Genomic DNA, 51,419 nt, shown 5'->3' with positions numbered 1-51,419 from the left:
TGGGGATGATCCTGCCTTTTGCAAGACCTAATCAGAATAAAAGTTTTTCTTCTGAACATTTCAGTGCTTTTCCTTTGGGCCAAGCTTCCCCAGGAAGAGACAGGACTCTCAGTCACTTCAGGTGGGTTTTTTGAGACTCTGAGCAGCTTTTCAGTTCTTCATTGCAAAATGACCACAGCACATACTAAACACACAGAGATGGAGGGCTCTGTTCACTTAAAATCCTGTCTTTGACTGTACTGACTGTTCTGGAAGTTACTCTGCACTTAAATGCATTATTTTTAAACCTGCTAAGACACTAAACCCTAAATTGGAGCAGCAGATCTTGGAAGAGGAAGCAGTGCCATGTTCTTCATGCAGCAGGAGTTTCTCTTCCTGGCTTCACTGGCAGTGACAGCTCTGTCCTTAAGCTGCTGGAGTTGGTTATTCCTCTCTCTGGATTGAGGCAAATAACTCCCTTTATAGTTTGAAAAAGTGATTCACAAATCTGAGGCTGGACACAGGCTCTGTTCCTGGCTTCTTGGTCCTACTCTGTGTTGTCTCCTGACCCAAGTGCAGCTCCACAGGGTCCAACTGAGCAATAACCAGTGAGGGAGTGTTTCCTCCTCTCCCTGCTCTCCAAAGATGGATTATTTTCCTCAGCTGGTTCGTTTGCATGAACACTGGGCTGTGTGAGCAGTGGTGGTGGCAGGGAGGAGATCCAGGCAGGATAAGCAGCTTGGGAGCAGTTGGAGCCAGGAGCTTCCTAAGCAGATGCTGTGTGGGATGACCACAACCTTTCAGTCTTAACTCCTTTGAGAGACTTCTCCAAATTTCAGTTTTAGTATAATTTATATGAAATTTATCTCAGTTTTTGGAGAGCTTTTAATACTTTGATTCTTTCTGGGTTTAAGGGGTTTTTTATATTTTTTTTTTCCTGCACAGTCTGACTTGGCCTAATTGCTTTGTCACTGTCCTATACCAGAAATTCTCTGCTTATGCTGGTTTTCCCCAAACAAAGCTTCAGGGCAGCAGACTAGATGTGAAAATAGACTTTTCTTCTGTTTTGTTTTGTCTCTGTTAAGACCCTGGTGAGGTTGTCAGTATCTCACCAGTGTAAGATAAGGTGGTAACTGTCATTTTTGCTCTTAAAATGCCTTCCAGCCCATTAACCTGTGATAGTGTGATGGATATACAGGGAATGAGCTTCTCCTGGATGGGAGCTAGGATTGAATATGCAAGGTGGAGCAAACCAGAAGTGAGAGTAATTGAGGGAATAAAGAGGTGTTATGATGCTCACTGAGAAGGTGAAGAATACTTGGTGCTTACTGTCTGTACAGTCCTACACTGCAGCATAGCACACTGGCTTATTTTTGCTTTATGAATAAAAAAATAGCTTATGATGTTGGATTACTTAAAAAAAACCACAAAAAAACTCCAAACAAAACACCAATAAAGAGTTGGAATAATTTGTGCCTACTCTCCAGGTTGAGTCTTTGTGGAAACCCAGGTGTTACAGAAGAAACTCTCTTCCCTTTTGCCATTAAAGGAAAATGTTCCAGGTTTTGACCTTTATCTTTGCATCACTTTGTAATTCTTTGTTTTGCAGCTTGTCTGCAGTTAACTTCTGCTTTTCTCCTTTCCTGAAGTCTTCAGGATGCTACAAAAGACATAGAATCAAACCTGAATGTGCTGTTCAAGGGGCAGGGAGAGGAGACAAAGGAGCATTTGTGGTGCTGGTCAAATGCAGCAGTCCTGGGAGAAGAAATTATACTTGAAAATGGGCATTTACTATGAGAAACAACTGAATGAAAAGTGCATATGTGCTGAGATCCCCCCTGATGGTTATTGTGTGAATTATGCTACATGTGTTTACCTGATCTGAGTCTTCCTCTTGACATATAAAAACATTTTAACTTAATTTGTCTGTTCCACACGAGGAGGAGTTAACATGAAAGCAAAACCACGCATTTTAGAGTTGAATGGGAGCTTCATTCTTGAAAGTTCAGCACGTGTTTTTCAGGAAGGAAATAAAAATTCTCTCTCCTGAGTTGCACAGACGCTGCTGTGGAAGTGCAGAGGCTTTTGGTTTCCCTCCATGGCTCTTTGGTGTGTTTTTTCCAGCCCCAGTGGGAAGAAGTTCCGGAGCAAGCCGCAGCTGGCACGTTACCTGGGCAGCTCCATGGACCTGGGCACCTTCGACTTCCGCACAGGGAAAATGCTGATGAACAAGATGAACAAGAACAGGCAGAGGATGCGCTATGACTGCTCCAACCAAGCCAAAGTAAGAGTGAGAGGCAGTGGTGCTTCCCCTCCCTGCTGTGGGACTGCCAGAGCAGTGTCTGGGAGAGAGGGGAAGTGAAGCATTTCATAACTGAAGCGTGAACTTGGAGTTGTGTCAGAACAGCTCTGTTGGTGGGGGTTGGACAGATCCCAGGGGGTTGGTGCCATGGAGGAGAGTTGTGGTACTGCTCAGCCTTCTGTGTAGAAGGGTGGGGAAGAGACTGTCACCTTCCTCAGTTCCCAGCACAAGGAAGGCATTGACCTGTGGGAATGAGTCCAGAGGAGCCCCTCTGCTCTGGAGCCAGGCTGGGAGAGCTGGGGGTGCTCAGCTGGAGAGGAGAAGGCTCCAGGGAGAGCTCAGAGCCCCTTGCAGGGCCTAAAGGGGCTCCAGGAGAGCTGCAGAGGGACTGGGGACAAGGCATGGAGGGACAGGACCCAGGGAATGGCTTCCCAGTGCCAGAGGGCAGGGCTGGATGGGAGATTGGGCAGGAATTGTTCCCTGGGAGGGTGGGCAGGCCCTGGCACAGGGTACCCAGAGCAGCTGGGGCTGCCCCTGGATCCCTGGCAGTGCCCAAGGCCAGGCTGGACACTGGGGCTTGGAGCAGCCTGGGACAGTGGGAGGTGTCCCTGCCCGTGGCAGGGGTGGCACTGGATGAGCTTTGAGGTCCTTCCCAACCTAAACCATTCAAGGATTCCTTGATCCCCCTCCTTGGAGTGTGAGCTCACCTCTGGCATGATCTCCTCCAGATCCCCACATGTCCTGGGGCTGTGCAGCAGCTCTGCCCTGCCCTGGCCTTTGGTTTAAGAGGAGAGAAGGGATGTGGGTCCACAGGGATGAGGAGATGCTGCAGCTCCTGCCAGTGACTCCCTGGAGCTCTCCCAGGCTGTGCTGGTGACTCAGCTTTGGAATTGATGGAAGGGGAGGTGGCATTTGGGGCAAAAAGCAGGAGAGGGAAGAGGACTGTGGGGCCTATTTGTAGAACAAAATAAAAGATTCTCTAGCTGGTAATTGAGATTGTTGAGGTGTAGTCAGGGTGGCAGTGGCAGGCTCCCTGTCTGGATTGTCCCAAGTCATTCCTAAGCATCTTCATCGGATGCTAAAATCTTTCCCAGAACCCCAAAGCTGCTGTCCATGCACCTAAACACCAAATGTGGAGAAGGTACAATGCTCATTTTTAAAATACATCAGCCAGTCAAGAATCATCATCACGAGAGTGCTGGGAACATTTCTTGCAGCCCTGGGTGCTGCAGTGATATTTTGAGACCTGCCTTGAGGCAGAGACCAGCAGCTCACACACCTCTCAGGCTAAAAATTCTGCCCAAAACTCTCAATAAATGTACAAATGTTATCACTGGCTTCTGAATGGATTAGCACCCAGATGGTTCAGAATTATATTTGTCCTGAATACATCTTTTCTGCATCTCATGAATAAATCTGTGAAGCAGAAGTGGTGTTTGCATCCCCGAGAACAAAGTGTGTCCTACAGCCATTCCAAGAGTTGTGTGTTAGATTTTGGGGATGAGGAGCAGTCTTCCTATGCTCTCCCTAACAGAAAATGCAGTTGTGTAGTGCAAAATTGATTATGAGCTTCATTAAAAGCTGAGCTTTGTTCAGAACCAAAGGTAAAAAAAGGGATTCAGCCTCCAGCTGTGTTGGTTTGTTTGTTGGTCACAAGTGGATTTAAAAGGAATGGTTTGGAGTGGTTTCTGGATTCAGAAAGCAGCCTCTAAATTCCTGTCTGTAATGTTTTTATTTTTTAAAAAATATTGTGTTGTAATCCTCTGTTTTAGTGATTACACGTGGCTTCTTCTGACTCCTAAAGCCATTAAAAATGGGAGTAAAACTGATGTGTATGAACTAGAATGGGAGGAGGCTGCTATGTTAAACAGAATGAGTGGAAAACTTTGATAGGTCTAAGGCAAGATTTGAATTTAGTTATGCATTTTTAGCAGCCTAACTTGTATAACTTGAGATCAGACAAGATTTCAAGCCCAGGAACTGTTCCTTGCTGCACATCTTCGTGGCTGTAGTAGCATTTCAGCAAATTGAAACTATTTTTGTGGGCTTTTCCTTTTCTTTTTGTTTGAAACAGGGCAAGCCTGATTTGAACACAGCCCTGCCTGTGAGACAGACAGCCTCTATCTTCAAACAGCCCGTCACAAAGATCACAAACCACCCCAGCAACAAGGTGAAGAGTGACCCCCAGAAAGCTGTGGACCAGCCCAGGCAGGTAAGGCTGAGAAACTCCTGGATTTGCTACTGGGAGGATCCCAAAATAATCTGCTTTAATTGTGTGATGCTGAACAAATACTTCCTGGCAGTTCCTGATCTCTGACACTTCAGAAAAACCTGGTCTTTCAGGAGCAGTGGCTTGCAGTGCCCCCAGCTCGTACATCAGAACAAACCCCATTCCCAGTCTCTAGCTATGGGCTCTGTGCCCTGGGATTTATAAACTCCAGCCTTTGGCTAGATCACAGCTCTGGTGTAGCTAAACTTGAATTTCCTTAATGCTGAAATTAAATGTTATCTACAAGATGATTCAGACATTGTAACCACTTCAGGGGACGCTTAGGTTTAGAATCACTGTCAAACGTTGTGATTGTGTAAGAATTGCATGTTCCATTAAATCCATGTTCCTGCACAGACCCCATCCAATGTGATGTTACTCTGCCAGTAGAAGATCATACATTCACTTAGAATGTCATTATTAATACAAAATCAAAGCGTTTTTCTTATCATAATGTGTATTTGCAAGCAAGAGAACACACCAAAATTAAAGGAAAGGGTGCTCAGGACAAGGAGAGGACCTGGTAAAATTAGCTGTACTGGTTGGAACACTGGCAGCCTTTTCTGAAAACTTCAAGAACCACATTTTGAAGGCAGTTTTTAAGAATTACATAAACCTAGTTCAACTAGAACCTCCAGGTGTGAGATAGAATTTACCTGAAATGGACTTGGGTGGGATTTTTTGGTGGTTGGGGTGGGTTTTTTTCTGTTTTTTAAGCAGGCTGGCAGGGACTTACCATGGTTTCCTAGGGAAGTAGAACCTGTATGTTCACGGTGTTGTTGCTATTCCTGCAGTTTTTATAGTTAAGGCAGCAAAAGAGAACACTCAAGATAAAATGCCCTCTCCAAATTCTGAGCTGGATTTGTGTTCCTGTTTAAGATACTTTACTGGACTGCAGAATATTCTGATTTTTGCTCAGCAGACTCCGGGTGTTTCTGCAAAACTTGAAAGCAGTGCCAAGTCCCATCGTGCACTGGCTTAAAAATCACAGAATCCCAGAATTCTTGGGGGCTGGAAGGGATCTTAAAAATTATCCCATTCCACCCTCTGCCATGGGCAGGGACACCTTCCACTATCCCAGGTTGTTCCAAGCCCCGTCCAACCTGGCCTTGGGCACTGCCAGGGCTGGGGCAGCCACAGCTGCTCTGGGTAACAAGAAAAATCAGCTTTTTGAAAGGCTGGAGAACAGGCAGCCTGTGCTTGGGCTGTGCCCTCATTCTCCTTTTTGGAAAAGTCACGTGGGGTCAGTTGCACTTGGATATTGACAGGCAGGAAAAGGGGATGGGATGTGCCTGGAGTGTTTGAGGTGAATTCTTGATTTCTCAAAACCTCGATAAAAATGTGGTTTTTTGCAAGATAGTTGATCCTCCAGCTATTCACTGATCACTCTCCTGCACCAGGTGCAGAGTTGAAGGGGTAGCAAGGTGATGTATTTGGCCTTCTACCAAACCAGACTTTCAGGTGCCTTTAAGCTTGGGGAGAGCCTGTGACTCAAAATCTGGTAAAGAACAGACACAGGGGAAAGGACTAAACTGCTGGAGAAGAAGAAAATAATAATTTACCTTGAATAGAGTTCTTGCATTCCTTAACTTTCTGTGGGATATGTAGGAGAGAAATAGGGTGTAAAAAAGGCTGTCTCATGCTGTGGGCTTGTAGCTGAGGTCAGCAAGCCTGGCCTTGCTGCTGCAGCTCAGAGCAGGGAAGGTACCAGGCCCTGGAAGAAAAGAGAGTTTTTCAAGGCAGCAAACTGGGACAGAGGAGTTGTGGGGCTGATTGGCAGCGAGGATTGTTCCTGCTGTTGGATGTAGCACATCCCTTCTGTGGTAAATCCACACTAAACTGTCCCCAGCACTGCTGTTCCCTCTCTGCACAGGAGCAGGGATTTTGTGGAGTTGTCAGTTCTGTTTCTGGTTGTGCCAACAACCACCAGTAACCACCTGCTTTGACTGCAGCTCTTCTGGGAGAAGAAGCTGAGTGGACTGAATGCCTTTGACATTGCAGAAGAGCTGGTGAAAACAATGGACCTTCCCAAAGGGCTGCAAGGTAATCAGAGGGTGCCCCTCACTTAGGGCTGGCATTTTGGCACCTGGCAGCAGTGAGTGAAGGTGCTGAGGGTGAGCTCCCTGTTCCCAGAGCCTGGCAGGGCCGTGGCCATTCCTGCAGCAGCAGGAGCTGTAGTGCTTTGCCTGGGGGCTCCAGTGCCCTTTGTTCTGAGGAAACACTGAAGCAAAGCTTCTCAGCTTTTGGGGGGATTCACCTTCCAGAAACAGCAGAGTGTCCCAGAATGCTGTTTGGGTTTGGGTTGGAAGGGACCCTGAATCTCATCCTGTTCCACCCCCTTCCACTGTCCCAGGCTGCTCCAAGCCCCAATGTCCAGCCTGACCTTGGACACTGCCAGGGATCCAGGGGCAGCCCCAGCTGCTCTGGGCACCCTGTGCCAGGGCCTGCCCAGGGAACAATTCCTCCCAATCTCCCATCCAGCCCTGCCCTCTGGCACTGGGAAGCCATTCCCTGGGTCCTGGCCCTCTGAGCCCTTGTCCAAAGTCCTTTTCCAGCTCTCCTGGAGCCCCTTTAGGCTCTGCAAGGGGCTTTGAGCTCTCCCTGGAGCCTTCTCCTCTCCAGGTGAGCACCCCCAGCTCTCCCAGCCTTGTTCAAGCAGAATGGAAGCATCTCCCCAATTTGGTGGTTTTTATTATCTTTTGGTTGTAACAGAACGAGGAACTGCTCTAAGCTTAAATACCCTTGGAGAGCTGCACAGGTGCTGTTGGAAGCATTTAGGTCTGAGATTTATGTCGTGTGAGCTTTCAAACTGACAGCCTGTGCTTTGCCATTAAAATTTCATTCCCATTGTCCTGATTTCCCACTCCCTGCCTGGGGCAGTGCTGCTTATGGATTTCCCTCCCCCTTGCAGGGGTTGGCCCCGGCTGCACGGACGAGACTCTGCTCTCTGCCATCGCCAGTGCCCTGCACACCAGCACCATGCCCATCACTGGCCAGCTCTCTGCAGCCGTGGAGAAGAACCCTGGGGTGTGGCTGAACACCTCACAGCCTCTCTGCAAAGCCTTCATGGTGACAGATGAAGATATCAGGTATGAAGTAGCACTTGCTGTCCTGGAACCAGGTTCCTTATGCTCAAACAGTGCTTTGCTTTTCTTTCTAAAGGTCTGATGGAGCATTGTGGTTTGGGAATTAATTTGAATGGCTCTCTAGCAATAGAGTAGACAAAAGTTGTCACATTAAGCTGTCATGTGCTTAAAGCCCATTAGTTTTCATTTTGGCCATGCTCAGGTACTCTGGAGTTTCAGGCTCACGATTGTTTTTCATGTCAAAGTTTCCTTTTATTGACAAAAGTGTCTGAGTTGGGGTAGCCTTGACTGAGGCACCTCAGAGCAGAGATGGGATTGGAGAAATCCTGAACAGTGGGATTGGGTTCTCTTCACCTTCCTCTGTGTCAGTAAATGAATTAAATAAAATTTATGGATTGACCAAATGCAAGCCCTGCCTGCTGTGGCGGCAGGGAACAAAGATGCAGTTTATTCTGCTATAGGTTGCTTTAGTAGTGAAATATTGTTAAATCAGGACTGGTCAAACTCAGCTTTAAGCTTTTGATGGAGAACTGAACATACCAAAGGCCTGCAGAATGCAATTTGCATTCATTAAGTGTTTAAAGGCAGTCCTTGCTTTGACTGCTTGATAAATCTTTTGGAATTGCAGGATGACTTTTCTGTGCTTGATTTAGACATAAATGACCAGGAAAAACAGTCTGTTTATAACTTTGATGTCCTGTGGCTGAGCTGAAATAGGAGCCCCATGAGCCACTGATTGTTGATCACTTCTTTGCTGTGACTTTGACTTCTTAGGGTTGGGGCTCAGAAGGAAAATGAGCAAAAAGAAGTGGCCTGAAACTTAATTTTCTCCAGTCTTATTTTTGAAAGCCTGTGCAGGGTAGGCTGACTTGTTAGATATTAGTACTAGGAGTTAAAAATTAGCGATAGGCTAAAGAAAAAAAAAGTCAGTTGCCAGATGAGCCAAACTTCAGCCAGAAATCAACAGGTGCAGGACTCATGATAGAGAATACTGGACAAATTTTTAAAGTGTTTTTCATCTTCACTTCCAGTACAATGCCAGGCGGGGCTTCTTTGGTTTTTTTTTTTGTTTTACAATGGAGTTCTTGGAGGCCTTTTGCAGTCCGTGCTTGTCTGGTGCTGGAGGGGACTGGAGACTCTTTTCCCTTGGCAGAGGCAGCCTTGGGGGCTGATGTTGGGTGTCCCTTGTGTTGGGCAGGAAGCAGGAGGAGCTGGTGCAGCAGGTGAGGAAGAGGCTGGAGGAGGCCCTGATGGCCGACATGCTGGCCCACGTGGAGGAGATTGCCAGGGATGGGGAGCCTCCCTCGGAGAAAGAAGGAGCAGAGGAGGAAGGAGAAGAAGAGGAGGAGGAGGAGGAGCAGGACCATGACCAGGAGATGGAGAATGTATAGTCCAGGTAAGGTGATAGTGCTGTGTCTCACCTTAAACACTGGGGACAGGGAGGTTTTTGGGAGGAATCTTAAATATTGATGAATCTTTGCTTTTTAGGCTGTGCTTTGAAAGGTGTGGTGGCCTTGGGTCAGGAACGGGGAGGTGGGTGTGAGACCCCACCTGCAGAGCTGCTCCAGCCCTGGGGAACAACATCAGGAGCACGTGGAGCTGCTGGAGCCACTCCAGAGGAGGCCACGGAGATGCCCCAAGGGCTGGAGCCCCTCTGCTCTGGAGCCAGGCTGGGAGAGCTGGGGGTGTTCACCTGGAGAGGAGAAGGCTCCAGGGAGAGCTCAGAGCCCCTTGCAGGGCCTAAAGGGGCTCCAGGAGAGCTGCAGAGGGACTGGGGACAAGGCCTGGAGGGACAGGACCCAGGGAATGGCTTCCCAGTGCCAGAGGGCAGGGCTGGATGGGAGATTGGGCAGGAATTGTTCCCTGGGAGGGTGGGCAGGCCCTGGCACAGGGTGCCCAGAGCAGCTGGGGCTGCCCCTGGATCCCTGGCAGTGCCCAAGGCCAGGCTGGACATTGGGGCTGGGAAGGGTCTGGAGCACCAGGAGTGGCTGAGGGAGCTGGGAAAGGGGCTCAGCCTGGAGAAAAGGAGGCTCAGAGTTCAGCCCCAGCTGTCTCAGCCTGTCTCCATAGGAAAGGTTCTCCAGCCCTAGGATCAGCTTAGTGCCCTCCTCTGGAGGCTCTGAGACAAGAATCGAGAATGTGGTTTGGGGGAAAAAAGGAACTTTTTAGGATGAATAGCAGAAGAGCTCCTTTGGAGGGAATGGGGATTTCAGGTAGGAGGAAGATTGATTTTGTTAAGCAATCCTTGAAGCCTGAAGGTTGATTATAATGTGTGATCTGCTTGGCCTTTGGGAGATCCCATCTTATACCTGGGCCCTTTTTTCCCCATTTTCCCATATCACCAACAGTAGCTTTATTTGGACAGTGAATACCTTGAATTCCTTTCTGCTGTTGAGGTCTGTCAGCAGGCAGGAGCAGAACAAACTGACTGCTGCAGGTGAAATCCAGGAGATAAGGACATGGATGTGTTGTGACAGGGGGATTTCTTCTTTTAGGAAAAGATATAAAAGTTCTTTTTGACTTGCAAGTTATTTTTTTCCTCTTTCAGGGAGTTCCATCAGAGAATTCCCAGTATAAACCCACTCAGCAGGGTCAGCACAACCATTCCCAGAGCCAGGAGTGCACCACCAGTCCAGCTGTACCCCAGAGCCTTTGGATGGACTTCAGGAAACGTGGAAGCTGAGGGTTCATTCATTGCTGGGGACTTTGGCAGATGGAACTTGACTAAACTCTACTCCCCTTCCTTTTTCTAAAGGGGTAGGGTGATTGGCAATGCAAAAGTGGGAGGGGATAAAGGAATATCACATGGTGGGAGGGAAAATCCTAGGAACTGAATTTGCTGGCTCTTTTTTTATTTCTTTTTCTTTGGTGTTATTTTTTGTGGGTCAGTGCTGGGTGATAACGTTTTTAAGCTTTTCTATCAAAGTACTTTTAACGACCCACAGAAACAATTTTCTCTCTAACCTGAGGGAGGGAGATGCTGTTTCACTCCTTGGCTACTCTGCTGTGGGCTACCTGTTTGTACCTGACTGTAGGGAGGTCATTTCATGTCGTCAGTGGTTCATTCCATGTGTGAATTCCAGTCACTGAATTGCCATTTCCTCACAAGACCACATTGGTCTTGGAAGTGTAGTCTCAGAGCTGAGCTGCCAATGCCTCTGCCACCTGAGCTTGGGTGAGGAGGGGAAGTTGCACTCGAGGACTTGGGCTGCCAGCTCTGGGAATTGGGGGTTTTGGTTATTCCACACCACGGTTTGGATACAGAGTTGTGTGTGTCCAGACATCCTGAACAGAGTCTTGGAGGCAAATATACCCAGCCTGGGGTATATTTTACTTGGGTTTAAGTCCAGTCAGAAGGACTTTCTCAACTGGGGATGGAAGGATGACTCATTTCTGACTGATAATGAGGAAAACTTCCTCCTTTTTCTCTTCTGGTGCCAAGAACCTGCCCTCTGTTCCTCTGTGTGGAGGGAAGGGGATCCATTCCAACAGGTGTGGCTACACACCTGCTTTTGTTGTGCAGTAATGTTCTGACCTCTTTAAAAAAAAAAAAAGGAAAGGAAAAAGGTTGATTTTTCTATGATTGATATCTAAAAAACGAATTTAAAGCTTTTTATTAAGTATTGAATCTTTCTTATTTGCATGTGCAGTGAAGTGACCAGCATTTTGTGTCAAAATTGGACTGATGTGAAACCTGCCTTAATGTGTTTATAAGTATTTGGCTTCACCATGGGTACCTTGATTGATTCCTCAGTCTCTTCCAGTACATCTTTGAGCATATTGGGGTAACTTGTGGCTAAAAATTTATTTCTCTGGGAAGGGAGACAAGGAGAGGGGAGGAAAATGAGAGTTGATAGCTTGGGGAATGCGTTGACTGGGTTGCAAAAATTATTTTAGTCTTAGGGTATCCATTGCATAATCTGTGTGTGGAAGTCTCAGCTGAGAGAACACTACAAAGTGGTGGATTAAATGTTGTGCCACCAACCAATTGTACAAGTTGTTGGTATCCCATAACTTGGGCAAGAAAGTAGCTCCCAGAGCCTTTATTGTGTGAGAGAGATTAGCAGGGACAGCCAGGGGCCAGGGAATTACCTTGGGGAGTAGTGCAGCTTAGTGATCCCTGAAAAATATCCCTTGGCAAAGTGATTGATCCTGTTCTCACTCTTTTCTTAAAGGTTTGAAAACACAGACTTGGTTGATATTGCTCATTTGAGTACTGCAAGGAGACTGAATTGTACTTTGCTGCTGCTCTGCCAGGTGCTGCTTTGGGGAGCTTTACCTGGCACTGCAGGCAGCAACCATTATTTTCCTTTCTGAACAGTCTGTTACAGTTATTACTCTGTAAATCTGTCCTCTTGTAAGTCATGGTGTTGAATTAAATGTTTCTCACAAAGAAGAGGTTCTTCTAGTCTGCCTCAAGCCCTTACCTGGAGTTTTGTGCTCTGCCCTTTCCACTTCTCCCAGTGGAGGTGCTCTGGGGGTTCTGTCATGGGCTCCACGCTGAGATTTGGATCTTGAATCGGGGGAATGTGGAGGAAAACTTGAAGAAAGCAGTTCATTCTTGCTGCAGAATCCTCTCCTGTGCCCTCAGCAAGGGAGAGGCTGCCAGGGTGTCCCATCTCTTGGGCAGGTTGGTGATAGAGTCACAGAATTAAGGTGGGAAAAGATCTTTAAGATAATAAAGTCCAACCATCAGCCCAGCACCACCACATTCACCACTAAACCGTGTCCCCAGGTGCCACATCCACACTGCTTTTGAATGCTGCCAGGGGTGGTGACTCCACCACTGCCCTGGGCAGCCTGTGCCAGGGCTGGGCAACTCTTTCTGTGAAAAAATAAATAAATACAATTCCTACTATCCAGTGTAAAGCTCTCCTGACTGAACTTGAGTCTATTCCCATATGGCCCTTTGAAGCTCAGTGCCAGCAGTTCACATCCCACACCAGAGGTGTCCTTGTGGCCAGAGCCATCTTGTTCAGATGCTGTGTCTTTTTTAAAACTTGTTTCATATCTGGTGGTGTCTTCATCTACTTTTACTTGAATCTAAACCTACCCTAAGTGTAGGTAGAACCAAACACCAGTGATTGAGATCTTGATACTCGTATTTTGACACGCTGAATATTAGGTTTAAATTGCTGCCAACTCTTTTGTTTTCCCCCCCACTGCTTTCCCTGTCCAGCTCTCTTCCCTTCAGTTTACAAAGTTAATTTATGTTTTCATTGATACGGAGGAGTTGCTTGTGTAAAGTGCCAGAAAGGGGCTCAGGACTCCTCTCACAGCCAAACAAAGTCAAGTATCTTTACGTGCTCACCAAGGTAAGGAAAACAAGTGTTTCTTTTCACTGACCATGATGTCATTTTCACATTGCTGCAATAACAACTGGATTAGTTTGTCTTATCTCAGCTCTGGACATAACTGACAGGCATAAAGTGTCTGCCATCATCAAATCTATCCCCAGGGTGGAGAAAGCAGCTTGCTTGAGGTATAACTTGTTAAGCAAGTGATCAGTAAATAATGTACTTAAAAGCAGGTGAGTGGAATTGGGGCAAAGCTTGTATTTCATTAATTAATACTCTCTTCTACATAGGATATTGGTGGCTACAGTTCTTTCCACTTTGTTTTACAAAACTTAAAGATTTAAAGGGAATGTCATTTTCCTGCTCTTTGGGGAGTGTTATTTTTACTGAATTCTAGCTGGATGAAATTTTGTGCAAACCATAGGATGAATTGGAATGGATATTGGTGCAGTCTGGATTTGGCCAGCAGAGCTCTTGGAGGTGGTTCTGCCCAGGAAAAGTTGGCTCGATTCACATCTGAAATTGAACTTGCTGAACTGGCTGTTGAGCAAGGAAAGGGAGGAGTTGTGTTGCTTGTAAACTGAGCACATCAGGAAGGGAAGACAGTCAGGGATGACATGGCTGGACTCTGGGAATGCAGGCATGTTAAACCCTGCCTCGGGAGGCTCTGATGTCATGGCCGGGAGTTTGGGTTGGAAAGGACCTTAAAGCTCATCCCATCCCACCCCCTGCCATGGGCAGGGACATCTTCCACTCTCCCAGGCTGCTCCAAGCTCCAATGTCCAGCCTGGCCTTGGGCACTGCCAGGGATCCAGGGGCAGCCCCAGCTGCTCTGGGCACCCTGTGCCAGGGCCTGCCCACCCTCCCAGGGAACAATTCCTTCCCAAGATCCCATCTAAATACTCATTGTTGCTCTGTGGGATATGAATGAAGCAGGACACCTGGAAGGACTCCTGAGTCATGTGCTTTTGTCTTGCTTTAAGGAGGGACCATTCTGTCTGGACTGATACTCCGGTCCTTGGAAAGAGCGTGGGATAATGTGTTTAAAGGGGGAGGAGGCAGGAGAATGTTTAATGAAGAAAAAGTAGTATTTTTGGTAATAACTCTCCAGTCAGGAAATTCTAGTTAATTGGGATTATGTCCATGAGAACAATCTCCAAGAGTCCAGATGCCCATGCAAATACTTGGATAATACCACTTCTTCCCTATCACATAAAATGCATATTCCTAGCTGTTGTCACTTGGAACAGGAATTTCTGCATCCCCTGGAGCTGCTCCAGACTTTGGGGTCGGTTGAGGTTCCCGGTGTTGCCTATTTTACCTCCCTGCTTTAATGAAACACAGACACGGGAAGGTGGTGTCCTAATTCTGCAGCACAGAAAATAATGTCCTCTATGGGCTGTAGTGAGCTAAAAACTTGGATTTGTTCTCAGATTAGCAGGGATCAACTTGAATTAATGAGGGAAAACCTTTCTCCCCCTCCTCCCCAGGCTGATCCCGTGAGTAGCTGGAGTGTAGGAGAGAACAGCACAGAACAGTGTGTGCTAAATGGTATTTACAGTGACAGAACATTTGGGAGGGTGGGGAGAGAAAAACGTTTTGAACTCCAGAATGACCCACCAAATGCACTTGGAATTGTCAGGGCATTGCTTAGCAGTCCCATTTAGTATTGCTAATTTCTTACCAATACCCGTAATTGCTGCTGACTAACTAACACCACTAACTACTAGTAAGGAATAACACTGACCTCCAATGGGAAAGCTTTTGGTCAATTCATTAAATAAATCTCTGAGTGGGTTTTTCTTACCTCGCAGAGTCACAAATGGCAGTAGTTGGAGACTGCACAGATTTGGGCAATGAGTGACCTGAAGGGGTTTGGCTTCAGTGGCAAAATTCAGAAAAGCGCCGCTGTAGGAATCGGGTTTCATTTGCTTATACAAACGCCAAGGCTTCTGAGAAATAGAATCCCAGAATGGTTTGTGTTGGAAGGGACCTTAAAGCCCATCCAGTGCCACCCCTGCCATGGGCAGGGACACCTCCCACTGTCCCTGGATGCTCCAAGCCCGTGTCCAGCATGGCCTTGGACACTGCCAGGGATCCAGGGGCAGCCCCAGCTGCTCTGGGCACCCTGTGCAAGGGCCTGCCCACCCTCCCAGGGAACAATTCCTGCCCAATCTCCCATCCAGCCCTGCCCTCTGGCACTGGGAAGCCATTCCCTGGGTCCTGTCCCTCCATGCCTTGTCCCCAGTCCCTCTGCAGCTCTCCTGGAGCCCCTTTAGGGTCTGCAAGGGGCTCTGAGCTCTCCCTGGAGCCTTCTCCTCTCCAGCTGAGCACCCCCAGCTCTCCCAGCCTGGCTCCAGAGCAGAGGGGCTCCAGCCCTTGGGGCATCTCTGTGGCCTCCTCTGGAGTGGCTCCAGCAGCCCCAGGCCCTCCTGATGTTGGGGGCTCAGAGCTGGACACAGTGCTCCAGGTGGGGTATAGACCCCCAAGCTTGAGCTTTTGGAAAAAGGTGAATCCTAAAAAGTTCCTGCATGTTTTTGTTTGCAAGATAAGTGCAGTTCCATGTCCTGGATTAGCCTCCTGGGCACATTTGGTGGGGTTTAGTGATCTGAAGGGCTGTAAAACCTGAAAGTGTGGTGTACCAGCTTTTATTATTTCATGCTTTTGTCTGATCTGCAATTAATTCTTAGCTTTCCATCAAGTTGGCTTCTCCACAACTCCAAAGTCATTACCTGACAGCTCAAGTCTTCATTCATCTAATGCATGAAAAAGAGCCCTTTGCTAATGGCTTCCCCCAAGGTGCCTCTTTCATGTCCTGCTGTAGGGAAGGAATCTCTGAAGGTGCTGTGGTGGGGATGCCAAGAGGAACAGAGGAAAGGCTGCTGGGCCTGAGGGATCACAGTGGGCCAGGCTTTGGGTGACCTCAGTTGGAGCTTGTGCCTCTACTGCAGCTGTGGCACATCTCGGTGACATTGAGCCTCATCACCTTGAGCTGTCCCCATATGCTGTTCCCTCAGTCAGCGACTTTGTGGGATGATTGATCTCAGGCTGAGGTCATCTTTCAAGTTCCAGATCTTGTCAATCCGTCTGGCTCCACCCACATGCAGTGATTCAGCTCCTGATGTGCTGAAATATTCCCTTAAGCCTTCCCACACAGAGTAAGGGCTTTTTTGTGGTTCTGCTCGGAGCTGCAGCACCTCTTCTGTGCTGTGCTCCAAGCCTGTGCTTTCTGCATGGTATTTGCATGTGCTTGGAGAGCTGCAGAAAGTAGAGATTGACCTCCTAAAGAGGAGGAGAGCAGCTACAATCATTCTTTAAAAGTATTTTTCCCTCTAAATTTTGGATCTAATTTTATAGAATTTGACTAATGTGCTGTGATTTAGGCAAATGTTAAAATACAGAGAGCAGCCCTGGGGAGAAGGACTTGGGGGTGTTGGTGGGTGAGAGGCCCAGCCTGCCCCGGCCATGGGCACTGAGCCCAGAAACCCCCCCTGTGCTGGGCTGAGCCCCCAGCATGGGCAGCAGGGGAGGGGGGATTCTGCCCCTCTGCCCCACTCAGCTGAGACCCCACCTGCAGAGCTGCCCCAGCCCTGGGGAACAACATCAGGAGCACGTGGAGCTGCTGGAGCCACTCCAGAGGAGGCCACGGAGATGCCCCAAGGGCTGGAGCCCCTCTGCTCTGGAGCCAGGCTGGGAGAGCTGGGGGTGCTCACCTGGAGAGGAGAAGGCTCCAGGGAGAGCTCAGAGCCCCTTGCAGGGCCTAAAGGGGCTCCAGGAGAGCTGCAGAGGGACTGGGGACAAGGCATGGAGGGACAGGACCCAGGGAATGGCTTCCCAGTGCCAGAGGGCAGGGCTGGATGGGAGATTGGGAAGGAATTGTTCCCTGGGAGGGTGGGCAGGCCCTGGCACAGGGTGCCCAGAGCAGCTGGGGCTGCCCCTGGATCCCTGGCAGTGTCCAAGGCCAGGCTGGACATTGGGGCTTGGAGCATCCTGGGACAGTGGGAGGTGTCCCTGCCCATGGCAGGGGTGGCACTGGATGGGCTTTACCATCCCTTCCAACCCCAATCAGTCTGGGATGATTCTATGACAACTGTGGGATTTTTTGTTAGGGGAGCAGGAGGGTTCCCCTGCCTGTGTTCACTAATCCCGTCTTTAGGGGTTGATCTACAAAGGATGGTCTCTATTGCAGAACAAATATTCCAGCTTGGATCTTGTCACTTCTGCCACTGCACACTTGACCTGGAATCAGCAGCAATTGCAGAGTTGTTCCTGGGGGAGTTGGGCTCACGGATCTGTGGTGGCACTGCTGAACTTCTGTTGCTGTTTCTCCATGTAGGAGACACCTGAATGAGCTGTGACACCTGTTGTGCTTTAGTTCCGTAATTCCCTGTCTTTACATGGAATTGTGTTGTTCTTTTTGGGGACATCTTCTGTAGATTACAGAATCCCAGACTGGTTTGGGTTGGAAAGGACTTTAGAGCCCATCCCATTCCACCCCCTGCCATGGGCAGGGGCACCTTCCACTAGCCCAGGTTGCTCCAAGCCCTGTCCAGCCTGGCCTTGGAGACTTCCAGGGATCCAGGGGCAGCCACAGCTTTAAGGGTCAGACACAAATGATTACAGGCAGTATAAACAGCTGGGAATGCTGGGACATGGGGAAAGCACCTGGACAGATGGGCTTGGAAGCAGCAAGCGCCTTCTCTGGGTTTAGCAAAGTTGGTTCTTCTGCATGGTCATGTTTTGATAATGAAATAGAGTTGTGCTGAACAACTTCCCTGGTTTGTAGACTCATTTCCTCTGTTAATGAGAGACACAAGTCTCTTTAAGAACTGCTAATTGCTCAGGTTAAAAAAACCCCAAAGGCCACTTGGTGTCATGCCTGGAATTAAGACTCTCAGAAGAAAAGTGTGAGCTAGTTCTGCTGAAAATGGAACAGATCAGAGGCACAACATCTACAAACCAGGTTTGCCAAAGTGCTTAAAATAACAACTGGCAGTTTCCCTGGGTGTTGTTGGACTTGACGTAGAAATTTCCCAAAAGGACTGAGAAAGCACAGAGAGACAAAAATGGCAGTGTTGGGAGTGCAGCTCCCGAGGGGACTTGGAAAGCCCACGTAAATCACACATCAGAGCTGGTGATGTGGTGGCCTGCGGTGGCCAGGAGTGTGTTTAGTGTTGGAGCTGCAGCAAGGACATCCCTAAGGAGCCGTTCAGGCACAAGTGCACTTCTCTTGCGTTGCTCGAGGTTGCCAGAGCTGGTGTCGGGCATGCCTGAGTTTCCTCCATTATCTGGAAACAGAAGGAGCTTGGAGAGGAGGGGTGTTACAGTATCCCCCACTGCAACAGGAGGGGTTGTACTCTTCTGTCTCAAGTTATGGAAACCCCACTATTTTGTTTCAACTTACTATGCTAAATATTCTGGGAAGTGGAGGGACAAAGGGGGGGATGTCTCAAGATCAGACCTGGATTTCCTGTGTCTTTCCCTGGAAGAGAAGCTTCTCTCCTCAGTGGGTGCAAACCCTCATGCCAAAACTGGCTGGAGCTGGGTCAGGGCTAGGATGGATCTCAGGGAAAGGTTCTTCCCCCCGAGGCTGCTGGGCACTGCCCAGGCTCCCCAGGGAATGGTCCCGGCCCCGAGGCTGCCAGAGCTGCAGGAGCGTTTGGACAGCGCTCTCAGGGATGCCCAGGGTGGGGTTGTTGGGGTGTCTGTGCAGGGCCAGGGGCTGCACTGATGATCCCTGAGGGTCCCTTCCAAGCTGGGATATTCAAGGATTCCATGCAATAATCCTGGAGCCCGCCAGCTCTCTGAACAGCTCATGGCATGGAGAAGGCAGGTCTGTAGTGGGAGGATTCCCGGAGCTGAGCTGATGCTGTTGGATGTGTGTAAGCACAGGAACTGGGATGGATATGGACACATCTCTGTGAAATTGAGTTGTTCAGGGAGAAAACAGAAGTTGCTCCAGCTTTCTCTGCAGCAACCAGACAGAAGGAAAGGGCTGGTGGGAGTTCACAGCTGAGTCCTCTGGAGAGAAAGCAGGAGGAGAGGAAGAAGAGGCAAATCAGGAGGAGAAGCAGCTTGTTAACTGTTTTCATTAAACTTTTTAGCAGCTGGAAGACGCTGGGTTTAGTTGTCAGGTGAAAGGAGGGGAAAGAATTAAGGAGCCAGTTCCTGGTGGCTGTTGCCTTGCTGGAAAGATCCCACAGAAGTTTCAGGTTTCTTTTTCAAAGTATCAGAATGTGAAAGTCTCTGTCCGTAGAAGAGTCACCAGCTGAAGGGCAAAGCTTGGAAGCACAGGGCCAGCCCATGTGCCTTGTTTTGGGGCCATGGAGCAGCAGGAGTTAACGTTTCCTGGGATCTGAAATGGGAACAGAGTGGGTGGATTGAAGGGGGGGTTTCTAGCCCAGACACTGATGGTTCTTGCAATTAAAAACAATCCCAAGACAAACGGTTGAATTAATCCCAAAGACAGTGACTGGGAAAGACAATTATGTGTAAATGGAGAAAATTAAACTTGAGTGTAGAGCTGTGGAATGGGAATGTCTGGGCAGGTGGGTGAGCTGGGAATTGCTCTGTGTTTTTCTAGGGAAGGAGTGCAAGTCCTGGCTGTGGAAGGGCCCTGTGAAGCCGTGGCCCAGCTGGGACAAAGGGTTTGGAGGCAGCAGCTTGGCAGTGAGCCGTGGGGGGACATCCATGGCAGCAGGGCCCTGCTGTGGCGGCGTGGTGAGGAAGTGGGAGCCCTGGTCTCGGCGCATCCAGGCTGCCGAGGTGTTTGTGGCTCTGTCAGGCACAACCAGGTGACGCTGCTGCTGCTGAGCGTGAACGGCAAAACGGGGCTGGAACTGGACGGTCCCTTCCACCCCAAAGCGCTCCGGGACTCTGTGCAATAACCCTGTGAAACAGAAGCGCAACATCCAAAGGGAAATGGTGGGGGAAAAGACGGCGATTTTATGTTTTCTTAAGTTTAGCAACTCGGGGAGAAGGCGGAATCCAGCGGTCTCGGAGCGGGGCTGTGCCACAGCTGTGTCCCCGAGTGCGCGGAAGGGGCGGAGGGAGCGGCTGCCCGGTACCGGGAGGCGCTGCCGCTGCTGCGGCGCTGGCGGCTCCGCTCCCTGCGGGGCCGAGCGGTACCCACTGACCTGCTCGGTCCTTTGTGCCGCGGGGCGGTGGCACTGCCGGGCTGTCCCCTCCGAGCCGGTTGCCTCCCGCCGCCCTCGGTTTCGGCGGCGTTTTCCAGGCAGCTCAGCCCCGGCTCCGCCATGGGAGCAGCCGTGTCTGAGCTGCGGATGGGGGGAGGGCGACGGTGCCGTGCGCCGGAGATGCTCGTGGCCCCCGGGGACGCTCGAACCCCTCGGGATGTTCGATAGCCCCCCCCTCGGTGGTCGGGGTCCCCTTCGGATGCTCGGAACCTCTCGATGCTCAGAACCATGTGCGATGCTGGAGTGCCTCTGGGATGCTCAGTACCCCCTGCAATTTTAGGAAACCCCTCCGGGGATGCTCGGAACCCTCCGGGATGTTCGCAGCTCCCCTGGGGTGCTCAGAACGCCGCTCCGATGCTCGGACCCCTCCCATCCCCCTGCGATGCTCAGGGCCCCCTTACCCCACACTCGGACCCCCCCCCCCGGGATGCTCAGACCCCCCCCCCCCAAATGCTCGGAGCCCTCGGGCTGGGCCGGGCCGGGGTCGCGGCTCCGCGGGGAGGGCGGGGCCCCAAGGGCGGGGCCCGGTGGGCGGGGCTTCGGCGGGGCGGGGCCGGCCCGGCGGGCGGGGCCGTGGCGCGCATGCGCGCGGCGGGCGCGGCCCGGCCCATCGCCGGGCGGGGCGGGGGGCGCAGGGAGGCGGCGGCGGCGGCCCCGGGCAGCGGCACCGCCCCGGCCCCGGCCCGCTGCGCTCCGCGCCCGCTCCGCGCCATGCCCGGCTCCATGTACCAGCCCGAGCCCGGGCAGCCGGCCCGCGGCCCGCCGCGCTGCCTCACCCTGCTCAGCCCGCCGCCGCCCGCCGGGCAGGACCCGCCACCGGAGCCCGAGCCCGGCCGGGAGCGGGAGGGGCCGCCGGCGCAGGGCGAAGCCGCCGCGCTCAGGTTCGCCCTGGACCAGCTCTCGCTGCTGGGGCTGGAGGGCGCGGAGGAGCCGGCGGGGGGCGCGGGGCCGGGCGGCCTAAGGGAGCGGGAGCGCGGCGGCGGCGGCGGCTCCCCGGTGCCGGCCCCCGCCCCGGCCGCGGGCGCCTTCGGCAGCCTGGCCCCGCCGCTGGGGCCGCCCGCGCTGCTGCCCGAGCCGCCGGCGAGCAGGAAGAAGAGCGTGAACATGACCGAGTGCGTGCCCGTGCCCAGCTCCGAGCACGTCGCCGAGATCGTGGGCCGGCAAGGTAACGCGGCGTGGGGACCCGGCGGGACACGGCGACCCCCCCCCTTTCCCTCGCGCCGGACCCCGCGATTCGGGGCAATTTCGGGGCTTTGTCTCCGTGCGGAGGCGGAAACTTAACGGCGGCAGATCCCACGGCCCCGAAAGTCGGCCACGGGTCCCGGGAGCTGCGCTCCCACCGAACTGCCTGGAAATAGCAATTAAACTCCATCGGCCCGGGTGGGATCACGCCGGGTACCCACGGAAAGTTCCCGGGAGCCACGCGAGTCCATGGGAGCTGCCAGGACACGGAGCGAGGCGAGAGCTTTGGTTTTATTGTAGTTATGCCTCTGCCCCCTCCCCTCCTCCAGCTCCCTATCTCAGACCCGGCGTGTAAACGGTGCCCCTTATCTCAGACTTCGTTTACAAATCCTACTGATAAATCCGATATAAATGGTCATTAACGCGCTCGTTTGTAGGTGGCCGGAGCTCCGCAGGCGGCCGAGGAGCCCCTCGCACCCAGCTGTCACAAAAGGACGCCCCAGCCCTCGCCGGGTGGGTGTGCCTGGAGTGGGCTTTGTCTCCAGGACATACCAAATAAACCAAACTTTCACCTTAAAAAAACAAAAAGAAAAGACCCCAGGGCGGAGGAATTAAGGAAAAGGAAAGGAGCTGCTGCCCGCAGGGATCCCGGCAGGAATCCCCTCGCAGGGAGCGTGACCTCCGGGGTGTTTTGCCCTTGTGGGGTCTGGCACCCCAGCCGTGCCCTCGCCCCGCGGCTCCCACCCCTCCCTGCCCGGGGGGGCTGCGAGCCGGGGGTCGGGGGGCTTTTTTTCCAGGGGGGAAGCGGGGAACTGGGCAGCCTCATTGTTCTCTTTGTTAGCCAGAGCCATGCTGTGATGAGCGCGGTGACATCATGCTCGGCGCTTCCCATTGGCCTGCGCCGCCTCCCAGCCGGCCCCGCTTCCCGGCCTCCCAACTTTCCGAGCACCCCTCTCCGGTCCCACCGCCCCGGCCGGGGGTCCCCCCGGGCTGCCGGACCCCGCCGGGCCGGGCGGGCGGCGGCGCAGAGCCGGAGGAGCGGAGCGTGGCACCGCGCCCTGCTCCCGAGGATTCTCCTCCTCTTCCTCCCGGGCTGGATGGAGACCTGGATTTGGTGGCCTCGCCGCCGGGCTCTGCGGAGCCACGGGCTCCGGCAGCGTGAAACCGAACCTGTGCCGGCGGCTGGGCTCTGCTGAGAAGCCCTGGTTCTGCCAGGGGAGGAGGCCGGGGGAATGGCTGCGTTGGCCCGGGGGCTGCCGGTCGGTGCCTTTCCCTGGGCGTTTCGGTGTGGTGAGACCCCGGTGCTGCACCTCCCGCGCCCCGAGGAGTTGGGTGCGCAGCCAGGTACCTGCCCAAGCACCTTGGCGGAGTTTGGGTGCTCGCTGAGCTCTGCGGGCTCGTGAAACTTTTGAAAAAATTATTACACCAGCTTGAGGAGGGGTGCTTGGGGGGCAACCGTGTGGGGTTGGAGGTGACGTGCGGCCGGCTGTGAGCTGGAGCTCCGTGCTGCAGCCCCAGCCTGTGGGCAGGAACAGCCCTCTCCAGGGGTTTCCTCTTGTGTGTCCTGCCCCTCTCCTGGTCTTGGCCTGCTGGGATGCAGCGTGGTGGCCTTGCACTGGATTTTCGGTGAGGAGGGGCACTCAGAACCCTCGATCACACGGTGGGGTGGGGTGGTTGGGCAGCACGGGGCTGGCAGCAGTGTGCTTGTGCTCCAGCTGCTCTCCAGTGCCACTGGCCGCTGGATTACACCAAGGATGCTCAGGTGTAGCCTGAGCAGGGGCAATACCAAGGTTGTTCCCCAGGGCTCACACCGAGCAGAGCCCTTCTCACTCACCCTGTGCTGCCTCCCGGGTCCTTCTGGTTCCCAGATCCCCTCTGCGAGTCTCCCTCAGTTTTGGCAGCCCCATGGCAGCGGGGTCTGGCTGTAGAGCTGAGCCTTGGGGTGTTTGGCTGGACCATCATCATCGTGGTGACCAAATGTGCCCTGCTGGTGACACTGCAGGACTGGGTTGGGTCACCCAGACCATGTCCCTGTCGCTCTTGTCTTTCCCTCACTGTCCAGCCTGGCCGTGACCCAGGGAGCAGAAGTTTGTGGTGCTGCCACGCCTGGAACACAGGAGGGGATGAAGATGTGCACCTCAAGTGCCCTGGAAGGGGCTGGAGTTGGGGCAAGGCTCAGGATCTCTTCCCACACACCATGTGCTGAGGAGCAGCTCCTGGGGCACTTTGGGACCTGTCCTGCTCTGCCCAAACCCAGCTGCTGTGGCAAGTGGGGACCAGGGAGGTCCTGGCAGCCAGGACCAACACACGGATGTCCTGTCCTGTGCAGGCTGAGGTGGGACCCCGGCAGCTGGACACAACTTCTCCTACTTCTCCTTTTCTTCAATTTCTCTCCTCCAGATCCCCTAATTTAACCCTTTCACAAAGAGCAGCAGCAGCTCATCAGGTAAATCTTTGTTCTCTAAAGCAAATTGGTATTTTCTTGCCTGAGCTGGAGAAGTGTTTGTCATGACCCCAAGTCCAGACTGGCATTGGTGACACCACAGAGCAGCATCTGCCCACTGGCATCCATGGCTCCTCTTGCAGCCGGGATTTGTGGCTCCTCTCCCACATGGCTGCGTGGCCGGGCGGGATTCCCTGGCCGTGCCTTCGCCTGCAAGCCCAGTCATGACTCCTGCCGTGGGAGGGACCATCTCCAAAAGGTGCTGTGGGCACCGATTGCAGCAGCGTGGGCTCCTCTTGCCATCCAGCAGCGAGAGCCATGGGGATAACGGGAATCAGCGGGAGCACAGGGCAGGTGTTGGAGCTGCCCTGGCTCTGGCACGTGGGCGCTGTGCTGGTGTGGATTCCTGCTGTCCCAGCAGTGTCTGCTCTGCCCTCCCACACCAGGTGCTTCCCATGGGATGGAGCCACAGCTCCTCTCCCCATCTGTGACACTCAGGGACTGTCACAGCTCTACAAAAGGAAAGTTGCTGTTTAGAGAAGATGCTGGGATGCTCAAAGGGGAGATCCTGGGAAGGATGGCACATGGCACTTCTCCTCGCTGCTAGAGGATGGCTGGCATTCCAGTGCTGGGAGGATGCACAGGGTGACCGTGGGCCTCTCTGGGCCAGCCTGGGCACCTGTAACCTTGCCATGGATCACAGGGGTGCAAGGAGTCCTCTCATTTCGGAGCCCTGGGTTGCTGCTCTGTTGTCTCCTGCCCACGGTGCCACGTCCTTGGAGGCACCTGGCACATCCTCCTGGCTGCCTCCTCCCAGCTGGGTTGTAGCAGAGCTGGGAACTCCTGAGCTTGGTCACACAGATGGGTCTGGTTGCTGAAGGATCTGCCTGTACGTCTGAGAGCTGGCACTGGCTGCACACTGTGTCCCGAGGAGAAGAGCCCAGCCTCCCTGCCCCGCTCTTCCCAGTGTCTGGAGAAGAAGCCAAAGTGTGCTGTGCTGGCTTCCTGCAGCAGGGTGAGGGATGAGCTCGTTCCTGTGTGCAGAGCTGGGAGGGAGCGCTCAGCACGAGGGAGAGGAGCTGTGATGGAGGTGCAGCATTTTCTCCTCCACGCCTGGCCCCAGTCCGGGCCCATCCTGTGGCATTTGCTGGTAGCAAAGAGGACCAGGAGCTCCAGAACTATGGGTCCGAGGCCAGGAGATGCTGCAGAGCTGGGGAAGATGAAGAGCCATGGCTAGAGCACTCCAGGGGTGAGGCACCAGCGGGTTCCCATGTCTGGGACAGAACCATCCTCCTGCGTGGTGCCATCAGAGGCTCCTCCAGAAAAGCTCTGCTGGTGCTTTTTGGGTTTTACCAGCTCAGAGCTGGGCACTGCCAGCACAGACCTCCTCAGGCAAGCAGAGATGTGGTCTGGGCAAGGGGATGAGCTGGCTCTGCCCTTGTGTGCAGGAGGCACCTGATGTGGGAGCAAGAGGCTTCCCGGGCCATGCTGGGATCGGGGCGTGGATGAGCTGCGCAGGATTCGTCACCTCCAGCGTGGTTTTTGGAGCACAGAGGATCTTCCCAGCCCTCTCTCCCAGTGTTGTACTGGTTTTCATGGGCTCTTGCAGTGGTCTCAGCTCTGATCTGTCTGGGGCTTCTCGCAGAGAGCCAAGTTTTCTTTGGTGATGCCAAGTGAGGATGTTCAGGGAGAGCAGGCGCCTTTCCTGGGGTGCTGCCTCCATCACCACATTACCCGGGGAGAACCCCCTGGGATTCTGTTCCTTGTCAGAAGCTGCCAATGTCCCATCCCAGGGCAGGTGGGATGGGTGCAGGCAGGGCAGTTTTGCAGAGTGGAGTGTCATGGGAGCCATGTGGGATGGGGAGAGGGTGAAAGAGGAGGGTGTGGAGTTGGGACAGAAGGTTTGGGAGGAGTGTCCTGCTCACCCCCCATCGGGGCTGTCCCTGCAGGCAGAGCTGAGTGTGATGGCACGGGGGGGGTGGGGGGCTGTGATTTGGGGGGCAGGGTGAGACCTCTGGAACGCAGGGATTTGCTGGCAGCTGAGCAGGGATGAGTTTGTGCCCACAGGGACTCAGAGCTCCACCAGAGAGCTGTAACAGCAGCTGAGCTGCTCTCGGGCTCTGGTGTTCAAAAGGGCTGTTGGGGCTGAAGCATCCCTGGGTCTGTCCCCTCCATCCTGCCCCTGGTTTTGAGGTGTTTTTATTTGGATCTTTAAAGCTGCTTTGGTGGGGACTTGCAGCAAAGTCAGGCACTTTGTTCTGCTCTGTTGCCTTTGGTGCTGTGCAGCAGCCCTTGGCTGGGGGAATGTGTGGGTGCCACCTGGTGCTGCTGGGCTGAGGTCTGGCACTGCCTGGGCTGGGGGCTTGGCAGCACTGCCAGGCACCTCCAGGTCCTTTCCACAGCCTCCTCCAGCCTGACCCTGATCCTGCAGCAGCTTCACAGGGATGTGGCCGTCCAGGATGGTGGCACAGCGTGCTGGGGTGGAGGTTTGCAGGGACTCATCTGAAATGGCTTGTACTGGTCTGGGTCATTCCGAGCACAGGAAAGATGTGGAGCTGCTGGAGCCATTCCAGAGGAGGCCACGGAGATGCCCCAAGGGCTGGAGCCCCTCTGCTCTGGAGCCAGGCTGGGAGAGCTGGGGCTGCTCACCTGGAGAGGAGAAGGCTCCAGGGAGAGCTCAGAGCCCCTTGCAGGGCCTAAAGGGGCTCCAAGAGAGCTGCAGAGGGACTGGGGACAAGGCATGGAGGGACAGGACCCAGGGAATGGCTTCCCAGTGCCAGAGGGCAGGGCTGGATGGGATCTTGGGCAGGAATTGTTCCCTGGGAGGGTGGGCAGGCCCTGGCACAGGGTGCCCAGAGCAGCTGGGGCTGCCCCTGGATCCCTGGCAGTGTCCAAGGCCAGGCTGGACATTGGGGCTTGGAGCAGCCTGGGACAGTGGAAGGTGTCCCTGCCCATGGCAGGGGGTGGCACAAGATCAACTCTAAGGTCACTTCCAAACCAAACCATTCCATGACTCCCCCAGCTGCAGTTGCTGGTTAAACCACCAGTTTGCACTTCAAGTTCCTCTGTCTCTTGGGGGCTCAGCCATCCCCCCTCCCAAGCACGGGCAGGGGCAGCCCTGGCTCAGCCGCCTCGGGGGGTGCAGGTGTGCTGGGGGACAGCAGTGTCCTGCTGTGAGGTTGTGTCTGTCACCAGTTCCCGGTGTCCCAGAGCCACCACTCACTGTTCTGGGCGGGGTTCAGCACTCCCTGGATCCCAGCCTGGGGAGGCTGCTCATCCTGCCCCTCCTGCCCACTCCGGGCTTTGGGACCTTTGCCTGGGAGTCCCTGTGGCCAAGGGGTGTCTCAGGAGGAGTTCAGGCCTGGGGACAGGGCAGGACAGATTGGTGCCCTGCTGTGTCCTGGTGCTGGAGGCTCCTCTCAGGCACAGTTCCTGGTGCTGGTGCCAGCACATGGCCTCAGGCCGTGGCTTCCCTGGCCGCTGCCTCCCTTCCCAGTGTTTCCTGGTGTGGTTCTGGGACAGGCAAGGGGTGACCCCGCATCCCCATCCTCCCACATCTGCCATCCTCTTCTCCTACCCCTCCCCTGGGAAAACCAGCTCCCACCCCAGCTGTGTTTGGTGCCATCCATGGCCCTGGCATCATCCAGCAGCCACGGGTTGGGGGCATTTTTCCTGCACTGCTGGTTTGAGGAGGGTGGAACTGGCCAAGCCAGGCACCCTTTGATTTTTATCCAAGGTTTCTGCCTTTGTCCCTGTGAAGAGCTCATGGGAGCAGCCAGACAAACTCTTCCTCTCTGTGGTGCTGCCATGGCATCATTTGGGTGCTGCTGGTGTGAGGGAGTGGGGTGAGGAGGAGCCTCGCTGGGCCATGTCCCCCGTGGGACGTGGCTCCTGAGCAGCTCCTGTGTGCAGCTCCTGGAGCTGCCAGTGCCTTTGCATCCTGAAATTGCCACTTGATAAGGGCTGGGGATGGATCTCAGGGAAAGGTTCTTCCCCCCGAGGCTGCTGGGCACTGCCCAGGCTCCCCAGGGAATGGTCCCGGCCCCGAGGCTGCCAGAGCTGCAGGAGCGTTTGGACAGCGCTCTCAGGGATGCCCAGGGTGGGGTTGTTGGGGTGTCTGTGCAGGGCCAGGGGCTGCACTGATGATCCCTGAGGGTCCCTTCCAAGCTGGGATATTCCATGGTTCTGTGATGCTGCAAAGAATGAATTTGGGACCTTGGGCATGAGGCTGGTGCCCATGGGAGGCACCAGCAGAGCCTCTTCCCACTGCCTTGGCTTGTCCTGGTTTGCCAGGTGCTGGAGCATGGGGAGATCTTACAGCAGGTACCAGGATAAATCTGGGAGGGGAACATGGGAAGTGCAGGTGCCTCTCCCAGGACAGCCCTGTAGGAGCTGGCACATGATAATGGCTTCAGTAAATGTCACCTTCGATGGTTCCCCAGTCCCTGGGCTGTTGCTTTACCATGTGCCCCAGCCATAAATCCACCTGCCAGGGGTCAGTGGTGCTGAAGAGCCTGGCTGTGGCAGCCAGGGCAGCTCCTGCTGCTCACTGACTGAAGTTTTTCGCTTCTGATCATCCACGAGGTGTAATGCCCACCTGGGGCACAGGCACAGCACGGCTCCTGTTCTCCCTCTGCTCTCCGGGTGCTGCTGCAGAGCCTGGATTGATTTACCTGCTTGGGACAGAGCTGGCTCAGCTTCTTGTGCCATTCCAGCCCTGGCTGAGTCACAGAATCCCAGAATGGTTTGGGTTGCAGGGGATATTAAAGCTCATCCAGTCCCACGCCTGCCAAGGCAGGGACACCTTCCACTGTCCCAGGCTGCTCCAAAGTGTCCAGCCTGGCCTTGGGCACTGCCAGGGATCCAGGGGCAGCCCCAGCTGCTCTGGGCACCCTGTTTCACTGTGACTCTGGCTGGTTCCAGGCACCCACCAAGGCTGCTCCATCACTGCCCTCCACAAGTGGTCGGGGGAGAGAAAATACAGCAAAGGGTTCATGGGTTGAGATAAGGGCAGGGAGAGATCCCTCACCCAATGTCAGGGGCAAAACAGACTCAGCTTGGGGATATTAATTGAATTTATTATTAACAAAATCAGAGCAGGACCGTGAGAAGTAAAATAAATCTTTAAAATACCTTCCCCTTACCCCTCCCTCCTTCCTGGGCTCTCCCTCTTCCCTCCAGCAGCACAGGGAGATGGGAATGGGGATCACAGTCAGTTCATCCCACGTTGTTCCTGCTGCTGGAGCCCTTCCCCTGCCCCAGTGTGGGGTCCCTCCCATGGGACCCAGTTCTCCATACACTGTCCCAGCCTGGGTCCCCCTCAGGGTCACAAGTCCTTCCAGCAAACCTGCTGCAGCGTGGGCTCCTCTCTCCATGGGTCTGCAGCTCCCTGCCAGGACCCTGCTCCAGCTCAGGCTTCCCTCAGGGTCACAGCCTTCTTTGGGCACGCCCCTGCTCCAGTGTGGGCTCCTCCTGGGGCTGCAGGTGCCTCTCTGCACCCCTGTGGACTTCCACGGCCTTCACCATGGTTTTCCCCACAGGGAATCTCAGCTCGGGTGCCTGGAGCAGCTCCTGCCCCTCCTCCTGCCCTGCCCTGGCTGTCTGCAGAGCTGCTCCTCTCACGTGTTCTAACCCTGCTCTTCTCTAGACCCAAGGACAGCTGCACAACACCTTTTCTCCTTCTTAAATCCCTGATCCTGAGGTGTCTCTATCATCTCTGCTGGGCTGGGCCTTGGCCAGTGCCAGCTCCATTCCGCAGCCGGCTGGAATTGGCTCTGCCAGACATGGGGGAAGCTTCTGGCAGCTGCTCACAGAAGCCACCCCTGTAACCTCCCTGCTACCAACACCTGGCTACAGAAACCCAATATCCCCACCCTCCCAGGGAACAGTTCCTGATTCCCAAGATCCCATCCAGCCCTTCCCTCTGGCACTGGGAAGCCATTCCCTGTGTCCTGTCCCTCCATGCCTTGTCCCCAGTCCCTCTGCAGCTCTCCTGGAGCCCCTTTAGGCCCTGCAAGGGGCTCTGAGCTCTCCCTGGAGCCTTCTCCTCTCCAGGTGAGCACCCCCAGCTCTCCCAGCCTGGCTCCAGAGCAGAGGGGCTCCAGCCCTTGGGGCATCTCCGTGGCCTCCTCTGGAGTGGCTCCAGCAGCTCCACATCTTTCATGTGCTGAGGCCCTTCAGCCTTCTAGGCCGCTCCTTCCCCAGCCTCACAGCTGGAAGAGCAGCCCTGCCCTTCCTCAGGGAGCGTCTGGGAAGAGGAGGAGGAGGGGAAGGAGTGCCCTGAGCCGTTCACAGAGGAGCCAACCAGGCACTGGCAGCTGCTTGGCTGTGCCCAGAGGAGTCGAGCTGTTTATCCACAGGGATCTGCAGCAGCATTTGCCAGGGACAGGGACAGGCTCAGGGCTCCGAGCGAGCACCCTCCATCCCTGCTGGCCCCCAGCTTTGTGTTGGATGCCCTGCAAAGCTCAAGGGTGGGAGGGGACAGGCGGGGGTCACTCCCTGCTGTGTGCCAGTGGCCGGTGAGCCCTGGTCACATTGTGCCTGGTTCGCGGGGACTTAATGAAGAGTGGATGCAATTAGGGCTGGGGGTGCAGGGAGTGGGGCTGGGCTGGCAGCCACAGACTGCTCCTCAGTGGAGCAGAGCAAAGTGACCCTGGAGGAGACTTGGAGCCTTTTGCAGCCCCGGAGGAGAGCGGGAGCCTTCGTCTGGATGATGCTGCCAGGACCTGCAGCCGGAGCCCGGCAGGGCCGTGCCCGGGGCCGTGCCTGGGGCTGTACGGGGCGAAGGCAGAGCTGGCAGCACCATCCTGCAATCCCACATCCGGCCATGCTCTGCCTGCTGAATCACGTTCCTCCTGCGGGGGAAGCAGGACTTCACAGAACAGGGAGAGCAGGAGCCCCGGGAGCACCCCTGTCCTGGGAGCACCCCTGCCCCGGGAGCACCCCTGTCCTGGGAACACCCCTGTCCCGGGAGCACCCCTGTCCTGGGAACACCCCTGTCCCGGGAGCACCCCTGTCCCGGGAGCACCCCTGCCCCAGGAGCACCCCTGCCCCAGGAGCACCCCTGCCCCAGGAGCACCCCTGCCCTGGGAGCACCCCTGTCCTGGGAGCACCCCTGCCTCAGCCCAGGCACTGGGGATCCCTCCCTGGGGACAAGGAGGGGAGGGGGTGGCTGTGCCCCCTGCCTTGGGGAGCTCTGGCTCCCCTCTCACTCCAGGAGTGCATTCCAGGGCTGTTGCTCAGGTTCAGCTGCTGGCTCAGGGGTGTCATTGCACCTGCAGGATACAAGCAGCCTTTTCCTTCCTTTCCATCTTGACATCTTTTTTTTCCTTGTACCTCCTTGAACACCTCTGGAGTGAATCCAGCTTCTCACCCACTCAGTGGCCCCTCTGGCTGCCTGCCCTGGCACCTCTGCCCATGCCTGTCCCAGCCCTCTGGCTGCATCCTGCTGATCCTCAACCCCTGAGAGGCAGAGCAGTGCCAGGAGCCAGGAGAAGCCAGGGCAGCCCCCCAGCACCGAGCCATGAGCCCCATCTGCCTCGGAGGCGGGAGGGACTCCTCTCTCCAAGGGTGTCCATGCTGCAGGTGCAGAACCAAAGGGGCCTGCTGGTTCCTGCTGGTCCTTTGTGTCCCCATCCTGGGTGAGCAGAGGGTCACTGTGAGATCTCAGCGTTGATGTGTCATTTTCCCCCCTTCTCGTTGCCCTGCAGGCTGCAAAATCAAAGCCCTGCGTGCCAAGACCAACACGTACATCAAGACCCCAGTCAGGGGCGAGGAGCCCGTGTTCATCGTCACCGGGAGGAAGGAGGACGTGGAGATGGCCAAGCGGGAGATCCTGTCAGCCGCCGAGCACTTCTCCATGATCCGGGCCACGCGCAACAAGGTCAACGGGCTGACAGGAGCCCTGCAGGGACCCCCCAACCTGCCGGGCCAGACCACCATCCAGGTGAGGGTCCCCTACCGCGTGGTGGGGCTGGTGGTGGGGCCCAAGGGAGCCACCATCAAGCGCATCCAGCAGCAGACGCACACCTACATCGTGACGCCCAGCCGGGACAAGGAGCCCGTGTTCGAGGTGACGGGGATGCCCGAGAACGTGGACCGGGCGCGCGAGGAGATCGAGGCGCACATCACCATGCGGACAGGCTCCTTCATCGACGTCAACGCCGACAACGACTTCCACTCCAACGGCACCGACGTCTGCCTCGACCTGCAGGGCAGCGCGGCCGCCCCGTGGGCCAAGGCCCCCCACCCTGCCCAGCGCCCCTCGGCCGCGCTGCGCAACGACAGCCTCAGCTCCCTGGGCAGCGGCTCCACCGAGTCCTTCTACAGCGGGCGCGTGGCGGCCGCCAGCCCCACCAGCCCCTACAGCACCTTCAGCGAGCCCCCGGCCCCGCTGGGCTCCGACGAGTGCGACTTCGGCTTCGACTTCTTGGCCCTCGACCTCACCACGCCCACCACCACCATCTGGTCGCCCTTCGAGCGCTCGGGCAACCCCCTGCAAGCCTTCAGCAGCTGCTCCTCCATCAACAGCTCGCAGAGACGCAACAGCGGCCCGGCCACGCCGCGCCACTCGCCCACCCTTCCCGAGAGCGGGGCGGCGGGGCTGGAGCACCCCTCGGCGCGGCGCATCCCCAGCGACCCCGCCGGTGCCCTGGCCTGGCTGCCCGCCCAGGGCTCACTCTCCTCCTTCTCCAACAGCACCGGCTACTCCTCCTCCTCCTCGCTGCCCGGCAGCATCTCGGCCGCCTCGGGCTCGCCCACCGACTCCAGCAGCTCGGATGGGCACCGCAAGAGCTCCCGGGAGTGCATGGTGTGCCTGGAGAGCGAGGTGATGGCCGCGCTGGTGCCCTGCGGCCACAACCTGTTCTGCATGGAGTGTGCCCTGCGCATCTGCGGCCGGGCGCAGCCGCAGTGCCCCGCGTGCCACGTGCCCGCCACCCAAGCCATCCACATCTTCTCCTAGCCCGGGGGCTCGCCCGGCGGCCCCCCCCTCCTCCACCCCAACACCACGGCGTTTTAAGGACTTCAAACTGTTTAAATCGAGCTTTTTATTTAATACCAGATCCGATGGGCGCACGGGGCGGGGAGGGGGGAGAGGCGGCGGCGAGGAGCTGGAGAGGCGCAGAGGGCACGGCAGGGGCGGGGGGAGGCTGAATCCGGGGGGTCGGGAGGGTTGGGGGCGAAGGGGCCGAAGAAGAAGACGAGGATGAGGATGAGGATGAGGAAAGAGGGGCGTGAATTCTGCAAGGAGGAAACTCCGATGTTTACAGAATAGCTTTAACTCTTCACCTGGCTGTGGGGCTGGGGAGGGAGCCCGGCTGTTCTCCACCAGTCCTTCCCAAATACCAGTATTCCGTTTGCAAACTGAAATAACCAGAAAGAAAAGGTCCGGTTGCACTTTTTATTTTAGGACACGCAAGGGTTGTCTTTTATTTTTTTAAAATCATTCTATTATTATTGTAATAATTTTTTTTTTTTTGTGGTTCTTTTTGTATGTAGTTATTTTTTTGGATGATTCTCAGTGGTTCTATAAATATATATATATATATTTTTTTTTTTTTTTTTGTAATGCAGGTCTATCTTGTATTTTGCCAATGTGAAAACTGCCCAAAAAAGTGTGATGTGAGGTCAGGAGGACAAGATGGAGGGGGCACAGTTAACACACCACGTCACAAAAACCAGACAGATTTCTATCTCCATTTTATTTTGTGGTTGGTTTGGGGGTTTTATTTTTTTTTGTTTTGGTTTTTTTTTGTTTTCTTTCTTTTTTTTTATTTTTATTTTTTTATTTTTTACCTCTTTATGTATATGTAGGGAATTTATAGGAAAATATGTACTTTATTGAATAAATTTTAAAAACTAAAATATATTTTATTTTAAAAAGAAAATAACGGACCTTTAACCTTACATGGCTAAAGTACTGATTATATATTTGCTGAGCTGACTTGACGGTTATGAAAATTGTATCAAGAGTTTTATTTTTTGACTTCAAAGCCTTCTTAATAAAGACTTTTTACTATATATGAATTCTTGTGCTACCCATGGTGTCTCCCTGCCTGGAGCCTCTTGGTACCCGTTCCCATGTCCTTGGGCCCAGGGAGAAGAACAGATGCCAGCCTGGGGGCAGGAGCAGGAACTGACGGGGATATCTGCCACCTCCCACAGGTGGATCTGTCCCTGCCCAGGCTGGGTGACCCTGCTCTGGGTCTGCCCTTGTCCCCACAGGAGCTCCTGTTCCAGGCACTGTGGTGCTGCTGGACAGGTCCCAGTCCCAAAATCCATTGGTGCCCTGGGCTGAGCCCCCAGCGTGGGCAGCAGGGGAGGGGGGATTCTGCCCCTCTGCCCCGCTCAGCTGAGACCCCACCTGGAGAGCTGCCCCAGCCCTGGGGAACAACATCAGGAGCACGTGGAGCTGCTGGAGCCACTCCAGAGGAGGCCACAGAGATGCCCCAAGGGCTGGAGCCCCTCTGCTCTGGAGCCAGGCTGGGAGAGCTGGGGGTGCTCAGCTGGAGAGGAGAAGGCTCCAGGGAGAGCTCAGAGCCCCTTGCAGGGCCTAAAGGGGCTCCAGGAGAGCTGCAGAGGGACTGGGGACAAGGCCTGGAGGGACAGGACCCAGGGAATGGCTTCCCAGTGCCAGAGGGCAGGGCTGGATGGGATCTTGGGAATCAGGAATTGTTCCCTGGGAGGGTGGGCAGGCCCTGGCACAGGGTGCCCAGAGCAGCTGGGGCTGCCCCTGGATCCCTGGCAGTGCCCAAGGCCAGGCTGGACATTGGGGCTTGGAGCAGCCTGGGACAGTGGGAGGTGTCCCTGCCCATGGCAGGGGTGGCACTGGATGGGCTTTGAGGTCCCTTCCAACCCAAACCCTTCTCCATACTCATCATCCCCCACCTCACTTGGGCACCCTGTTGTCGCTCTCTGCCCAGCTGCACCCACTCTCCGTGTGGCACCCGGTCACCAGGGTTTCATTCTGCCCCTGCAGGGCTGGCCAGGCCACTCAGGCGAGCTGGGACAGCAGGGATCCAGGGCTGTGGGGACACACAAGCAGTTGGGGGCTGTGGAAAAAAGGGAGCTACAGACAGGGGCACCCCTGGAGAGCAGCACCCATGGGCAGTGCACCCATGGGCAGTGGGGGCCCAGGCAGTGGCACCTGTGGGCAGTGGGGTCAACCAGAGGTGTCAGAGCACCACCAGTGCAATGGCCACTGGTTTCCATCGTTACTGGGGTCCCTGTAATGAGAGGAGTGGGGGCTCTGCTGTGGGGCTGCGGGGGTCCTTGGGGTGCCCTGTGTGAGGGACCTGGAGGGGCCCTGGGTGCTCTTGAGAGAGGACAGTTTTGGGGTATCCTAAACAGAAGAGGCACTGGCTGCCCTCGAGGGGCTCTTGGGGCATCCCAGGTGGGAGGGGAGTGAGAGTTTGGGGTGTCCCGTGTCGGGGGTGCCTTATGAGGCTTCTTTGGATGCCCCAAGTGGGGTCGTGGGGTGCCCCTAACGGGGACCCTTGGCTTGTCCCGAACAGAGGTACCGGAGCTGGGAGGGGTCTCGGGGTGCTGCAGCAGGGAGGGACCAGCCCCAGCACCCCCAGGAGCTCCTCCGGCCCGGGGAGGGGCTGGGGGCCAGAACGGGGGGTAAAGAGGGGCGGGGAACATAATCCCCGCCGCTTCCAATTAGCGGTAATTAACGGCCATAAAGGGCTGCAGGGGGGGGCAGGAGGAAGACTGGCAGCGGCAGTGGCGGAGGCGGGGGTCGTGCTCGTGCTCTGCCTACGGGGGACCCCATGGCTGCGAGGGACCTGTACCAGGGGCCCGGGGGTCCCACCCGCGGGGCTGTGAAGGGAGCTGGGGGGGCTTCACCCCCTACCCGCGGGTCTGGGGGGCTCAGTGCTGACCTGAGGGGCTCCACACCCTGCAGCCGTAGGGGCTGTGGTGGCTTGGGTGTCCCCTGGGTCACCTCTGTGCTGGTGCTCAGCCTGGTGGCCACAGGTGACGACAGGGTTGGTGTCACCTGGGCACCCAGCTGTGCTGCTGCTGGCCCCACTCACCCTGCTGCTCATCCCCTGCCCCCCGGCCCCATCCTCTGCCCTGGGAGCTGCTCCAGCAGCATCAAGGACCGTGGGCAGGCAGCCCTGGCTCTTTCCTCGTGCTGCTGTGTGTCACACATGATCGCCACAGCCACGGGACAGCCCCAAAACATGGCCCTTCCTCCCGGCACGTACAGCATGAACCTGGGGCTGGGCGGTGCTGGAATCTCTTCCCCATCCATCCTCACAGAGTGAGTGGGATCCTCATGTCCCGTCCCTGAAATGTCCAAGGCCAGGTTGGACAGGACTTGGAGCACCCTGGGATAGTGGGAGGTGGCCTTGCCCATGGCAGGGAGCAGAATGGGATGGTTTTTAAGGTGCCTTTCAGCCCAAACTGTTCTGGGATTCTTTGGGGATTTCTTGGACGTGAACCCAAAGTTCAGCCCTTCCTTCTCCCTTCCCGGCCTATTCAGTGCTTGGGGATGGCGCTGGAAATGTTTGCTGCAGCCAAATTTGCAATCCCTGGATTTGCAAAACCAGCAAAGCGGGGTGGTTCTTCAGGGGCTGAGCTCTGCTCTGGGACAGGGACAGGAGCCCAGGGAACGGCTGGAGCTGGGTCAGGGCTGGGCATGGAGCTCAGGGAAAGGTTCTTCCCCCCGAGGCTGCTGGGCACTGCCCAGGCTCCCCAGGGAATGGTCCCGGCCCCGAGGCTGCCAGAGCTGCAGGAGCGTTTGGACAGCGCTCTCAGGGATGCCCAGGGTGGGATTGTGGGCACCTCTGCCAGGGACAGGGGCAGCAGGAGCAGGTTCCCTGTCCCTAGAGCTCAGGTCATCCTTTGCCAGCTTGGGGCCAGGTGCTCACCCTCTTGCCAGCTGACCGGGTGTCTGTACCAGGGTTTGGAGGGTTTTTTGGCCCAGTTTTCACCTCTCGTCCCCTGTGGTTTTGTGCTGCTTTGTTTGTGCTGAGTGTGGGATCCTGCTCCCTGTGGGGTGGCTCCAGAGAGGATTGTTCCAGGTGTGAGGGAGGTGTGAAGTCCTTCTGGAGCTGGGGGGACACACCCGGGTGCTGGGTCCCGTGGCTTGCCCTGCCCCTGGGCTGCCTGTCTCAGGTGAGAGCTGTGGGAAGGGCTGTGGCACTTGCCTCCAAGGCTGGTGGCCAGATGCTTTCCTGGCTTGTGGCCATGGCTCTCTGCAGATCCCTCTCCCCTCTGTGTCCCACAGGGTGCCCGGGTATGGATCTCCAACCCCCTCGAAGTCTGGAGGGTGGCAGAAATAACCAGAGGCTACAGGGAAGGAGACGCCGTTCTCCACCTCCGCCTGGAAGGTGGCTCCGTAAGGCTGGAGCTGTGCAGCCCTGTGGGTCCCTCCTGTGCTCCCCACGGAGTCAGGAATCCCCAGGAGCGGGAGATGGCTCACTCTGCATCCCAAAGTAGCCTGGGCTCCTCAGCAGGCCTGGGGGGCTCACACACTGACTGGACATGGCCCACCTGGTGCCTGAGCAGGTGCCCAGAGCCTGCAGCGTGTGTGGTGCCCCTTGTCCCCTGGCCGCCTGGGGAGCTGCTCCTCACTTCTGCTCCTCCCTGGCTTCCCAAAAGGCCTCCAGCTCAGCTGAGGCTGGCTGGGGAGGGATTCCTGGTGACCACCAGCCCAAGTGTGGCCTGTAGACAGAAGCCCTCTGGCTATGCTGCTCCCACAGCCCCATCCTGCTTTTGTGGAGCCACCTGTCTCTGTTCAGCCCTCCTTCTGCTCCATCGCCATCCCTGCAGGCACTGGCCCACCCCATCAAGCTCCAGCTGCCTCCTCTCTGCAACCCCAACTGCCCTCGGGTGCCAGTGACCCGGTGGCCGTGAGCCACCTGCACGAGCCAGCTGTGCTGCACTCGCTCTGCTGGCGCTTCCTGGAGGCCAATTCCATCTACACCTACTGTGGTGAGCCCTGAGCCCCCTCCTGCTCCCTGCCCTGGGCACATGCCCTGCTCTGTGTCTTGGTTTGAAAGACAGGATTCTGCTAAGGAAGGCAGGAGCCTCCCTTGGAATGGCAGATGCAACCCCCCTTCCCTCTGAGTTATTATAATTTTGAAATCAAGGGGCTTTTAGGCAAAGATGTGGGAAATAGGAATAACAGTTCTTTACTATTATACATCTATATGTGTATAACCAGTCAAACGAACAGCAATAACTGTGGCAGTAACAGCAAACAATCCCAAACCCAGTCCCAGCCTTCTCGGCTGTCGGGCCCTTTCCCCTCGGGTGCAGTTCCGCTCGCAGCCGGCAGGGGCGCTGGCGGCTCCCGGTGAGCAGGGCAGGTGCGATGGCTCCCCCGCGGCTGCAGGGGGCGCTCCGGAGCGAGCTCGGGGAGCAGCGGCACCGGTGCCCTGGGATCCGGGAAGGGATGGGACAAAGGAGCTTCACAAACCCCTGGGCAGCCGATCCCGGTGTCCGGCCGGACCCTCGGGAACAGCAGGCTGGAACAGCAGGGACGAGCACAAATCCCAGGTGGCAGACGAGATGTATCCAAACTGCGGTGGGAACCCCCCCCGGAGGTCTGGGCAGGCAGGGCGAGCACGGCTACAACACAGCAAAGGCTCAAAGCAACAGCAGGGGTAGGGCAGCCACGGCCCAGCTCCCAGCGGGGCAGGGAAGGCGAGCTTGGGATCCCAGGGTTTCTCTGGCAGAAGGAAAAGCAGCCAATGAAAAAGCCTCCCTCTCCGTCCAAATGCCAGGGACTGACTCACCACACATCCAGGTGAAACAAAAGAGCAGCCAGATGCACCCCACCCCAATGGCCAGCTCTTTTGTTTCTCTCAAGTACCCAGAAATTTGTTCCCCTAGCAACAAGTATGGGGAAAATTCCTTTAATAGAAAAAAAAAAAACCAGGAGAGCTCCTGAAACCCCAACAATATCAAAGACTGCTTTTTAAATATCCCCCTTCATCCTTGAGATGCACCCCAGTTTGCCTTCTCAGTCCCATCCCGAAACAGGCAGGCCCCTCTGACAAGGTACCACTGGCGAGTCCTCCCTCAGGGGATGAAAAACTCACCTTCCATCTGCCAGTGGTATGCAGCCCACATCCTCTCTCCCATCAGAAAGACTTCTCCAGATGCCATCATCCTGCACTACATGGATGATATACTAGTTTGTTCCTGAGATCAGTCCTATTTAGACACTGTTCTAACTAAGACAATAAAGGCTATTGAAGACACTGGATTTGAAATCCGTGAGGACAAGATCCAGCGAACCTGCCCTTGGACCTACCTGGGACTCTGAATTGGTGAGCGGAACGTCGTACCCCAGCATCTCACTGTCAAAGATAACCCAAAGACCCTCCGCGACTTCCACCAGCTCTGCGGGTCCATCAGCTGCCTGCATCCACTGCTGAGGATCACAACAGAGGCCCTCACACCACTCTTCTATCTCCTCCAAGGCAGCGATGACCTCGACTCACCCCGTGCCATCACTCAAGAGGCCCAGGAATTCCTGGATGAATGTCCAAGAAGCATTATCTTCCCGGCAGGCACACAGGACTGACCCCACTCTCCCTTTCCAGCTCATCGTCCTGGGTGAGTCACCCAGCTTCAATGCGTTAATTTTTCAGTGGGACACTGCACAGAAAGATCCACTCCTTATCATCGAGTGGGTCTTCCTACACCATGAGCCAATTGAGACCATTACAACACCTCAAGAGCTGATGGCTCAGCTCATTATAAAAGCCAGGGCGTGCCTCCGCACCCTTGTGGGGTGTGATTTCACACACATTGGCCTCCCATTGACCACCGGGGTTCTGGACCATTTGTTCCAGAACAACGAGCACCTCCAGTTCGCCCTTGACAGCCACACATGGCCAAATTTCCATTCACCAACCCAGTCATAAGCTGTTTAATTCAGCTTTCCTTTTGGCCCCAAAATCACTCCAAAGTCAAACACCCCTGAAGGCCCTGACCATTTTCACAGATGGCTCGGGGGCATTGCAAAAGTCCATGATGACTTGGAAAGATTCAAAGATGCAGAAGTGGGAGCCTGACATCGACTGTTCAAGGGTCCCCGTAGATTGCAGAGCTAGCAGCCATGGTCAGGGCTTTTGAGAGATTCAAAGAGCCAATTCATCTGGTCATTGATTCGGCATATGTGGCCAGTGTAGTTGCAGGAGCTGAACACTCCTTGCTAAAGGAGGTGTCAAACCCAAATTTACACAGGTTGCTTTCGAAGTTAATCCACCTCTTCTCCCACCGAAAGCCACCATTTCATATAATGCATGTGAGGTCACACACCGACCTCCCAGGGCCCATTGCAGAGGGCAGCAGAAGAGCAGATGCCCTGGCCATGCCTGTGCAGACTGCTAACGTACTTGACATCTTTGCACAGGCCAAGATGAGCCACGGCTTTTACCATCAGAATGTGCCAGCCCTCATGCACACGTTCCACCTACTGCACGACCAGGCGAGGGCCACAGTGGCCACATGCCCCACCTGCCAGCAGCACTGAGTTCCATCATTGGGCTCCGGGGTTAACCCCCAAGGACTCAACAGCTGCCAGTTGTGGCAGACAGATGTGACCCACTATCCGCCATTCGGCAGGCAGAAATACATGCACGTGTCCATTGACACATTTTTCAGGAGCAGTGTTTGCTTCAGCTCATGCAGGAGAGAAGGCCAAAGATGTCACCAGGCACTTTCTCCTGGCATTTGCCACCTTAGGTGTCCCGGAACAAATTAAAATTGACAATGGCCCTGCCTACACCTCCCACAAACTCAGGGATTTTTCAGTCAGTGGGGGGGTGAAGCACGGCACAGGCATACCAAGCTCCCCTATAGGACAGTTAATTGTTGAAAGGGCCCACGGCACCATTAAGGGGGTCCTCGATCAGCAGCGAGGAGGGACAGAAATCAGTTCTCCCATTGAGAGGCTCTGTAAAGCCCTTTTCCCGATAATTTCCTAAACTGCTCATCCACAGAGCCAAAACCCCCTGTATTCTGGCACTTCTCCAATTCGGCCCGAGCTAAGCTCGATGAGAAGCCGCTGGTGCTGATCAAAGATCCTGAAAGCCAACAAATACTGGGCCTTTTCCCTTTGATAACCTGGGGGAGGAGGTATGCCTGCGTATCAACACCGTCAGGCCTGAGGTGGCTCCCAGGCAAGAACATAAAGCCTTACATTGGCCCAGCAAACACTGCTCCCAAAGACACAGCCGTGCCTGGCGCTGATGCAGAACAACCCAAGGACCAAAGAAACACAGCCTGAAGACGGAGACGAGGCAAATCTCCACCGCAGACACTGACCTGCCATCCCACAACCAGAGCTGCGACCGGATAAGTTTACACCACTGACATGTTCCCATCCCCCTGTTACCATTCCCCTTTTTTTTTTCCAGCTTCTTAGTTAATAAAGAAGGGGGAATGTAAAGAGGGAGGGAATGGAAGGCCACCCCCCAAAATTGCAAATTTTTAACTCTGTTTAAAACTCTAGCAGAAACACCTGCCAACCCATACTCCATCAGGAAATGCAGCATTTGTCCCACCACCACCCTCTGGATGTTCCTGGTACCACTGGCAGTGGAGGCTTGAACTGTACTGCAGCCAAAAAGAGACTCTGGCAAAGACTACCCCCTCCGTGAGAAAATCCATACCAGTGTCCAGAGAAAAAATCCCCTGAAGGATTTGAGGACCTGTTGGGATGATGGGTTGTGGGTGTTTCTGATTGTTTTTGTTGTTTAATGCATAATTGGTTGTTTGGGGTGTTTGGTTGTTGGGAAATAGAATTATTGGGATCAATAAAAGGACTGTGCAAGCAATAGGCCTGGAAGCTTTAGGCTTGTGTGTGAGAAAACTTTCCATGGGAAAGTCCCTGTGTGAAAGATAACAAGCAGGGCTGGGAACAAAGAGGGAGTCTTGAGATGGTCCAGCTGTACTATCCGGGAGTGAATGAGGGAGATAGACACTGACTTCTTTATGGAAGCTTGCCAATGTAAGTCCAATTATGTAGAAATAGAAATGTGTTTTGATAAGCTTTAAGCCACTTAGGAGTTAACAAGCTGGTATAGTATATAAGTGCCTTTGGACTGCTAATAAATGGAGTTTTGAGGAGTTTGCTCTATCCACCATATTGGCTGGCTTGTTTCACTCTCTCCCCCCGCCGGGGGCCCAGGCTCCTCGTCCTGTTAAGCTTCTAACATTTGGTTCTGGGATCTCTGGGAGAAGCCTCTTTAATTAATACAGAAAAGAGGAGTTGTGGTGGCAGATTGACCAGGGGTACAAGAGACAGAGCGAGTTCTTGGTAAGACAGTCTCTGGTGCCAAAGACCTAGCGGTTATGGTGAGGGAAAGGAGCCTCTCCCAGGATGTTTGGTTATGGTAATGTACCCCAGTTCTGCTTCCCCAGATGGCTCCTGGTGTTAGCCACACCCCTGTACTTAAGCCTGAGCTGCCACATGTTCGGGGTCATTTGCCTCTGGAAACCTTCACAAGTTGTAGCAATAAACTGCTTTTTGTGGAACTCTACGCAAGGACCCTTCTCAACTCCTTGCCGTCGGCTTAATATTACTGGGGCCATCCCTGCGTCTGTGTGCTCACGCATGAGAGCCATGGGGCTGGCTGGGACCCCAGTAATACCGTGTCACCTTCCAGGTGGGTCTGTGGGGTGGCACAGGGAGGGGGAGCCCTAGTCCTGGGAGTGGGAGGTTGTTCTTTCTGAGCATCCCCAGGGGATGTGACCCCAGTGCTGACGAAAATCTCTGCTCGCTCAGTTGGCAGATTTACTGGTCTCTGCTCTGGAAAGCCTCGGGCTGCCTAGAGAGACGGCACAGGCGATCCAGCGGCTCGGCAGCTCCGATACGCGACAAGTGATAGCTGTAAAGCTGTCATCAAAGCAGAAGCAAAGAGTAGAAATATAGCCCAGACTCCGTGCCTGTATTCCTGTTTTCTTTGTTCCTCCTGTCCCAGGAGAGACGGGAGAGTCTGTTCACAGAAATAGAGACAGGAGCAAGAGGGGCAGGGCCAGCTGGGATCGCTGCTTTATTTGGGGGAAGGGAAAGGGGAGAGCAGAGGGTGGACCCGTGGTTACCAGCCAATCGGACTCTGTTTCGGGGCAGTCCGTGCTACTTTCAAGTCTTACCCGTGCTTGGAACAAAGGGGATTCAGAGCACATGGCAGGGACAAATCCGGACATGCCTGGGCAGTCCCGGGGCCGGGCTGCACTTCCAAGCAGGCAGCAACAGGCGTGGGCAAGGGTCACCCACACGTTTTCTGGCATCAGGGGTAACGTGGTAAGTCCTTGCTCTGTCTCAGCTTGAGTCAGGACCATCCACCAAATGATCCACGGCATCATCGTCTTCTGAAGGTTGCCCGTTGGTTTGCTGGTCCACACTGCTGTCATCTTCTTTAGGTTGCCTGTTGGCGCTTTTAATGTCGCAAATCCGGGTGAACACACCTTACAGGTACCGGTATCTGTGGAAACACAAGCATACCCGCATATGTGACAAGGTCCCATGGGCCTTCCCACTTGTCAGTGAGCAAATCTCGTACCCAGACTTTCGCTCGGGGCAGGTGCGTTTCGCCTGAAGACTGCAACGAGAAGAAATGATTCAAAAGAACAGGATTATCAGAATTTGGTGGCACTGTAAGACAATTAATTGTGTACAAAGCTTTTGCCAACCAACTCTGTGGGGATTCTCCAGTCATTCCCCCTTTTTGTTTTTCCAAAACACGCTTCAAAGAGCCATGAGCACGTTCAGTAATAGCTTGACCAGTGGGAAAATGGGGAATACCAAATTTATGGGTTACACCCCGCTGTTGTAAAAACCTCTGCATCTTCTGTGAGACGTAGGCAGGACCATGGTCAGTTTTTACAGAGGAAGACACACTCAAAACAGCAAAAGCCATTTGCCAGTGGGTGATAGCATCGTGACTCTTCTCTCCTGTATGTACAGACACCCACATGGCAGAGGAAAAGGTATCGATAGAAACACGTACATATTTGTATCAACCGAATTCAGCAATATGGGGAATATCTGCCTGCCCAATTTGCAAGGCTTGCAGACCTCTGGGGTTAGGGGTTAACACCTGCCAGTAACGGCGCAGTGAACCCTTGACAATCAGGACAAGAACTGATAATATTATGAGCCTCAGCAGAAGTTAATGAAAATTCTTTCTGCAAGGCATGAGAGCCTCGGTGAAAGAAATCATGCAAGGCTTTAGCTTGTGCTAATTTGTCAGGTTGAGGCGTCCTCCATGCAGGGTTGGCCAATTAACAGCTCTGGCATGACCTTCCTCTATAAATGCTGGCAAACTGGTGTGGCTCCTTATATGTAGAACATAATAGGGAGGGACTCAGTTCTGAATTGCACACCACAAAGCTTTCAACAGTGAAAAAAGAACAGCATTATTAACTTCCTTCAAAAGAGAGCAATCAAGATGCTGTGTAGTATCTGCAACATAAGCAGAATCAGTAACGAGATTCAATGGTACACAAGAGAATTGCTGGAATGCCATGGCCACAGCCCTTAATTCGACAAGCTGGGCAGAGCCTGACTCGTGGCCTTCCAGCATCTGCCACCCAGACTCATCCTTCCAGGTAAGGCCTTTCCTGTTCTTCCTGATCCAGTAAAGACAGTGGGTCCTTGCAGCGGTACACGGCTGTTTTTTGGCCGCAAGGACAAACTGGTTGATTTTGCCAATTGTAATAACTTGTGGCTGGGCAAATGGTAAGCAATTTGCCCAGAAAAGTTTTGCAATGCACTCTGCAAAGGAGCACAAATTGCAGAACTCCATTCAAAATATTCTTGCTGAATAGGAATTACAATTTTTGCAGGATCTTTGGCCATCAACTGCAGGCACCTCTGCTGGCACTTGATAATCAGTTGGGCAATGAGCTCAAACAGCGTAGATGCTGTTTTCTTAGGCTGGTGAGGCAAAAAGACCCATTCTAAAATGTGCAAAGGATCAGGCCATTGATCACCCCGCTGTGCAATGATGCCTGTAGGATGGAAATCTGGAGTGACAAGAAACACAAGGATATCAATGGTGAGGTCCACCCAGTAGACCTGACGATTTGAAATCACTTGCTGCACTTCTTCCAGTGCTTGTTCTGCTTCAGGGGTTAACTTCCTTGTCAAAGTTAACTCTGGGTTCCTTTTAAGGATGTTAAACAATGGGGATAATTGTGCTGTGGTCAATTCCAAATAGGGTCGCAGCCAATTTATAGTACCCAAAAGTTTCTGTGCATCATTCAAAGTCCAAGTTGATTTTTCAAACTGAAGGTTTTGTGGCTGCACAGTCTGTTCAAGCATTTTCACTCCCAGATATCTCCAGCGTGCCTGATGTTGCACCTTTTCTGGAGCTATCTGCAAGCCATAATTTTGCGGTGCTTTGAGCAGATGTGGTTGGATTTGCAACAGCTCATCTTTTGTAGGAGTTGCTACCAGTATATCATCCATATAGTGATAGCAATAGGCTCCAGGGAACTGTTCCCTAATACCAGACAAGGCTTGTGCAACATACCATTGACAATTGATTGGGTTCTTTCTCATACCTTGTGGCAACACTTTCCATTGATATCGTTCCACAGGTTTTGCGTGATTAACAGATGGCACTGTAAATGCAAATTTTGGAATATCTTTTGGATGCAGTGGAATGGTAAAAAACCAATCCTTCAGATCAACAGTCAATATGTCCCACTTAGCAGGTATCATTGTGGGGGATGGCATTCCAGGCTGTAAAGCACCCACGCTCTCTATTACTGCGTTAATTTGACGCAGGTCATGGAGCAACCTCCATTTCCCTGATTTCTTTTTGATCACAAAGATAGGTGTATTCCAAGGGCTCATAGAAGGTTCAATGGGCCCTTGTTTTAATTGTTCCTGGACCAATTTGTGAAGGGCAACTCATTTTTCTTTTGGTAGGGGCCACTGGGTTTCCCAGATAGGTTGTTCTGTAAGCTACCGTAGCGGCGGTGTAGGGTGCTTCATGCCCTTCTGCACAGCGGCCCCAATCAAAAATTCATCACCACTTTCACCCCCCAGGCTGCCAGAACATCTCATCCCCACAGATAGAGGGGTGCTGCAGTGATGCAGGGACAGACAGTGGCTATTTGTCCTTCTGGGTTTGTGATCAACACAGGTTTAGTACTCAAGTAGCTTTGTGCAGAGCCCCCAAGGCCAGCAACAGCAGAGCCCACTGGCATTGTGGGCCACGAGGGAGGCCATGCAGTGGCAGATTTGACAGAGACATCGGCTCCTGTGTCCATCAATCCCTTGATGGTTACATGTGATGGAGCCATGCCTTGCACTTCCAAAGTACAAACCATTCTCTGGTCAGAGATGTTTTGAGTCCAATACACTTGAGGCAGCCCCGTTGATCCGAAGCCTTGATCCCCTCGTAGTCTGGAATCTGTTTTTGGGGCACAAGACTTAAAAGGCTGAGTAATACGAGTCTGAGCAGGTATGGTAACAGGAGGACTGGGGGTTGACACCATAGCATATATTTGTCCCGTGTAATCAGCATCCACAAGCCCCAGATGTACAAAGATACCTTGCACTGTCACACTCAATCTCCCTATTAGCAACGCGCTGAGCCCCAACCCATGGCTCCATGCGCTGCTAGGGGGGCTTTATGTACCTGCTGCGAGGCTAAGATGACTGTGCTGGCGGTGGAAGCATCCATGCCAGTGGCTCCTCTTGTCCACCCGGTGAGGTGGTTGCATAAGCTTGCTCGGGGTGTGGCCCCTGGGAAGTGTTTGTGTCTGTGAGCGCTTCCCTTTCGCGTTCTTCTTCCCGTTTCCCTGGTGTGTGAGGGGCTGCCCGTTCGCACGGAATTCAGATTTGCAGTGCTTTGCAAAACGTCCTGGCTTTGCACACTTAGTACAAAGTTCCACCCCAGGGGTTCCTTTCGGGTTTTTTGGCACACTTGATAATTGGTTCTTGTGGGGACACTGAGCTTTGGTGTGACCTTGTTGTCAGCAGCTATAGCAATGATGCTGTACCTCCACTGCAGCTGCAAGAGAGTCTGCTAGCGTGGCCACATGGTAGGGAGCAGTTCCTACCTTGGAATAAACATGTATTATCTCCTCCAAAGAAGGAGAGCCACTCGGCAAGAGATCTATGGCTCTCCAACACTCATCATTTGCATTATCCTTTGCTAACTGCAAGAACATCTGCTCCCTTGCTGTTGGATCTGCTATCTGTTTGCCTAAGGCATCCTGCAGGCGATCCAAAAATTGCATATATGGCTCATGTGCACCCTGCTTTATTGAGGTGTATCGTTGTGTTGGTGAGGACATATATGCAACCTCCATAAGAGCCTGCATACCCAAATCACGAGACTGAGCTAAATAGAAGGATGCAGACAAGCCTGTAGCTGTGGGTTATCCAAAGGAGGGAATCCCAGCAGCTGAGCCATGCCTGCTCCGAAACGAGGATCATCCGGAGATAATTTAAAATTGCTCATTGTCATTGCTTCAGCAAATCGACGCCAAACAGACTCAAATGTTAAGTATTGAATTGGAGAGCAAAGCAATCTTGCTATTAGTTTCATATCAAAGGGAGTCAGATCTTGTGCAGCTAAAAACGACAGCATCTTTGCTATGGCTGGGGATGCCAAACCATGCTTTGTAGCTATTTTGCCCAGTTCTGAAAGCACTTGCCAATTAAACTCAACGTATTGATTTGGTCCCTGACCTCCGCTTCTAATGACAGGGAACGCTCCCATTGCCCCCTCAGAACTCATTTGATTGTTCAGAGCAAAAGGTTGCCCAGGCATAGGAATACAGTCTGCCAGTTCGAAGTCTCCTCTGAGACTTGTTAGTGCTTTGATCTGGTTCCAAAAGCTTTCCGGGTCATAAGCAGATACTGTTAGTGAGACTGGTTGTACCGTGAGCACGTGTTCCGGAGGATTTGCGGGTGTGAGGGACGGAGTATTTCCCTTGCTGGGGCCCCGTCCCAGCGCCGGCTCCCGGCAGCGTTTTGCCCGTATCGGTCACTGGGCGCCTGCGCCAAGGGCTGAAGGCTGATCGGCGCATGCGCGGGGGGCGCAGCGCAGGCACAAGCCAGTCCATTGGAGGAAAAGCGGGGGGAACCACAGCAGGGGGAGCCCTGGCTTCGGCTCGTCGTCTCCGTCGGACCAGAGGTCATCGGGCAGGGGTGTATCGAACGGAGCTGCCAGACCAGCGGGACCGGGCCAGTCGGCCCCAAGGTCCGTCCGTCCTTCCGCCGCTTCAAGTGAGGGCGCGGTGCCGCCACGCCCCACCGAGCTACTGCAGATGGTAGCGCCCGGCGCGGCCCCGCCCCGCCCCGCCGCCAGTACCGGCGCGGAGCAGCGGTGGAATCGACCGGCCGGGACGGGGCGCGCCCGGCGCGGAGCCGTGTGGCACTGCTGTCCCGTATGGCACTGCTGCCCCGTGTGGCACTGCTGCTCCGTGTGGCACTGCTGCCCCGTGTGGCACCGCTGCCCCGTGTGGCCCTGCTGCCCCGCCGTGTGCCACTGCTGCCCCGCCGTGTGGCACTGCTGCCCCGTGTGCCACTGCTGCCCCGCCGTGTGCCACTGCTGCCCCGCCGTGTGCCACTGCTGCCCCGTGTGGCCCTGCTGCCCCGCCGTGTGGCACTGCTGCCCCGTGTGGCCCTGCTGTCCCGCCGTGTGGCACTGCTGTCCCGTGTGCCACTGCTGCCCCGTGTGGCCCTGCTGCCCCGCCGTGTGCCACTGCTGCCCGGCCTCCGCCCTTGTCCGGGAGCGGCTGCCCCGGCGCCGGGAAAGGGCGGGTGGCTCTCGGGGCAGGGTGCGCGGGGCTCGGGAGCGGCGGGCTGGGGTTGCTGGTTGCTGATCGCTGTTGCGGGCCGGTTCCGGGACAGGGTCCGGGGCAGGGGCTGAGGGCTGGGGACGGTCTGTTGTAGGACTCATTAGCGGCACGCAGTTCGGTGACTCAGGACACGGCCCAAAGGCGGTTTCTGCCGGCGCCTTTGTCTCTGTGCCCGGGTTCTCACCGGCCCCACCGGCTTCCCCTGTTCCCTCCTGTCTCTTCTGCCCCTTCGCTTTATCTTCCGCATCCGCGGGGTCCCGCGGTTCTAAGTCCCGTTCCTTTTCTACCGCTTTTAAAGAAGTCTCCAACACCGCCCTCCAGGTTGTGAGCAGAGTTTTTGTAGCCTCATCACCCCGGGAAGCGAAATCAAGAATTCGCAGTCCAACTTTTTCCCAGGCTGCCACCTTAAAGGCACCCTCAGCAATAAAGTTTTTAGCACTTGTTTATCCTACTTAATGCCTCGTTTGTTTAGCATAAGCGTCCATACATTTACTGTAGCTTTTTCTTCTTGGGATATTTGAGTTCCCATGGTCTCCTGTAGCCTACCTTTAACATTCAGTCGTCCCAGGGCTTTTGGCACCTCTCCCCGGTGCTCTTTGGCTGCAGAGCTCCGTCCCCTCCGCTCTCTCCCGGCGCTCAATTTTCTTGCAGTTCCTCGCACGCGCGGACAGTGCCTCGGATAAAGTGCAGAAAAGGCGTTTATTAAACAAAGCAGCCCCTTTTTTACACTTTTTGTATGTTGTCATTTGTGTTACAGATTCGTTGGCTGCTAAACTACTACAATGGACTCACGGGCTACTATCAACTAAAACATATAGCCATTGGCTACCTGTGGCATAAGCATTCAAGCATTCAGAAAAAGAACAGGTGTGGATATGTTGCTGTTTTTCTCCTGTTGTTTAACTTTCATGCTTCTGTTTATACTATATCCTCATGGATAAAAACTAACTGCTTTTCTTCTCACGGGCTTTTCTCATGAATAGAAGTTACCCATGTCCAAATGAAGGTCTGTGAAGCCTGCAGACCTGCTGTCAGCCTCAGCACTGAAGGGCACCATCGTGAAGCAGATCTGCAGCACTGCCCTTGGGAGACTGCTTCAAGTAAGGGTCCTGCTTTGGGAATGCAGCTGGGATACCAGAGTGTCCCTTGCAGGTGCTTTTCCCCGTGTTTTGGTGCCCACTGAGGCACAGAAATGGGTGAGCTGGGGATGAGCTCTGCCTCGAGGGAGGCGGGATGGGAAGGATCCCTGCTGGAGGAGCCTGGGCAGTGCTCTGTCCTGGGACTGACTCTCCCTTTGCTGCAGGACCCCAGCAGGTACGAGTGTGGGCAGACCAAGGTGTTTTTCCAGGCTGGCCAGGTGGCCATGCTGGAGGAGCTGCGTGTCCGGAGCCCGCGGGCAGCCTGCACATAGTCTAATTGGACAAAGGATCAGCCACCCCTTGGGGTGATTGGCCAAAATCCTAAAACATCCATTGTCAAAATATTTTTCTACTATACCATAAACAAGACTTCTCAAGGTTGCAGGTGTTTGGTTGTTTACAGAACTCTGCTACCTCTTCTGTGAGAGAGAAAAGTCTCTCACGGACATAGAAAATAGCAAGAAAATCCTTGCTAGCAGCATTTTTGTACCTACACAGCTCTGTCCCCCCTCCAGGCTCTGCCACCTCCTGCCCAGCTCCCTGTTCCCCCTCTTGGCTCCCTGCCCAGCTCCCTGCCCAGCTCCCTGCCATCCCCGCAGGTTTGTGAGGATGCTGCAGAGGACCAGGGCTGCCGTGGTGCTGTAGAAGACCCTGAGGATGGTCCTGGCCCGATGCTCGTTTCTGCACCTGCACCAGGCCACCGTCACGATCCAGGCCTTCGCCCAGGGCCCGTTTGCCCGGTGCCGGTACCGAGAGGTGGGAGCCCAGCAGGGCGGGGGGTGCCTGGCTCCCCTCCGGGGGTGGTGTGGCACCGCGAGGCCGTGGTGATCCAGGGGCTGGCTGGCCCAGAGGCGCTACGGCCGCGTGTGCAGGGCCGTGCTGCCCCTGCAGTGCTGCTGCCCCGGGCCTGGGCACGACGGGAGCTGAGCCGGCTGTTCCTCGAGGTGCGCTCGGTCAGGCACAAGGAGCTGCACAAGGGCACGGAGATCAAGGTGATCCAGTTGCAGTGCAGGCTGGACGAGCAGGTGGGTCCCAGGGGTGTCCCAGGGGCAGGGCTTTGTGCTGACCACCTCTTACCTGGCCCTGGCCCAGCTGTGTCCTGGGCCTGGGGCAGGAGCTGATTGCCTGCCGTGGGTCCCCAGGAGAAGCGGTGCCTCTGGGCTTTGTTCCCAGGTTTCTGTGCTCCTTGGGACAGGTAGGGCACTCCCCTGGGTGCAGCCTCACAGCAGTGTCAAGTGCTGGGGACAGTCCTGGTGTGACATGTTCCACTCTGCTGCTGGAAGCATCCCTTTTCACCATCTGGGTTTCTCTGCTCTGACTGTGGCTGCTCCAGTTCTGGGGGTGTCTCTGGAGGATGAGGGAGGTGGTGTGATCCTGTCTGGGAGTTGGAGGAAACAGGGCAGGGTAATCCCGCTGTGAGGACCAGCCTGGAGGCAGGGAAGGGACCCACACGTGAGCTTTGCCATGGCTTTGGAGCCCATGGGGGTGGCAGGTCAGGGACAGCTGCTCTCCCAGGCCTGAGCTCTGGAGGGGGAGGATTCTATGGCTCAGGGCTCCAAGGAGATGATGGGAAATGGGGTCTCATTACAGAGGGGCAGCCTGAGTGCACGGGGCTCTCAGTGCTGTGACACGTGGGGATGTGTCCCTGCCCCTGTTCCTGACCCTGCCCCTGTTCTCAACCCTGCCTGATGCTCTGTCCCTCGCCCCAGGCCCAGGAGAAGCAGCAGCTGGTGG

At 54.7% G+C, this 51,419-nt stretch overlaps 2 protein-coding genes and 1 long non-coding RNA gene across 4 annotated transcripts in view; all 3 read left to right on the top strand.

Annotated features, from left to right (window-relative positions):
• Positions 1 to 12,032, top strand: part of MBD3 (methyl-CpG binding domain protein 3) — a 16,029-nt gene extending 3,997 nt beyond the window's left edge. The window contains exons 2-8 of one of the 2 annotated variants that reach the window (XM_068997198.1): positions 65 to 121; positions 2,104 to 2,263; positions 4,356 to 4,493; positions 6,503 to 6,593; positions 7,462 to 7,639; positions 8,835 to 9,032; positions 10,185 to 12,032. In XM_068997198.1, the coding sequence (XP_068853299.1) occupies positions 65 to 121; positions 2,104 to 2,263; positions 4,356 to 4,493; positions 6,503 to 6,593; positions 7,462 to 7,639; positions 8,835 to 9,027 (817 nt within the window). In that variant the 3' untranslated portion in view covers positions 9,028 to 9,032; positions 10,185 to 12,032. The remainder of the gene's footprint in view (positions 1 to 64; positions 122 to 2,103; positions 2,264 to 4,355; positions 4,494 to 6,502; positions 6,594 to 7,461; positions 7,640 to 8,834; positions 9,033 to 10,184) is intronic. The other variant, XM_068997199.1, reaches the window with a different exon arrangement.
• Positions 12,033 to 20,814: 8,782 nt separating this feature from the next.
• Positions 20,815 to 32,858, top strand: MEX3D (mex-3 RNA binding family member D). Its single transcript, XM_068997263.1, has 2 exons — positions 20,815 to 21,294; positions 31,464 to 32,858. The coding sequence occupies exons 1-2, from the start codon at positions 20,841 to 20,843 to the stop codon at positions 32,714 to 32,716; spliced, it is 1,707 nt and encodes a 568-aa protein (XP_068853364.1). The 5' UTR covers positions 20,815 to 20,840; the 3' UTR covers positions 32,717 to 32,858.
• A 15,015-nt stretch (positions 32,859 to 47,873) lies between these two features.
• LOC138099642 (uncharacterized) lies at positions 47,874 to 49,606 on the top strand. The gene is made up of 3 exons (XR_011146748.1): positions 47,874 to 47,945; positions 49,304 to 49,413; positions 49,530 to 49,606. It is a non-coding gene; the product is annotated as an uncharacterized lncRNA (long non-coding RNA).
• Positions 49,607 to 51,419: the final 1,813 nt, after the last annotated feature.

This window comes from Aphelocoma coerulescens, chromosome 28, assembly GCF_041296385.1.
Source record: "Aphelocoma coerulescens isolate FSJ_1873_10779 chromosome 28, UR_Acoe_1.0, whole genome shotgun sequence".
NCBI classification, from domain to species: Eukaryota; Metazoa; Chordata; class Aves; order Passeriformes; family Corvidae; genus Aphelocoma; species Aphelocoma coerulescens.
The sequence above is the reverse complement of the archived record's forward strand: the minus strand, read 5'-3'. Positions and strand labels throughout refer to the sequence as shown.

Coding starts and splice junctions, on each gene's coding strand:
- MEX3D (XM_068997263.1), top strand. CDS start 20,841: ATGCCCGGCTCCATGTACCAGCCCGAGCCCGGGCAGCCGGCCCGCGGC. Junction 21,295..31,463: donor CGAGATCGTGGGCCGGCAAG/GTAACGCGGCGT, acceptor GTTGCCCTGCAG/GCTGCAAAATCAAAGCCCTG.